Source organism: Amblyomma mixtum, chromosome 9 (assembly GCF_055824585.1).
Source record: "Amblyomma mixtum isolate Tamu chromosome 9, ASM5582458v1, whole genome shotgun sequence".
Classification (NCBI taxonomy): Eukaryota; Metazoa; Arthropoda; class Arachnida; order Ixodida; family Ixodidae; genus Amblyomma; species Amblyomma mixtum.
Window position 1 is genome coordinate 59280720 of NC_143020.1, and position 72089 is coordinate 59352808.

The following is a 72089-nucleotide window of genomic DNA, read 5'->3' on the forward strand; positions in this document are numbered from 1 at the left end:
AAGTCCTGTCACCACGCTGTGCTCGCTGGATTCTTGTCACAGGTCTCAAGACTGGAAAAGGCAGGCTTCCCTGATTCCCTCATTCTTGCTGTGACGCAGTCCTTGGTCAAAAAATTGAAGGGCAGCAAGCGGAGCAATGCGAAAGACCCAACGAAGTGTTCAAGGCCGGAGGTGGTACCATACGTGCACAGAACTTCCCACAACATCAAGAAGGTAGCCAAGAAGTACGGAGTAGAAGTGGTTTTTTCTGCTCCGCGAAAGTTGTCCGGTCTATGTGCACGGATAAGAAGAAAAGAAAAACGGCAAGAGTGTGGCGTAAAACACCGTAAGCCCCACGTAACCTGCAAGAAAGGAGTTGTGTATGAGTTCCCGCTCACTTGCGGGAAGGTTTACGTTGGGCAAACTGGACGTTGCCTCCACCAGCGCCTTCTGGAGCACAATAACTCATTAAAGAAGACAGGCTCCCATCTCCCGGAACATTTCCAAGAATGCACTAAGAAGACTAAAGTCGCCTGTTTTCCCCGCTTATCGGACTGTAAAGTATTGTTGAGAAGCCGCGATCAGATTGAACGGGAACTGGTGGAAGCCTATTACATTAGAAAAAAAGGAGATAACTGCATCAGTGATTCATCTGTGATACTTCGCCGATCTGAAATGGTTTTCTTAGATAGATTTCTGTAATCGCCTGCCTTCGGAATTCTTTTGGTGTTCTCTGGAACCCACGTACTTGTGACTCGCATAGCGGCGCTTGGGTAAAGCGAAGGTATGTTAACGGTCTACGTCGAATAAAGCCTGTTGATAGTAAGCGCTCGTCCCTGTCTACTTCTATGTCCGTGTCTTTTATTGCGCCCCTGTCTCCTCCTGAAAAGTTATGAACCAACACGCCCAAATACAAGTACTTCTTTCACAGCACCTATCCTCTGCCTCAAAATTAGAGATTTTACATCGCACCTGAGTGGATGCACCAACTTTAGCCGGGAGGAGTTGTTCGAGATGTACCTTCCTCTTTTTTTTCTTTAAACACAAACGCTATTAACTTTTAAATTTGACGCGTTTTAATCCTAAACATGAATCTTTACGTCATTTCTCTGTTTTGGAGCCACTGATATTGTAATCAGTTTCTGATAACGTATAGCGCAGATTAATTCACATTACTTTGCTATCTCTAAAGCATTAGAGCTTAAAGAGAGTAACTGTGCCTGTATCGGCACTGAATGAATTCTGAAACATTCTATCAGACATGTTCTATTGTTTCTACGGATGCACCACATACGGCCCATATCTGATTTTCTTGGTTAAATTTTTATATATTGCTTTGCGTTCAAAGATACTGCGATCTCGCTCCAAAGAATATATCGATACCTCTTGAATAATCACAGAACGAAACTTTGCCTTGCGACTGTATGCTTATGAGTATGCGCATCGTTGGAAAGCACGAAAAAATATAAATGAAAAAAATAATTCTTTCGCCTTGACAGCACGCTAGTTGTCTTGAGGGCCCTCCCAATTTTTTGCTGCTGCTAAACAAGCTGTCACGTACGGCGTGCTTCAGACACATTCCAGATGAAGCGCCCCGGCTTGGCTCAGAGCAGTCTTAAAGCAGAGCATTATCTCCGAGTGAAGACCATTGTCGTTCCACTCTGGAATCCTACAGCCTGCTGAAACCTGCTATAGTGTCTTCGGTGACGAGCTCCTATCCTTTACGCTGCGATTCAACAGTTCTGACATTTCCTAGAAGGTTACCAGTTAGGCATGATGGCACATCACAAATTGTTGAAAACATTTACCAAAGAAAATTGTCGAAATACGTGCCTCGCGAACTCCGACACATCACCTACACCTCTGAAAACATTATAAACCTTCGCCACGTGTAGCGTGTAGGCAACTAAAAGCTATCGATGTTTTTACACGTCATTGCCTAAGCGAAGACAAAAGTATATCATTGGGGACTGTAATTTGAGCAAACAATGAAAATAGAAGCTTAAATTAAAATGGAAGTTTAAAAACAGTAAACGCTCTGACGCGAGTGGGGACATAGCTAGATAACATCAATGCATAAGCGGATAAGAATACCTGTTTACCGACTCCACTGCTTCTTGTAATGCTAAGCATTTCAAAAGTAGGGAGTAGGCATCAGGTGCACAAGTTTAAAAAAGGGAAAGTAGAAAAAAAATGCGGTGCGCCAACATCGGGATGACTGTAAGAAACACAAAAATTTATATGCCCTAAAATGGTGGACTTGGTTCCTGGCGCCATTAAGGTAGGCGAGGAAACTGGATTGTCATAAAGGTAAGGAGATAACACATCACATGCCAATCATTGTTCATTGAAGAAATCACGCGTGTACTTGCTCAGTGATAATCTTATATTTGTATAACTTTCAACTTATCTGTTAGTCATTCTGTTTTTCATTTCTGTGTGCCCCACCCCTTATGTAATACCCTCTAACGAGGGTCTTTAAGGTATTAAAGTGAAGTGAAGTGAAGTTATTAGAAAGCAGCGAAACTGCCTCTATGCTTTATAAGACCTGAGAAGAACAGCATAATAAGCCCTAACCACTGCACCTATGTTTCGTTCAGTCTTCTTGTTGTCTAGAGCATATGCGTTGAGAATTTCTGAGCACCATGCTGCAGGAAGATAAGAATTTTAATTGATAAATAACGTGCAATGTGTTGTTGTTGATGATTACCACAGTATGAACGAACTACTGTTCAACAAGAGCTGTTTTGCTTCTACCGCAGTAAATTTATTTCTGTATTTCGCAACAGCAATTTCTGATTATTTGGAGGTTCGAGCAAGTTAAGGTAGAAAATCAGTTTAACACAGTGAGACTTCAGTTCTAGGGTTTAAAGCAACGTTAACTCAACAACAAAGCTCAGTGACAATGCTAATCAGCCAAACTCAAGATATATGTACTGCTGCGGGATGAAGTGCTATCCCGAAATACCTATCTGGTTAAAGAGATGCAAACATGTAATAAGATAATAAGTATCAAACAAAAGAAGAGCACCAGATTGCATGGCGTAAAATGTCTAAGTATGAAACAAAAATTTGAATGCTTGTTGCGAAGAACATATTAGAGGTACATTGCTCATTGCACATTGCACAAGTTCTTGAACTTCCCGAAAACTATGAAATGTAAAACTTTGTGTGCTGCAAATAATTTCTACAGCGGGAGAGCAAAGTTGCCAAACTCTACATTTTGATTTCTGCTGTTTGTTCATTGGAAAAGGTAAGAAGGAAGGATGGCTTGATTCGGCTCACCCCGTCGCCCTCCCGCCCGCCCCCTTTTTCTTAGATATGCGTGCCTGCCCCTGGCGTAATAACAAAAGACTTAAGCCAGACTAAATCTAAGCTTTCGCAAACTACTCCCCTGCCTTTACGATAACTCCAACCCGCTGCGAGGAAACACTTTAGGACACTCACTGTTCGGTGCGGCCGGAAACGGAGTTCTCGCTTTCATAAAACACGGAAATCCAGGGCATGTTCAAAAGTATAAAAAAACAGCATGGCCTGAAACTACCACAAAAGCTGCATAGCCGGTATAACCGCCCTGTCTAACTTCGAGTGCATTTATTACGTTTCTAGAGCAGTGGTTCCGCGTTCAGGAGCACTAGCGGCTGCTTCATTGTTTCACAAATAGAGTGTCTGAAGCCCTGCAGTTCGCATGCAGGGCCGTTTCTAGAAGAGTTTGCACGAGAGAGATGATTAACAAGTGCTGCTGAGCGTTGCTGGCTGGAGGCCATTTAGCAGCTGCTTTATTGGTTCAGAAACTTTTAAAACTACGGCGCAAGCACGCAACGGGGCGTTTTCATCCGCATGTGTACTATAGCAGCAGCGCATCCAATTAGCTCTTCTGATTTCCGTGAAATGCGGTGTGTTTCAGCCTTTCTCGCGAACGTGACTGTGGTTAACTCCAGTGCCGGTAATGGTTCACGGCAAAATCTGCTCATTTTCTTACTCAGTATCTCGGTGGCAACACACATTGTAGGAAAAGTCGAAAATTCTATGGCCGGTTTTCATTTCGTTCGAAGCGCAGAATCGATATAGGGGACTATAACTTGAATTTCTTCAAAGAATGTGCATAAGGAGATCTAGAGCACCGTATTAGACTAGTATGAAACTTTAGAGAGCGAGAGAAAAGACATCCGGAATTCTGAAGTGAGAATGTTTTGCGCCTCAGTGTATTTAATGATACAGGCTTTCATTGTTTCTTATTGCCATTTGCTTCGTTCACTTGGCGCAAACCCACAAACATCGCAAAACCACAAAGACCGGTTTCACTTGGCACAAACCAACAAACATCACAAAGCGCTGGCCGCGGTTTACCCATCGAAAACCTTGTTTTCGCACTAAAATTTGCAATGGTACAGATATCCCAGCATTCAATGGCTCCTGTTGAAACCATCAGTGCGTTCCATAACCTAACAGACTGATAGATTATTACCATTCAGAAATGTGTTTTTTTTTCATAATAGGCATACTCGGTTGTGGTAATGAAGGATATCATCACTGCCTCTCGATTTCGGCTCTTTTCCTTCTGAAATTATTAGCGCTTATCTGAAAGAGCAGTCATTCATGGTTTATATCTGCATTAAACACCTTGCAGCCAGCGACATATGCAACTAAAGCTCTGATGATCTCCGATTCGGCCAACAAAATGAGCATTTTATGTTCCTAAGACTTGTTTAAATCACTACTTCACTCATGCAGGGCAAGGCAAGGCAAGGCAACCATGAAACTTTCCGACACGTGTCATCAGCCAGCAGGCTGTATCACTTCGCTTTGACGGTAAGGTAAATTCCTGATGTGAGCCAGTAATTTTTTATAACTCCATGCGCGAACATGCTTGAACAAAAACTAGCCCAGGCCATACTCACAGAAGCGTCACACACACGCCGTAACCATTACGCAAAGCGTTACTGCAACAGTTATGAGTACGAGTGGTCGGAACACAATGCTGGGAATTAAACAAACTGGTCCTGAAAAAGCGGACGAGAGAACATCGAGTGGCTCGGTCCCGTCGGGTAGCGCAAAATGAACGCGTAATTTTAGGATGCATGGTGTACACATTGTCTTTACCGGCTCCAGGCTCGAAGTGTATTAATAATTCACGCGGAACCAGTTTACATTGTGGCCGTGCCTTAAAGGGTTACAGATAACATTTTTTATTCTTTAAAAGAGATTTACGGGCCTAGTAACCGTAAAAATGAACTCAGAACACAAGTGCGCAGAGTGAATAATGAATTACAAATGGTTTGGGCAGGCTGTTCGCCTTGGTTCACTCCAGCACTGAAGTGAGCCCTGACGTCATGGTTAACCATCCAAAAGGACTACCACATTACTTATGACGTCGGTGTCGCCGACAAGCACCGGTTGTTCTCTGAAGAAGCACTTGGTTCGATGACGTCTGAATATTTATGGAAAATACACTATGACATTACCGGTATAAACTACGAATGACTCCTCGGACAACCTTCCAAATTAGGATGATTATATTGCACTCCAACGCCTGGGAATGAAACCTGATAGAAGGAAGATCCTTATGTCCCTGAAACAATTCATATAATTTGTTTGTGCTCGAAATTTGGTGTCGTACCCCCTCAACATATATCACCAAGCTCCGGAAAAAACTAAAAAACAGGATCACCATAAAAATACCCGCAAACAACGAGTCCATTGGCAGTACGAGGATGATGCCCGTGCCCGTGTCTTCGTCGTACAAAAACACGTTCGCTGAGCTTACACAACTGCCGTGTCTACTCTAGGAGCTGAAATTAACGGCTGTAACAATAAACAAGTAGAAATGACGCCGAATCCCTTAACCGCTAAAAAAAAACTAAAAAACGTGAGGAAATCACTTTCCCGGAATTCGCCTAACCAGTTTTCCTTGTACACGCACAGGGATTGGCAGCGGTATTCGCTTAGAGGTGTACGCCTATGTGCTTTCTCTGCCGGTGTTATTCTGATTAGGCTAGTTTCGAAAAATTAATACTACAGCTTGCTGCTCGGCTCCACGGTGTGTTTAGCAATGCTGTCGGAACTACAGGGTAGAGCATTGTTGAAATGTTTTATTTGATTTTTAGGTTAGATACCATCAAGAGCAGGGTAGTTAGAAATATCTTTTAGGTGAAATCTTTTGTTTAGAAAATAAACGTCTCAATTAAATGTTTCTTTCAACCGGCTATATACAACTTAAATTTTGCTACCCTTGACAACCCAAAACGAGTACTTATGATGGCTTTGCATTTGTTCTAACAAGAGTTGTAGTCGAGATAGTTCGTCATGGTGTGTAGAAGACACGGGAAAATTGCACTAAAAAACACGACATCGTGTTTTTCGCGCAACGTTTCCATGGTTGCACTTCATGAGTTTTCTACTGGCGGAAAAAAAACTTTACGGGAAGAATCATTCTAAGAAAAGTAAGACTAAACCTCCCGACATGTCTCGGCGCACAGACCATAAAAATTATTATTCTGAGGCCTGCAGGGAGCACATTACGTAAGCAGGAATGTATAAGTTTGCGGAAAGCAAATGTGTTCTTATTTCCACTCTCATTGTCCACTGAAAGCACTCTTTGAAGCTGTCAACCATGAATGCAGCTTCTTCAAGAGTAAGGCATGAGTGACATAGCAAATGAGTATCGTCTAAAGTTGACTCTTCACGCTGTTAATGTTTGCGATTGTCGAATGTAAATAACGTGACCATTCATATATCAAGAAATTTGAGTTCTAGTGAGCAGTGTTTTAGGCTGAGATTACACTGCGATTCCTAACCAATATCACCCTCCTTGTGTGCTTCCTGGTCTTCGTCGCTATTTAAAGCCATTATTTAAGTCCGCTCCCGCTCTATCGTTGCTCATTATTTGGCTGTGCCTAGCCGGAGTGAGGTCTGTGCATCTTTCTGCCACTCACGAAGGGGGAAAATGAAATTGTAGAATAGCATCACGACCATACGCGGCCCGTAATCGTGATTCATTGTGTACAGGTGTTCGGAGGAGAAGGATATTTAGTAGGAGCTTTTGAAGCGCACAGAGGGGCCGAGATAGATGTGAACGACATAAGCGTTTTTCAAAGAAGCGCCTGGTTACGTGCGATTGTTACTTTTACCTGTTAAGGCGCTATGAGTAATAACAATGATAACAATTCTAGCGGCGCAAAGCGATTTGCGCTGCTCTAGTTCTCTTTCAAACTTTTGAAAGAAATCTGATGAACTTTGTATTATAATCACTGGCCTCGGTCATAAGTGGAGTCAGTTGATATTATTTTATTGTAGGCTAGAGGCATTGTCCCAGCCCAGTCAAAAGAGTAAAGCAGAGGATCAAAGCAATGCTGTCCCTCCTGGCCGCCTGAGGCTTAATTTAATGCACAGCTGTGAAATCTTTCCTAGAGAGAGGATTGCATTCAAGGAGGAAGCTGTCAGTGAGCTACTCCAATAGTTTTGCGGCTGGAAACTGAGAAACAATTATATACGGAACACTTGGAATATGTTCCATATAGAATATGGAACAGCGTTGAGTTCCATACTCTTTATAGCATCTCTTTTATGTAATGCTATTATAGAATAATGACCCCGCCTGCTCTAGTTCACTTCAATGTACCGCAAGAAACTTTAAGGAACGGAAGCCGCTCTGTAGTGGCGAAGTGCTTAATCAGTCCAGCCAATAAAGTAGCGTGCTTCTTATAGTAAAATTGTGTACAGCAAATTGATTGCCATTGTTTTAAGTTGGGTGAAATACAGCGGGGTCTAGAGCACAGTATCGGCCTGTTACCGCGTGCTGTTGAAAGCAATGAGGAAACGTTTAGAAAAGACTATGGTCGGTATATGTCACTGTTAGGCACTTCATCCCGAGTGAGCCTCAAAATACGGGTGAGTAAACGACGAGTATTCGACTGGTATAAAATGGACACTAGGCCGAAAGAGAAGGCTGAAAAAAATCATATTTTTAAGTGTTTGTACGCATTGTATTTCTGCCGATTCATTAGAGATATTTATTCCAGCGTCCGTCGTTTCTCACAATCTCAAGGCAAAACAATTGCCTCCACATAGGGTAGCTTATGGAGACACATTGGCATACTTTTTCACATTTTATAAAACAATGTAGTAAAAAGAAAGCAGCCAGCGTAAGAAACGAGTATAATGATGCATGTCAGATAAGTAATCAACCGACTTACAGTGCGAAGTTGCTGAGTAAGCATTTCGAGACCTGTGCTCATTCCAGAAAACTGGGGACCTCGTCTTGAAAGGTCGTCTTCCACTTTTTTTGAAGCTGCTCCGAAGAGAAAAATCCACGAACGTTTGCTCTAAGGAACAGAAACAAAGAGGGAGCAGTAATTGACGAAAGAAAAGAAGATGTAACAAATAAAAGAGCAAGGAAATTTGTCACAACAAGAAGGGTAAAAAGTGCTACCACGAAGGCGTCGCGTTTTTCTCGAAAAGTTTGTTCCTTTGACACAGAACCTTGAGATTAAGGCACTGATTACTCTTTCTCCTTTTGAGCTTGGCGCATGATAGGCTTAGATGCTTATCCGTCACTAAACTCAACACAATTCTTTCTCTTTTCAACATGAGTTGATTTCTTTTTAGATGTATCGGGGCTCCGTCGAATTGTATCCGCCTAGAAAACCAGTTAAGCTCAACAGGAAAAGGTGTTTATCTTTTAGGTCAAATAATTCTCAGCGTTTGAACAATTTCACTTCACGATGAAAGCTGAAAGTATTCAGTACTTTTCTTCCCTGAGAAACACTTTAATGCCTTAGGTTACCTGCACTCACTTGGCTACGTCCCTCTTATGACCTTTTGTTTTAGGGTCTTGACTGCCTTCTTGATGCCTACGTGCTTCAATTCTGCTGCGGCACTTTTCATCCCTTGAAACCCATTAAAAAGCGTAGTCTGTTTGCTCAAGTCACTTTTTTGGCAATCTTATGACAGAAAGTAAAGCAACTTCTTGCGGAACAATGGTCAACGGTCGGAAAACCGAGTCATCGGTTAGGTCATTAATTGTTACTCAAACCTTTCATTTTGGAATTCACTGTTTCTGGCGCCAGCTGCTTTTTTTCTCATCTGAAATAATACGCTGCTCTGTTTTAAATATCGAATAAGCCATTTTCTATCAGGACATTTTATTGTAGAAAAATACTACCAGGGGCTTGCTCGCCGTAATTTGTTCTCTTTCAGCCTGATACCATATCCTCATTGGTATTAAAATACAGTTTAACCCATAAAACTGTTTCATAAATTGTCCTTCGATATTTAAAGAGCATGAATGCCGATGGCAATATGTTTATTTATTGTTTTTCATATTTTATTTTGCGATATTGAGAGAAAACTTTTATTATAAGGCGGAGTTACCAGGACCGCATATTGCACGCGATTATATTATCAGTTTTTCTTATTTACTTTGCAAAGACTGGGCTGTATTGATCGCCGCCATCATTAGACTTTTCATTTTTGGCTCGCGCCACAGAACGACTTTTCTTGTTTAGCCTTCCTAGACGCGTCTGACTGATCCCAATGCTTGAAACTCATTCAAGCCAGTGATTACACCGCAGCATTCAGCCATGCGCTGCCACTTGGCTGAATAGAAAAGCTGCAAAACTTCCTCAGAACATTCATAGTTCAGATTAGTACCGGTCTAGCGGCACGGGCCCAGAACCACCGAGTGTCTGGGCAGTGGCTCAACCAAATAAGCTAACCAGGACGGCCAGCAGATAGAAGGGTTAAATTTAACCTATCAGCATTCGAAGCGCGAAAATCTTTGTCAACTTACTCTCTACAAGCAACTTCACGAATAGAAAACAGGAACATTTATCTTTGAACTAAGAAGGCTTTGAGAAAGTTGCTGGCTTTGTACTTTGGTCCAAAAGTGCACTCAGGTAATACTATTAATTGCTCCTGCTTTGCCTCTGAGGTTTCATGTAAAACATTGAATTAATTATTCTTATGATCGACAGCAACAATTTAGAGTGTTGTCACAGCTCCTGTGAGTAATGTTACCATAGACAGCGGTCGATGGCCAACACCATTCCGTCTCCCGACGACCGCCCACTAGACTGATGACTTTGCGAAGACTCTTTCGCCCGAATAAACAGTCACTGATCGAAGCCTTCTTGCTTGTGGTTTCGCACGGTGCACACCAATGTGACAGTTCTTATGCTTTGTAGGTGGTAAGATAGGACTTGTTGCTCATTCTAAAATATAACAATGAAAACCCATGCCCATGATAATAATTACACAACTACTTAAACGGAACGCTCGGAATGTTAAAGCCTGCCTATGGTCCGCCAAGTTCAAGTAAAGCCAAACACTCTTGAAAGAATGTGTAAGGTATAGAAAAATCCGGAAATCTAATGGTTTTGTTGTACGCATGTAAAGCGAAATTTCCTCCGTTGCCTCACAGGCGGCGTTCTACGATAATCAATGGCGGCTAAATCAATGTCTCTAAAGGAAATAGATTCCAATGACAAACTACACATACGAACCGGGACTATGCAAAACCGTGGCTCTTAAAAGGATTGAATGAAAAAGGCCACTGAGCTCAATACTTTAGCCTGCTGCTCTATGTGCCACCATTTCTATTTGGCAATGATGGCTCAAGTTAAGGTAGAACGACTGACAAGAAGTAATGAAGAACGGTGCACAAAAGATGGACGCCCATCCGCGCCCTTCTTCGTAGGTTTCTGTCTGTCGCGGTACACTTCCTTTGACAAATGCCGGTCGCTGTACTCTCAAAAGGAAAATAGGTTCCAGTTGTCTAAGCCGCAAATAGGCTGTTTTTTTCGAAACTTTTCTGGGTGACCGCAGGCCATTTTAATATTCTCAGTAATAAAATCAATGCACGGTCAGGCTATCCTAGTCGCAAAATGACAACTTCTCATTAGACACGGCTGCAGCTGTCGCAGATCCTCTGACCTCTCATGCATATTCAGGAAGCTTCGCTGTGCTGTGCAACTTCGGCTTGAAGGCTTCGTGACTGGAGGGAAATTGGGCGGCAAATTTTAATGGCTAGAAAATACGGCATAAGTGTCAAAACTTCGCGGCACCGTGAACATTTGTGGTTTATTTTAAAAATTTTATTGAAAACATGAGGCGATTTATTCAAATGAGCCCGTATTCAGGTCACTTTGGCTTTCACATGTCGCTTGAAATGAGACTGGAAACGAATTTGCCTTTTTCGCGTGCCTCGCTCGCTCTAAATATTTACTCGTTTTTAAACCTGTTCGGGATGACGCATATACAAAAGACGATCCGTGCCTTTGATAATTGCTTCCTCCTCTTAGCTTTTTTTGTGCAGCTAAATTTGATCCCTCCGATGACGACGCGCTGACTTTGCCAAATCGTCTCTTTCCGTAGAATTAGTGTGCTGGTTGCTCGCTGTAGTTTTGACACCTTTATTTGTCACTCTACCGGGCTTGGCTGAGCAGGAAGAGAGTAAAATAGTTTAACTATTTTGCCAGCTGTCGCCTGAAGAAATGGCATAAGCGGAGCAATATACCAGGTGTTCCAGCTAAACGTTATCAGGTTTTAAAAAAGAATACAGTATCCTAGCCCCACTGAAACCAACCTAGCGTTGTTCAGAGTAGCGCGGGCTAGTTTGCAGTATTTTGTTGCTTGGTCAAAGTTAATTGGTTAAGTCTAATTAGCTCATTTTTTAATTCATGATTTGAGGAACAAAGGGTCACTAGGAAAGTTGTAGATCGTCTCAAAAAACCGCTAGAGGTGCTGTTTTCAATAAGGTACGCTATACCTAGCTTCTTTTAATTCCGTTAAAAGAAAGCTGTCATGTGACAAGCAGCTGGCTCACATCTCCGCCGAAATGCGGACGCAAAGGCTCATCGGGAGAGCACTTGACGAAAAACTGAATTTTGTTTCTGAGACTCACCTTGGGGGGTTAAGTGGTACCGTTGTTAGGTGGAAGCTTTTTCTTATGGCCCGAGTTATGGTTTAAAGCCAGTTAAAAAGCGACTTTGCGCAAACGGTATATTGGTGCCAACATTTCAGTCAGTTGTTTTTTTCAGTCAGCAATGGAAGAGCTACAACTTTTCCATTGAAACTTTATTCCTGAAGTGAGTAAGTATACGGTTGGCTATTTAGCTTGAAATAATTATCCTTGAAGAATGAAAAAAATACTGCAAACTAGGTCACGCGACACTACACAACCCTCAGTTGGTTCCACGCCGATAGGGCATTCCGTGCTTTTTAAAAGCTTCGTTACGTTTAGCTGGGACACCTGAGCACAATGTCTGCGCTTCAGTCCTGAGGAATGCTACCTTCCGGTCGATACACACACACACACACACACACACACACACACACACACACACACACACACACACACACACACACACACACACACACACACACACACACACACACACACACACACACACACACACACACACACACACACACACACACACACACACACACACACACACACACACACACACACACACACACACACACACACACACACACACACACACACACACACACACACACACACGCGCACGTACGCACGCACGCACGTACGTACGCACGCACGCACACACACACACACACATCCACACACGCACGCACGCATGCACATGCACGCACGCATACATTACTGCCAGCGTGATGGATACATATATCTCTTAAAAAATGAAAACTTTAGAGGTACAAAAACTGTGTGGGAGGATGGGGTAGAACAGAACGAAAATTTTCAAATAATCACCTCGTTTTAATTATTCAATGGCATCAACACTAAATATAAAAGAAATATTTTGTACCGGACGGGAATCCAGCTCAGTACATATGGAACAAGCTGAAGCGCAATACAGCTATATTTCATGATAATAAAAAGCTCTCAATGGGGCATTTTTCTCGAATACCTAGGGTAAAACGCGAGAGCGCACTGGAAAAAATCAGAGTTCTTTCAAAATCAGAATATCACGCAGCCCAGCACGGAATGCATGCGAATTTACTTCGATCGATACCAACGTAATATCTCTGAGCCCAACGACACGGTCAAAGAGTGGATCCAGACAGAACCTGGCCTTGTTTTGTCCAGTGACCTAATATAGGCTACGCATTTCTGCAGCCATTTGCTGCCTTGCGTGATTGCCGTCCTAAAACGTTCACCGGTCCGAGCAGTAGTAGTCTTTCCCGAAAGTGGCGCCGTGGGAGCGTGGTCCTGGCGACCGTGGACCGCTTCGCCTTTCTTGCTGCAACTCCTGCCGCTGTATTTTACAAGCGCACTGAGGGTCTTTTATGCCCTCGCCGTCCTCTGGTTCGTGACATTGTCGTCCTGCCTAACGTCTGCAGAAATCGCCCGAGATTCTGTAATGTTGCTGCCGCTATCAAACCTCGTGGGTCGTTTTTTGTACAAACGGCTAGTGTTGGCGTTGGGAGCTTATCCCTTGGTTCCTTCTGCATTCCGAGAGCAGGGTGAAACACAATTTCCTTTGGGAAAGTGATATGTGCTTAAAGAGTAACTCAACGCAGAAGTGCTCACAGTATATAAGTGCGCCAGATGCTTTCTAAAGCCGAGGAATATGTTTTTCCTTCGTGTATTTTCTTTTCGCAGTAGGGTTTCAAGAGAGAGGCAGCGTCTGCAATGCTTGCTTGTCTGTAGGTTCGCATGTATGATCCGTTTGAAAGCATCAGTAATATTATTTTTTTATTTATTTTGGCCATAAATAAGGTGCACAAACTGGCTCCTAGTATCACAGAACGCGCGACACTTCTAAATGGCCCGTGCGAGGTTTTTCCGATTACTCACTGAATGTCTCCGTGCCAATATTTGAGCGAGATTTCACTCAACCGAACTTCAGAAAGGGTAAACTGATTAACCAACTGAAATTTCCAGAACGGGGCTTCACTTTAGAAATCATTTATCAATTAACTCGTTAGCATCAGTGTACACCTCCGATTAATTATTGTAATAACTTGTTTTAAAAGCGTATTATTTACGCGCACTCATTCGCTCAGTAAAGAAAAGTTAAAATATTCATAAATTGCTAATTTTAGAAGTTCAAAGCCAACAAAATGACTTCAAAGGAGGCAGCACAGTACCAAAAGAGGACAGCTCAGAACTCACGAAGAATTATGAAACTCTAGCGCAACATGAGCCTTAACATGAGCTTTTGTGATAAAATTAAATAAGATACAAAGTGACGTACGCATGTAGTCTTTAGTAAGGTGAAAATTTCTTTTTCGGCGTTTTATATGATTATTGGAAGAAGCTTCTAGCGATCAATGATGCGCGCACCAGTTGCAGGAGGCAAAAATTCAATTTTTTGCGTAGCTCGCAGAATCCGAACGCATTTTCTTTCTTAGCTTTCTGTACTTTTTCTTTCCTTTACTATGCTTTTACAGTCGTGTAGACCATCACTAACGACCTGGTTTCCAGCGTTATGGACCGCAGGAACGTTTGAGTGCAATGGGACCGTGCGGACGCCCGAAAGCCTGCGTGCTTAAAACTCCGCAGTTCGTCAGTAGTTTTTAACACCCCATTGACCCCAGACACACACCAAATCGGCAAAACAACACCACGTGACACACCTTACACACGAACAGATTGAAGACCCCGACGCCCTCCCTTAGACACAGTTGAAAGCATATACAGCTCTCCGCGTGCCCGCTACCTCTATCCACCTGCACAGGACCAGCCAATCTCCCACTTGATACAGACATCGCGGAGAGGAAAGTCAGAGCGACCTTCATTGTTCTCCGAACCAACTACACACCTGGTGTGGTGCAGGCCAGATATCAAACTCCACGCTCTGTATTCTGGATGACCAATCGATCACGCAGACTACGCAATATTTCAACCATTGCTGAAGGGAGGCTATCCTCCCTCAGTCCTGGCGCCACACGAAGGTAATATTCATACCCAAACCCGCCGACGTGGTAGCTCAGTGGTTATGTCACTCGGCTGCTGACGCGAAAGGCGCAGGTTCGATGCTGGCCGCGGTGGTCGCATTTCGGTGGAGGCGAAATTCTAGAGGCACGTGTACTCTCCTATGTCAGTGCACGTTAAAGAATCCCAGGTGGTCGAAATTTCCGCAGCCCTTCACTACGGCGTTCCTGATAGCCTTAGTCGCTTTGGGACGTTAAGCACCGTCAACCACAAACCCAACAACCCCGGACCCCCGGAACCCCAAACAAGGACGAGTTTTTCGTTAACTACAAAGTTTATGTGGAAGGTGTGCGGCTCTCCTTTGTAGCCGTATCGCTGCGCTGGGTTTAACGTCAGTGAGTAATCACTCCCTTATCGCCAGGGCGATTCCTTTAAACATTTAACCAACACTGTTCCCACGTCGAGCTCCTGATCAATTCACCCTCGCCCTACCTTCAGTTGCCGGCACGGTTATCTCAGTTGGTAGAGCGACTGCTCCGGTGAAGCGGGGGTGTTGGGTTATAACCTCGGACCAGCACTAATTTTTCTCTAACTACGAAGTTTCTGAGAAAGTATCGTTTAACTACGGCAGAGACCACAGAGAAGAATAGGTGTGTGGTTGAGCTTTGAGCAAACGCTTATTTTTAATAAAAATGAGCTTCGTTTGCACACTTTTTCTTGCCAAGAGCCCCATTTCCACGAAACTATAAAACAACCTCGATAGAATATTGCACTCCCATTAATGTACTGAAAGCACTCTGATGTAAGTGGCACATGTGACGAGTTGATGCCTATTTCCCCGGAATACCTTCCATAGACAACTTCCGCTCTGAAATTTCGTTTGCGAAACATTGTATAGATCACCAGCAACGAAACTTAGCGTCGGCGTTGACTAACAGGAGTGGGCCTGAAAATCCCAGACGGCGTCACCGTGGTATCAATAAAAAATAACGTTAGCAAATGAGTCCTGGGAAGCACTGCTTCTCAAACACGAATAAAAGAGGCAACTTGAAGTCATCCGTCTCGATCTAGCCACGGCTGTGATTCAGGAGATCCCGGTCGATGGCTGAGGGGGAGGACTTGGCTGGAGCTGAGATGCGACGGGCCCAACAAACATTAGTCGGCTGTCCCCGGGCGGCGGCCTCCGCCACGTGGGCCTAAAACTAGGGACCTCCATTTAGTGCTAGTAAAGACCAGTCCCTTACAAGGTGATCCAAGCATACCTCCTGTCCTTTTATAGTCTAATAAAAGTTTTCACCACCACCACCCTCGGGTCCCTTTCAAACTTTTGATGGCTGCTAAAGAATGTTATTTCTCTTTTTCACTACTTGAGAAAATGGAGGAAATTGACCCCAGGACATTCAGCTTCGGGGACGAGCACGAAACCCTTATGGCAGAAAATCGCGCTGCTGGATATAGTATATTGGGGAACCAAGATTATGCGTTGCCTTACGACTGCAAGTGAATGGGTAGCGCATTCATTATAAATGAAGAGAAAAATTAAAAAGAGATAAAAATAAAGCACACATTGCTTTTGAATTTAAAGGAAATCAGTAGTCTGAATTTCCCTCCGTGAATTTTATGTGCAGGTTGTGTATTTATTATCCATCACAGGCCCAGAAAAAAAGTCTGCGTGCCAAATGATGGGCTACGCACAAACTATGGACCCAGGCAGCCATTTTTGGAAGGATCTATCTGAATTTTTCCAGCGAAGAAGGGCATTTAAACTCCAACCTGCGTTCTTGCAGCCTCAGTAAGTCCCGCAGAAGTTACGATGTTCCAGACGCAGAAAGTTGCATACCTGTACCGTCATAACAAATTAACTCTCTACAGCGTAGACGTTATAATATTTCCAATATAGCTTGAATGATGACACGTTTCTAATGTGGCCAAGAAGAGGTGACGAGAGATATCTCATACTTTGAATTAACATCCATTAAAATAACAATTACAAATGACTAGTGGATGCTAGAAAGTAAACAAGAGTTAGGAGACGACCATAAAATGAAAAGAAAAACTAAATACTAAATACTAAATACTCCTCAGCTTCTAGATGCCTGATATCCAAAGTTTGCACACATCTAGAAACTCACAAATCCTTTCCAAAAAAAAAAAGGCTAGAAGGCGATCACTGAACACGATTTCAGACTATAAACACACGCGTGATCACTTCAAAATGTCCTATATGCATCAGTCTCTGTTATCTGCTCAGCGCATTAATCTCCACGCAGGCATCACCTTGTTCAGCCGTGTCCTTGCTGTGAGTGCATTGGAAAGCTGTGGCAAAGTCAGCGTTGCCCCTGATAAGTTCATTCACTAAAGGCCTAGCGTAAGCGCTGCTGCAACGGTAGTAGGCAAAGCGCGCGTAGAAGAATTGAGCCCTGGACATTCGGAAGAGGCTCCAGGCAGCCTGAACTGTGTACCACGCAGCTCTCGCAGGTCGGACGGCTTCATCGGGGGCTGTGCCTGCTGCCCCGACAATGGCGGCGATTTGCAGCCCTTCCTTGAGCGCGACTACTTCGTGCATGAATGCAAGGTATTGGGCGGACGATGTAGCCAGGACGCATTCCCTGCAATGGAAGATTTGTCAGCCATGATAAGAGAAAACAAAAATATGTTCGCCTCTTTTGGTGATTTTCAAGTATTACTCTGATATATGTTTCGTACATTCCAGAATACATGACAATACATTAGCGAAGGTTGTTCCAGCTACCACTAAGGCGTTCACACCCGAATCCCTCAAACATTCTTCCGTTTAGTATATTGCACTGTGTCTTGATGATTCTTCACTGTGCCGAAAAAATTTCGCGCGCTGCATTATGTGCAAAGATAGCATCAGGAGCACTGGCGGCTAATTATGTGTTTGTTTTTAATGTAAGTTTGTTTAGACATATCCTCTCGAAGAGGCTCCGGAAGAAAAACTGTCATGGGCAAACCAACAAAGCTTTGTGTAGGTTTTCAGTTGGTAATAATCAGTTTAACAACGTAACGACTAAAGATTTCAACGGGAGTATTTCTGGTCGACGTATTTAACGAGCAGCTACTCAAAAAGTACGTCTAAAGATAATGAAAGGATCATGCCGAGTACCCTCTTTCAGAGAAAATTTGCAACAATTCGACTGTTTTCTGGACCAGCAAGGTTTAAACAAGTGGAGGGCGCAATTCTGGCAGCCCAAAGTGGCAAAAGTGCTATCGAAATGAAGTTATTTGCACGACTAATTGAGACGAGCCTCGGAAAAAGCACGACGTATTATACGAAGAAGTGAAATCATTTCGTCAAACCCGGAGTCCACAGCATGGGCCGGTCTGCGTACAAGGCGCCATCGTTCGATACAGTGGATCGTACGATACAATAACAGCAAACATTAAGGGCGTCCTGTCCTGCGGTCTTACGAGAAAGTATGCAGTCTATAGATTTCTGCAATTTCGCCCCATGCTACAGACGGTTCGTCGACAGCCTTTAAGCATTACCGCTTCATTGATGCTCCTCGCGAGCGGGTTTAATGAGCGCTGTGCTGGGCTATTTTACTTTTTCTGACATAATACTGAACAGCTACCGTAAAAACAGGGGAGCTATACTTGTAGTATGTACCGTCTTTGTCAAAAGTAACCAGGCTGCATGGTTTAATTCTAGATTCTATAGTGGAGCCCTTGTGGCTTTCCTAAAGATAAAAAAGGTGTTGGAAGGTAAGAAGAACCCCAGTCCTTACCTTTAACGACCATTTAAGCTTCAGGGAAGCTGTAGGATCTCCACTGTACGAGCTAGAAGCAAACCATGCAGCCTGGTTACTTTTGACAAAGACTGAACGTGCAGCAGACAGGCGATTTTTTTCAACATCTATATTCCTGTATAGCTTTTCACCGCGCACTAGTACGTTTAAGGGTGCAATAGTTCTCTCCAGGTCTCGCACAATGCGGGGGATGTGAAAAACTAAATCACTTACAGACCTCCTTTTTTGTGTCGTTGGATGAGGTATGTTTCGATGAAGTACTCATGCGTTCCTTCTATGTTTAAAGTCCCTTTCGTTGTATCCTGTGGCAATCGCGGATACGAGCACTGCTCATCTGATGCTGACGCTCATTTCGGCCTCAGCGCTGACCGGCCTCCCGCTTGGCGGACACTGCGCACGACAGGGTCTCCCATGCGAGGCGTCGACTTTCGCGGTGCCGTACGTGGCGCCGGTTGAGGGCTTCTCTTTTGGGCACAGCCGAAACGAAAATACACGTGGGGCGCTAGCACACATGCACGCTGAAACCACTTGCTTGTCTTATCTGTAACATCACAGCCTCACCCTAGCACAATATCATATCTCTAAGATCGGGCGCATGATGGCTCTAATGTAGCGTCTGATTTCGTTCCCACTATCTTTTTAAGCATGAAATGTTAAGCATGAAATGGTTTTAGCTCCCGCTGTGGGCAGTGTGGTGACGTCACGCCGAGACCGAGAGCCAACATCCGGGGACTGAATTCCACTCATCTGGGCACTCAAACGAGAACATCCGGGCACCGTACGAGATTTAACGAGACAAGACGAGAGCAAGAGGGGAGCTCCAGGCCGAGAAGGGTTTTTGGCTGAAGAACTGCTTCCGCGCCATCCCCAAGGATGGCGCTGCGGTACCACACTCACGCATGTAAAAGACCGGCCGCTTGGCATTCAGACGCGCTGCATATACATTCTTGTCAGGCCTGCGTCTCATCGTGTCCGCGTACGCTTCTGCATCGTCCTGTATTCCAATACCACCACCGTCGCAGCTGCTTGCTTAAGCCTAGCAATGGAGCCTGATGAAAGGTGAGGTGGGAAGCGTCTTGCGGAAAACGATCGCTTTGCGAGTGATACGCGAAACAGAAGACTGCTCGTCCCTGCCGACGACGACATGATTATGCGGCCGCTCCCGAAAGCGACAAGGCTGCCACGGTTCGCGGCTGCCTACCTAAGCCCGCACTATTGTAGGCGATCGCTTCGACGCAACAAGAAGAGTGTGGTGTGGTGTGTTGAACACTAGACCCATTTCAAGATTTTGACTAGTACCATCTACAACCAATGTGTTATGCCCGTGAACATTTTATGCTACTCTACTCTCGGCTATGGGAGAGGCAAATATTTTTTTTTTCTTAAGCTGCGCGGTGGTTTTCGCGACAAGTCGGGCTAAAGCTTCTCCGTCGCGTCAAGTGCGGCTCCCCAAGTCAGATTTCCTCTTTTGCTGTTGAATCCTGGCTGCCCGACTTTACTTTGTTCCAGACTATGTTAGGATGCCCTCTAGCTCGGACAACTCCCCAGCTGTGGCGGGGGCATGACATGCAGAATAGCTCAGGGTACGCTCAATAGTTCTCGCCGTAAAACAAACGCTTCTTGAGATACCCCCTGTTCGCAAGTAATGGGCCGAAGGCGTGCAAGATTTGATGCTACCGCCTACAGTTTTCCGGTGGTACTGACGCAGTGAAAGCGCTGTAGCGTTGAGAAACCACCGAAAACGTGAGCAGCAGCTAGTTCTACCCCTCTCTCACTTGGAATCAGACATGGGGTCAAAGCCCGCACAGGGTGTCACCGTTACTATCAGAAAGAAGTTTCACGTTTGTAACACATCGAACCACACGTATATTCCAGTTAGGTTTGGTGCACGCTGGTTAACAAAGCCAGGGCGTCTTTATTGCTGCGGTATGAACTACAGTGATTGAGAGTGAAATGTGAGCTCTTTAAGGTGCAATGGCAGTTTGCTCATGTGTAACGTGACTGCGACAAAGGTCATGTTACGCAGTAGATCCGGCGTCGGCGTTGTCGGCGTTGTGAGCAATAAATAGGGTTGCGTAAGGTGGCCGAGGCAGCCAACCCCGTAGACGCAGCCTAGGTGGGCTATGTATGCCACGTGACCCAGAGAGGTAATCATACCCTACCCATCGGACTGCGATCAAACTAACCATCCTGAGAGGTCCCAGCTAAATTAATGATTGATCGCGATAATTTGCATGGGTAGACAAACTTCGGTCGCACGACACTCACCGGTGTCAGCACCTCCCATCACAGGGAACTGGAAAATTCCTTAAGCTCGGCATCATTGCGCGAGGAGTGGTAAGAGGACTTCCATTGACGTATGAATGTAAAAAACTGGCAAATTCCTTAACCTCGGCATCATTGCGCAAGGAGTGGTAAGAAGACTTCCATTGAAGTATGAATGTAAAAATGAGAATAACCAATGACGTATATATGTGCACTAACTCACTAACGCTACATTGTAATATCAGTAAGGTGGAGCTTGAGTGTGCCCTCTTATTTTTCAGTTTCTTCTATGCACACACCTCGTGTGAAGCTTCATGTCGTTCAGTACATACTGCAGTTTTCTGAGGTACTCACCAGATATGTGTTACTCATGGAATACTGTAGGTAAATACACCATCTACTATTGTCTACAGAACGTAAATAAAGATGCGCGAAGACTCGAACTAATAAAGCAAAAACTTGCATGTTGTTGTCAGAATTTATCAGGACGCACACTTATGCTTCACGACGAGTGAGTGAAAGAGGCTATGCTTAGCGGTTACTTAAAAGTCTTAGCTGCTAATTCCGGAACGCTAATAATTTTCCTTCCATTAGATAAGTTTTGCAACCGAGACCAAGCTGTCCACGAGCGGTTTCCGAAAACCCATCCGTTCCTAATTAATCACCTCGTAAACGAAGTACTCTAACCTTTTTGGCGAGTACACCGTACAAGAAAACACCAAAGCTTCATCTCGCATCTGGGACAAATGCAAAAGAATGCGCAAGATCCTTGGCGAAAGACATTTTTCTGCCGCGCTTATTGTCATCAATTCACGTCGGAGTAATGCACATTACCTGTACGATTCGAGCGCCGTTATCGTTTCAGGTGACCAGTCGCCCCTCTCAACCAGGCTAATCCACAGCAGGGCTGCCATGCGACTCGACACCACTGCAGCGTCGGCGAGCAGTGGGTCAGAGGTGCCCGAACTCAGCCAGCCGTAGCCCAGCGACGACACGTACAGGGTGGTCTCGTTCACAAAGAACATGCGGTCCATGACTTTGGTCTGGGCGTCGTCTCTAAACCAGGGCACTCCTTGTCGCGCCTTTTCCTTGTTAGAGTCGAACTCAAACTTCAGCGCCGAGAACAAGTTCCGGGCGAAGTGTTGCGTGGACATGTGGGGTACGGCCGGCTTCTGGAAAATCAGTTCACCAGGAAGCATGAGCGAAAAGTTGCTCACGATGGCCCGGAAGTGTTGCGTGTCGTTCCCGGCGGCCACTAGCCGCTGGAGGGGGACGTAGTTATACAGCGCTTTTTGCGTGGCCTCGAAGACGTTGCGGAGCTGGCGGTCCTTAGCGGGAGTCGAGAGTGCCGCTACGTATGTGACGCGCCATAGCTGGGCGCTCTTGTAGACGTGTTTGTAGCAGACGTCTTCGCTACGCATTGTGGGTGAATTCAGAGGGACGTCCTGTTGAATGTAGCGCATGGCCTCCAGGGCGAGAAGCAGCACCACGTAGAATACTGACAGCGGCTGGTTCCTTGCGTCAGTTAGGAGACGAATGTCTTTGAGAAGGTCCGCTTTGGACACCGCCGCAACTGTATCGAAATATTCAAGGTCGATGAAGAACTCGAGGAATATTTCTTTGAACTGCGACGTTTCCAGATGTCCGAATGCGTCGCTAATCTCTGCCAAAGAGATGGATGAGTGTCTCCACCTGGCTGGAGGAAATTTATTCTCAAACTTGGCGATGTCCTCAGCGGTGTAGTTAGTGTGGAAGTGCCCATTAAGGATGGAGAGACTGACGGCATAGCACAACGCATCGCAAAACGCCTTATAGTGGACGGTCCGGAATCTTCTTCTGACGAACGTGAGCTGTGATCTTACTTCAATGGCTGTGGTCGCTATATCGAAAATAAACGTCAGGTGGTACTGGCGATCCGCCACAAGCACCAAACGAAGGAGGTCCGCGCCGCTCAATCGCCCGGTGACGTTGGCGATTTCCAGCATGCTAGCCACGGTGTCTCTGGTGCGCCTCTCGTGCTGCCATATCTCCCGGATGCACGATGTGTAAAGGGCATGGAGCGCTTCCGCAGCTTCACTGCTGTAGTTCTGGGTACCCTTGATGATGTTGGTGGTGACATCCCACTAGAAAAGAAGAAAATCCCGCAGGGGCAATGCGAAGTTTGAAATCGTTGATATTCTAAGTAAGGAAAAAAAAAAAGGTGTATTGCGCAGCAGAACATTCCCCGTCGGTTCGCGTTACAGACAGTAGCGCTGTTTCATTTGGTCTTTGCGCCGAAAGCAAAAGAAAAGCGGTATTTCATTTTGTTAATCATTCAACTAAAGGAAGCTCAGCGAAGTCAACAGCAACGCCGCAAAACTACCTTAGGTGTCTATTTTATTCGAAGCGGTGCACTAAAATGGGATGGGCTCTCGGATTATTGATCCATGCAGTGACACAATTTGCGCGTCGACACTTGGCTGTTCAATGCGGAACCTATCGTGCCTGGATATTTTTATGAGTAGTACCGCAAGAGAAAACTAGAAAACAAGAGAGTTTTTGAAGAGAAAACTAGGCATAGGTAAAAACTAGATGCAGGCGATAACAGACAAAGAGGGAAATGTCATGAGCAATATGGTAAGATAGTTAAAGTAGCCAAAGAGTTTTGCACAAATCTATACAGTAGGGATTGGAATCAGAATGTTACAGACAGGCAGTAGAGCACAGCAATGGGACATCCCGCCAGTAATGAAGGAGGAAGTAAAGAAAGCCTTAGGAGCAATGCCAAAGGGGAAAGCAGCTGGTGAGGATCAGATAACAGCAGATTTGTTGAAGGATGGAGGAGAGATTGTGCTGAAAAAACTAGGCACCCTGTATGCGCAATGCCGTGTGACCTCTGGTGTACCTAAAGCTTAGAAAAACGCTAACATTATCTTAATTCATAAAAAAGGAGACGTCAAAGACTTGAAGGATTAAAGACCGATCAGCTTGTTGTCTGCTGCCTACAAGGTATTTACTAAGGTAATCGCTAATAGGGTCAGGACAACCTTAGGCTGCAATGAGCCAAGCGATCAGGCAGGCTTTCATAAAGGATACTCGACAAGAGACCATATTCACACTATCAATCAGGTGATAGAAAAATGAGCAGAACATAACCAGCCCCTATATTTAACGTTCATTGATTAGGAGAAAGCGTTCGATTCAGTAGAAACCTCAGCAGCCATGCAGGCATTGCGGAATCAAGGTGTAGAAGAGTGTTGTGTGAAAATATTGGAAGATATTTATAATGATTGCACAGCTACCATAGTTCTCTATAAAGTGAGAAATACAATTCCAATAAGGATAGTGTCCGACAGAGAGGCATGGTCTCGCCTAGGCTATTCACTGCCTCTATACAGGAGGTATTCCGGGTATGATGATGATGATGATGACACCCCCCCTATCCCCCCCGCACCCCTCATGTGCTGCCTAATTGAAAATGTAGCCTAAACTGATTGGAGAGTGGGCGCCTGTAGTGATGCGTCTGCTGAGGTCATGAGACGCAAAACGGCTTGCTTATGCAGACTTTGGGTTCGGTGCATTGAAATAAGCGGAGAGCAGTTCTCTAACTAGGGGGCGTAACCATACCATTAGTGTGCCGGAGTCTGCCCGCTGATCACCATGAGAAAATGCGCCTACTCCCGACCAACTGTTCAGAAACAGCCTCATAAGTCGTTTCCGACACGAGATAAATAAGCAAAGAAAAAATTCGGGGTGGTGGTGAGAAACTTTAATATTCAAAGAGAGTTTGAGGGTAAAAAAAAAAACCCTGCTGCATGGTCGGTATCCTTAGTCCCGGACACCGCACGACGAGGCCCCGTCTCGCGCCTGCTTTACTAGAGCCCTTTGAGACTCCAGTGTGGAGCAGTTGAGGAGGGCAGTCTCCTATGCCTCTCGGGTGGGGGTGGGGGAAGGGGGAAGGTGAGGATTCTGAGTACATGCCCACACCATGTGAAAGATATCGCAGATCTCTCCACAGTGCGGGCAGCGCCCATCTGTGTTCGGATCGAAGTGTTTTGCTACGGCAGGACAGAGAAGAGTTCCTGTCTGCAGGCGCCGCAGAGTTCGCTCCTCCGCCTTACTCAGCCCCTTGGTAGGTGCCGTTTGGAGACGGTGGCTGTCGCAATAATAAATTAGGATTTCGCGGAACCGCAGAAGCGGTTTATGAGCTTCTGGGCCATGAGAGCTAGGATGAGGAGCCCGGTGTGTGAGCGCTCGGGCGGACGCATCAGCGGCCTCATTGCCTCGTAGACCCTGGTGGCCAGGAGCCCAGATCACTTTTGTGCGAGTTGGATCGGCGGGAGCGCGTCTTAAAATTTGGGAGGCAAGAGGTGATATTTCGCCTGCAAGATAATGTTCACAGGCCCGGCGAGAGTCTGTGATAACCGTTTTCGATTTTGGATCGGCGGCAGCGAGAGCTATTGCGACTTCCTGCTGCTTGTGTCGCTGATGCGTTGTTAAGATGTTAGCCTTCGCCTCTAAGAGTTAAACGCGACAGCGTCTTCAAACGCTTCCAGGGAGTCCATAGAACGCCATCGCCAATTCGGCTCTACGCCTTGCACGTCGGTAAATTGGTTTTTGAGGAAAATAAATGTATCTGTCTCGCATATCTCGGTGGACACCTGAGCCTCACCGTAAAGGGAAGCGAGGAACATGGGAGTTAACGAAGACACCGTATTCACTAGACGCGCCTTTGTTCATTCCAAACCATCCAGCTGGCATGGCAGAGTGGTTAGCATGCTCGTCTCGCACTCCGGAGACCGGATTTCGATTCCCCAACTCGACCAATTTCCTACTCGGTCTTATTTATTGATCTCGCCTGACCAGATGAGTTAATTAGGCTAATTGGGTAATTAAGCAATGAACTAAACTCAGTGCCACTTACTTGAAGCATCACTATACCATGCTTTTAATTGGTTGCATGGTTACTAGCCAAAGTACAACTGGCCCCGTTTAAATTTCGTGCACTGTGACGTCACGACCGTTTCGACCAATTGACAAGCGTGACATTTCTGTAGACAACAACTGCTTACAACGATGAGGCATTAAAGGCTTCCGCCTTAATATTGCCGCCAGGTGTCCCCAGGCGGCGCCGAAAGGACGAAGAAGTGAGGGACTCGCGTGCACTCGGAGCTGGTACTCCAATTCTCTGCTGCGGCCTGTGCCTAGCCCTTCTGTTTCCTGTTCTATTTGTGACATTTATGGTGTAATGCGCTGGGTAAATCACCCTAGAATATGTCGGACAGCCCTCCTAACACCGAGGACCCCAGACCTCTCCCTGTCGACACACCAGTGCATCGGGTCAGTCGCCGAAATCTAGGACTGTCCCCTGAGCATGGGCTATTGGAGACTACCGCGGCGCCTGGCCAGCTGCCTCCTGTGCTCAGGCCATTTGATTCAACCTCGGCGCCAGTCCCTCGACAAGTTGCGTAAGGCGGCGCGTATTAAACCATCCACAACCCGCGGCTGCCAAAGTCCTTTCACGGGCCTCAGCTGGAGGACGTGGAAAATTGGCTCCTCCAGTTTGAACGTGTCGCCGCATTCAACCAATGGGATGACGCCGCCAAGCTGCGGAACGTTTTCTTCAGCTTGGAGGACGGTGCTCGTACGTGGTACGAGAACGTTTATTTTACTTTTCTTATCCCCCAGTTTTTTTCTGTTTTTTGGCACTTTGTGTGTTCGGTGCATGAGTTGTGTGCCGTCTGCTGCCGGGCGCTGCCACTCAAGCCTTCTAAGGCTTTGGCAGGCCCGCATTTGTATTGGAATGAATAAATAAAAATATTATTATTATTATTAACCGTGAGGACACTCCTATATCTTGGCATGAGTTCGGACGTCAACTGCTCGCCGCGTGCATCAGCGCTGATCGTCGGGAGCGAGCTGAGCGCGCCCTGCAGTCCCGTATGGAAATGTCCAACGAAACGATTACGATGTACATCGAAGACATGACGCGTCTCTTCCGACGGGCTGACCCAGCCATGTCGGAAGCCAAGAAGCTGCGCCACCTAATGCGTGGTGTTAAAGAAGAACTTTTCGCCGGCCTCGTGCGCAGGCCCCCAAGCACTTTTGCCGAGTTTCTAGCAGAGGCTGTCACGATGGAGCAGGTCCTTCGGCAGCGTTCCACCGCGTACGACCGCCCAGTCCTTGCTGCTTCTGTTACGGAGTCGCTACCGGCGTTAAACAGCAATACCGACTTCCCGCGTAACATGATCCGCGCTGTCGTCCCTGAAGAGCTAGCGAAGATATGTGGTACGTCGCAGCCAACGGCCAGCTCCCTTATGGGCGTTATCCGTGAAGAGGTGCAGCAAGCTATCAGGCCTCCGTTATTACGCGGCGAACCACAGCCCATCCAGACCGACTACTACCGCCCGACGTACGCTGAAGCTCTGCGGCGCCCTGCCCCAAATCCAGCCGCATTTCCACAGCCCGTCCAGACAGACTACTGCCGCCGGACATATGCTGATTCTCTACGACGTCCTGCCCCAAGTCCGGCGGCATTTGTTCAAACCCCATACGACATCCTGCTACCCTCCGTGCAGCCAGTGCAGCACATCCCGAGTGGTTATCGACGATCCCTGCGCAGAGCAGACGTGTGGCGTGGCCCTGACCGGCGGCGTTTGTGTTTCCATTGCGGGGAGCCCGGTCACCTGTTCCGCCGGTGCCCATATCGAGAGCTTGGCCTGCAGGGTTTTTCCTCAGATGCGCCACGACCCGGATTTGGCCAAAGGCCCCCTGAGATTGAGGAGTACGTGACCCAGCAATTCTGTGGTCCACGGCGCACCGTCAGTCCCGATCGCCGTCACTTCGCCGATCATCATTTTCACGGAATCCGCAGAACTTCTCGCGGCAGACGGCTGCCCGCTCGCCCAACCCTCGCCGGGAAAACTGAAGACAGCGACCTCCGGGGGCGTGGTCGCTGGATATCGACGCTGTAAAGACCCCCTGATGCCGCCGACATCCGATGGTAGAGCTCTGACGACGCCCACGACAGTGGGTGAAGTAAAGGACCGATTCTCACTGGACATACCCGTGCTTCTCGACGGTCACAGCATTAGCGCGTTGGTTGACACAGGAGCGGAATATTCAATTATTAGCGGCAAATTGGCAGCGCTTCTCTAGAAAGTAACGACTCCCTGCTCTGGCATGCAGATCCGGACGGCGGGGGCCATATCATTACTCCGCTTGGATGCACGGCTAGGGTCCAGATCACCGATTCGACGTTCATAGTGAGCTGCCTGGTGCTCAGCGACTGTTCTCGTGACCTGATTTTGGGCGTAAATTTTCTCCGTGAGAATGGTGCCATTATCGACCTGCGGAACAGAAGCGTTACGTTTTCTACAGCGAAAGCCGACGACACCTCCGATGTTCGTCAACGCAGCTCCGCCCTTCGTATTTCCACTGAGAGTGTTTTGATCCCGCCGCGCGCCAGTGGTTTTGCAAGCGTTGAATGCGATGATAGGCTACGTGATGGACCTGCAGTCGCCGATGGCAATTTTTCCTTGCTGCTAACACACGGAATTTGCTCGGCCCGAAGCCTCGTCCACCTCCATAACGGTCGCTCGGAGCTCCTGATTACCAATTTTACGAACGAACCTCGTCGCCTTTCCCGACCTACTGTCATCGCGTGGGCCGAACAATTGGCAGATGTTACTGAGTGCTTTGCGTCCGAGGCCATGGTACAACCGGACACGTCCCTGGATCGCATCGATATTAGCTCCGGGCTATCCGCGACTTAACAGTGTGACCTACGCGCCCTACTGCTCCAATACAAAATCTGCTTCGCATCATCCTCGAAAGTGCGGCAAACGGCGGTCACAAAGCACCGAATCATCACTTCCAATGATGCTCGCCCCATACGACAGCAGACGTACCGCATTTCCCCGAAGGAACGCGACGCCATCCAAACGCAGGTGAAGGAGATGCTTACAGACGGCATAATTCAGCGTTCTAAAAGCCCGTAGTCGTCGCCTGTTGTTCTGGTAAAGAAGAAGGATGGGACTTTGCGCTTTTGCGTTGATTACCGTAAGCTGAACTCCACAACGAAAAAGGACGTCTACCCGCTGCCTCGCATCGACGACTCACTCGACAGACTTCGCCGCGCCAAGTATTTTTCATCGATCGACCTTTAGAGCGGATATTGGCAGATTGAGGTTGATGAACGTGACCGCGCAAAAACTGCCTTTATCACACCCGACAGCCTATATGAATTTAAGGTGTTGCTCTTCGGCCTTTGCGCAGCGCCTGCGACGTTTCAGCGCATGATGGGCACTGTCCTGGCCGGCCTAAAATGGCAAACCTGTTTAGTTTATCTAGACGACGTGGTGGTGTTTTCAGAAACCTTCGACCGAAACCTTGAACGCCTGCGGACCGTGCTGGATGCCCTGCGGTTGGCCGACTTGACACTTAAACCCGAGAAGTGCCACTTTGGCTACAAATAGCTCAAGTTTCTTGGCCATGTTGTGAGCGCCGATGGTGTAAGACTCGACCCCGAGAAAACTGCCGCCGTAACCGAGTTTCCCCGTCCTACTACACAGAAAGCGCTCAAGCGCTTCTTGGGTTTGTGCGCCTACAACCGCCGTTTAATCGCAGAGTTCTCCAAGATCGCTGAACCCTTGACCCGCTTAACGCGTGAAGATACACCGTTCGTCTGGACTAGCGTGCAACAGGCTGCTTTCACAGAGCTGCGACGAGGGCTGCACACTACCCCTGTGCTTGTTCACTTTGATGAGGAGGCTGCTACCGAGAGACACACCGACGCTAGCAATGTTGGGCTTGGTTCCGTCCTCGTTCAGCATCAAGAAGGTGTGGAACGTGTGATCGCGTATGCGAGTCGCACACTCTCGCGCACCGAAATCAACTGTTCCACCTCAGTAAAGGAGTGCCTCGCCGTCGTCTGGGGCACGATGAAATTTCGGCCTTATATCTACGGTCGCCATTTCAAAGTCGTCACAGACCACCATTCCTTGTGCTGACTGACGAATCTCCGGGACCCATCAGGCCGCCTAGCACGCTGGAGCCTCCGCCTTTAGGAATTTCATTATACAATTGTGTATAAGTCCGGACGTAAACACGAAGATGCCGACATGCTCTCGCGCGCACCCGTCGAGCAAGCTGATGACAGCACGAGGACGACAATCGTTTCCTAGGTGTGATCAGCAGTTCAGACTTCGTGGCAAGGAAGCGTGCTGACGCTGACCTGCGGTCTCTCATGGACCACATAGAGTGCCATGCTTCTAACGTACCTCGACACTTTTCCTGCCACCGGTCCTCTTTTTGCATTCGCAATGGCGTACTCTACAAGAAAAACTCACGTAACGGTGACCGGACCTACCTCCTAGTCGTGCCATCAGACTTCTGCGACGACATCCTTTCCGCGTGTAATGACGAGCCCACCTCTGGCCACTTGGGATTTGCACGCACGCTCGCTCGAGTTAGTCAGGCCTATTATTGGCCTAAACTTGCAGCGACCATCCACCGCTACGTCAGAGGTTGCCGTGAGTGCCAGCGTCGTAAGTCGCCACCGCTAAAGCCTGCAGGTTTGCTCCATCCAATTGAACCACCTCGCACACCTTTTGACCAAGTCGGGATTGATCTTCTGGGCCCATTCCCTGTATCAGCATTTGTCAATAAGTAGATTATAGTTGCGATTGATTATTTGACGCGCTATGCGGAAACCAAGGCGGTGCCGCGCAGTACATCCTCGGAAATCGCGCATTTCTTCATACAGCACATCGTTTTACGACACGGTGCCCCGTCCTTCGTAATAACCGACAGAGGCACTGCGTTTACAGCACAGCTAATGCACGAGGTGTTCCAGCTGAGTCACACGACCCACCGCGAGACCACCGCGAGACCACCCGCATACCACCCGCAGTCAAACGGGCTCACGGAGCGCCTCAACAAAACCTTAGCGGACATGCTCGTTATGTACGTCGCCGTACAGCACAAGACCTGGGACGAGATCCTCCCATACGTGACGTTTGCCTATAACACGGTGCTTCAGGAAACCACTCGCTTTACGCCGTTTCGCCTCGTCTACGGGCGTGACGTACAGACAATGCTCGACGCCGTGCTTCCGTGCGCCCCTGACGACCTAGAGCTCACGTCGGACGCCGAGGTATTTACCCGGCACGCAGAGGAAGCCCGGCAACTGGCCCGTATGCCCATCCGACGGCAGCAGGCCACGGATGCACAACGCTACAACCAACGACATCGACACGTAGAGTACCACCCCGAGGACAAAGTGTGGGTATGGACCCCAGTACGTCGCCCTGGCCTGTCGGAGAAGCTCTCCAGCCGCTACTTTGGACCGTACGCAGTGCTGCGCCGTATCACGGATGTTATGTATGAAGTCCTCCCCGATGGTACTCTACCGAGTTCGCGCAGTCGACTTCAGCCTGAGGTCGTGCACGTACTGCGCATGAAGCCTTACTTTACGCAGTGACGGGCGTCGGCTCTTCCGCGTTTTCTTTTTATTTGTACCTGCAGCCGTTGAGCGGCATGTGACCGTTTGTTCATTTGCTTACTTCCTCCCGTTCGCTCAAAGTGCGCCCACATTTTTGCTTTCTTTTTTTTTGGGGGGGGGGGGGGGGGGGGATTATGCCGCCAGGTGTCCCCAGGCGGCGCCGAAAGGACGAAGAAGTGAGGGACTCGCGCGCTCTCGGAGCTGGGACTCTGCTTCTCTGCTGCCCTTGGCGCCAAGAACCCCCCACGCTGTACCACATAACGTGGGCATGCCAGAGGATAAGCGTGGTACCAGTGATAACAAACCCGAGTGCGGAGCAATGGGAGGGAGTGCTCTCCAGCGATCGTCGGGTCGACCAAGAAGGTCTGATTCGGCGAGCAAAACTGGCAGCAGCATCCAGCGGAGCCCTGGACTAAGGGCAACCGACCTTTGAGCAAGATGGACGAAGCCATCTCAAAACCGCCGAACACAATCCGAATCTAGAGCTAATAAAGTTTTCACTCACTCACTCTCTGCTGCGGCCTGTGCCTAGCCCTTGTTTCCTGTTCTATTGTGACAATTTTGTATTGTGTTCTTGCGTTAGACGAGAAATCTGCACACTGATGGTAAAAGCAAGCACCTTCCAGCTGTGTCGCGAGGAAACTGAATACACTGGGCGCTGTGAAGAGTGCTGCCACTAAGGAGCTGCAGGCTACAGGAAAAAGTCTTAATAACAGTCTCAAGCAGTCATGACTAACTAGACATGAGTGGTTAATGACTGACTAGTCATGACTACTGAATAACCAGCCATGACTATTCATGACATGTTATTGACCAGTTAATTACTAACCAGTCATGGCTAACTAGTCATTACAGCTAGGTTAATGAGTAGTTAGTCATGACTTGTGCCTAGTAATGACTCCTTACGACTTTCACTTCAGATGTAACGGACGGACGGACACAGTCATGGCTGCGAGTATGAGCTCTCAAAGGCTTTCTCCTTAATACAAGGAACAGACGCGAAGCACGTCTGCATGGGGAGCGCCCACGTAGAAGCATGCGCGACGCGGCAGGTGAGCTGTGTAAAGCAGGGACAATGAGACGATAAACGCGGGGACGCAGGCAATGATGCCACTGCAGCGCTACGAAGAAGCTGTGGCCTCCGCCACGGCGCATGCGTGTGTTTGAAGAATAACGCGGAGGAAGCGTCCGCATCATGTTACTGCCGGAGCAGCGGTGGGATTGCTGTACCAGAGCCAACGAAAATCTGAGCGCGATCTTTCAGGGGCCCCACCAAGCTCTTCCCGATGAAGCAAAAATGAGCCCCTCTTATTAACGGAGTCTGCACTCTTGCTCTGTGGTGCGAACTAAGTTCTCGCTTTCTTACCACTCTTGCCTGACGGCTAACCAGAAGACTGCTTCGTGCTAGTACCGTGGTGGTGGAGAACTGTTAATATCTTTTATAGTTCAGATAGTGGCTTTAGGGAGCATTCGAAGCCATTGAAAAAATAAATGCCAGTGAATAACACTGAGATAGTTTCTACTAACTTTGCCTTCGGTACTTTCTGAGAAACAGGCAATCGCAAATATATCTTCAGAGGTGTCATTTATAAATGCCTGAGGAAGGAAAGAAGCTCCACGCATGTAACTGTACCACTTATTGCCACTGGCGTCATAGAATAAATGGGAAAATTTTGGGGTGTGCCACGTCCTTGCAAAAGTGTACAGCCAGAAAATGACAACACAAAGAGAAAACATCAACCAGTCTAGCGTTTTAACCGCCCATCTCTTCACCTATTGCGTTGCCGTCTTTCACTGGCGCACCGCCGAGAAACCCATGAGGGTTTACTAATCGTAAAGCCTCCATGTTGATCGTGAAAGGAATGCTCACCACCATGTCGCTGACGACGTCTTGCTGGACGAAGTCTTGCTCGATGGCGTTCTTGCAGATGTACGCGAAGAAATCTGTGCAGGGCTCCTGTCTACTGTCGATGACGGCGAACAGTCTGGCTGCCTCTTTGGGACAGCAGAACGGAGTCACAGTGTGGCTTGCGTTATCCCGCTTGGCAGCCCAGTGACCGGCGAGCCAGGCCAGAGCTCCGACGGCCGCGACCAAGGAGGCACCACAGGTGCAGCCGAGGCAGATGCCTGCCGATCGTAGGTCCTTGCTGCGCAAGAATGAAATTAGAGAAGCCTGGCGACCACTGCCAAGGGTCGAATTGAGGTCTTCCGCCATGACCCGAGGTTTTGCTCCTAGCTCTCTTCCTCTTCTTCTGGAATCAGGTCTCGAGGAGTACGTGCACCTAAGCAAGGACAGCGCCCCCTTTTTGCAACAGATGCCTGCGGCACGGCTCGAGCTCGCTCGAATGCTGCCTTCCCGTTAATTGCATGAAGAGTTGAACATGGGGCTCATTTCATGAATTTTTACGTTTACTACATTTGAATCAATGCCAAAGCATGGATTTGTGCTACGTAGAAGACTGCGATGAGCGGGCAGTGTCGCCGGACGGAGCAGATAGAAGTTGATGAAGACGACGCTCTGCCTGTGTCTTGGCCAATCCCCCGCAGTGGGTACGCGCCAATATTTATAGGAACACAAGAGCAACAACAGCGAGGGGGGTGTAGTGCACTTCAACCCGAGGCGTGCTAGCTTTGTCAAAAGGGATATGACGAGCGTGCTAATAAAATATCTATTCGCTGCGCCTTAGTATTGGCAACCTTACCTTCGGTTTATGGATCTAATGTACTGAAGCGAGTGCAGCGAATGTAATCCCGATCAGCTGCAAAAACGTTCTTTTTTAACTCTATACTTCGACTCTACCCGTCAAGGCAAGGCTTCGCACCTAGGGGAGGAGGAGGAAGAACATTTATTTCCGACGAATATGGCGAGGCAACCACCTGCGGGTCCGCACGCAGGCGTCCAGGGAGGCAGTCTGTTCCACCGCGGCCGGAGGACATCTGATCCCGTCTAGGAGAAGAGGTCTTCGGCCTCGGCCGCCAGGCGGACGGCGAAGCGCTGAGTTTTTTCGTCGGAGCTTCTCAGCGTGGTCTCCCATTCATCGCTAGTTTTAATCGTCTTGCGCCCTGGGGCACGAACGCATCGCCAAATTATGCGATCTAACGTTGCCAAGTGGCCGCAAAATTTACAAATTTCGGTTTCTACACCGTCCCTCTTCCGCCCTCTGGCACCCGTCCAACTCCTCCACAGGGGCGAGAGGAAATTTCTAGCTTGGAGTCTTCTCAAGTCGTACGACTCCTTTTTACTCAGGGATCTATCCGGTGGCGGATATATCCTCCGGTCTTTCTTCAGATTTTCGGTTACATCCCTAAACGTACCAATACTCTCTTTGCATTTAAATGATGTTGTGGAGGGGTCCGCAGCACCCCGAGGTAATGAGGAGCGGGCGAGCATGTGGGCAGCCTTGTTGCCGGCGAGACCGGCGTGTGCTGGGGTCCAGATTATAGTCACGCTTTGAACGAGTCGTCTCTCGCACCTAGGGGACTTTTTTGCCATGGTCGGTGAACTGTACCCTGCGGAGCCAACTAAAGCCGATTGATCATTGCTTTGTGTGGTGATTTGATGCGGTGTTTTTCTGGAACATACTTCATCGGGCAATCGAAAAGGACACTGATATATAAGACATTAAGGTTCTTGCCTGTCCTCAAAGACTCCGAGATTCCATGCTTTGTGTTAATGCTGATTGGATTTTTTCATCGGTCCTGTGTGTGTCTCTGTGTCTCTTCGTTGTGGTTCGTCCCGTGTTTGCGCAACCTTCACCTGAAGAGCCGCATGATGGATCGACACGCAGGACCGCCTCGTTCGTCAAAGTCTCGGTTCAGTGAACAGTGTACCTTGGTGCGGGAACTTTATGTTGCGCAGAACCGGCCGCCGAATGGTAGGCGGTTCTGGACGCATGTGTATATCTCCCGCAATTTTGATGTGAAGGTGGAGTGCAGTGTACGAAGGTGCGAAAATGTGTGTCTGCATTGCGGAGTGGTGTGCGTCTTCGTAAAGAGATCGATAATTCCTATGCAATAAAGAAAAACTGTGGCGATAGCCTAGTGGTCTCGCACAGCGTGCTGTGAAGCTGATCGTTAAGCGCTGCCGCGGGTCCCACTACCAGCCGTGGATGTGATTTCTCTTCCTTCATATTTTTTCTATCTCGCCCTTTGGCTAGGATGAATATCAAATTAAGACAGTGAACAAGTCACTTTTTGTTGAATGCGGTTGGTGCCTGTAGTAGAGCTATCGCTGGAAAAAGAAAGGTTGGGGTGCGCAGTACTGTTCACGAAAACGGTCGTTGGTGGAGAAACATGTATTTTAGTTTTTCCTCTTCTCTAGCTTAAAAGTTCTCCGTTAGCGGTGAAGCAGTCCTCCTCTGAAAAGAATGCATTAATGTTTCGATAGCCTGGGTGTCGCAAGGGTCCGAGGAAGAAAACCAGAAATTGCATCTGTGTTTTGATCTGAATCCATTTTTACACTCTCAGCGCAAGTTGAGGAGAAACCTGGAGGAAGCACGGAGAAGAATTTTAATTATCTGTCCTCTTACACCGAAAGAAGGGAAAAAAGTACCATTTCGGTGTGAAAGCACTTCTAGCAATTTACACGCCGGGGTGGCTCACTGGTTAAAACGCTCGTATGCTGAGCCGGAGTGCCTTGGTGGTGGTGTTGAAAACATTTATTAAAAAGGGACAGGAGGTATGTTTGGATCAGCCCTTAAGGGACAGATCCTTACAAACACTATAGGCCAACATGTCACACGAAGACGATAACGGTCGGCGCCTGGTACGAGCGGAAGCTCTAGCCCGACATTAAGGCAACAAAACAGGTGTATACTCGAAGCCCACCGCGGCGGCCGTGTTTGATGGAGGCGAAACGCAAAAGGCGCCTATGTGCTGTGCGATGTGAGTGCACGTTAAAGATCCCCAGGTGGTAGAAATTATTTTCGAGGTCTCCACTGCGCCACATTTTTCTCTCTCTCGGCTTTTTCTCCCATCTTCCTTCTTCTCTTACGGCGCGGCTCAGGTGTCCACGGAGATTTGTGATGCAAATACTACGCCAGACGACCGCTACAACACCTCTTTCTTCCTTTCTTGTTTCTCGCCCTCCTTTATCAGTTTCCTCACGGCGTGGTTCTGGTGTCCGCCGAGATATGTGAGACAGTTACTGCGTCATTTCCTTTCTTAAAAAAGGAATACCAAACCAGCCGCACTCCCCTCCCCGGGTTTCAGCAGTGTGTTTCAGTGCTAAGGGTGTGAGTAGAAAGTGCAACTGGCTTACTGGGTCAGTGGGTACCTCAGTCGCGCTGTAAGTAGGCGGTGTCGTGCACCTACTAACCGAGGCAATTGCGTGCCTTTTCTTTTCTCAAAACGAGCGGAAGATTTAGGCCCCGTTTATCTTGAATACAGGAAAGGAGCAGACGGCTCCCTGGTTCAGTAGACACCTCCGCCGCGCTTTCATGTTAGTGGCGGTGGTGTCTGCCTGTAAAAATCCGTGCTGCAAAAAAACCTTGCATAGCTTATCGGTTATGTCCAAGGTGAAAATGTCCTTTATTTAGCGCGCAATGAAAAAACGATTGCAACAGCTTGAGCAATATTGTCCATATCCTGTTCTGCCGTTGGTCTGCGGGTCAAATATCAAGCTTTGGCTCCAACGTAGTCTTTATAAGAGAACGCGTGAGTAATTTTATTAACCGGTGCCTGCATGTCTTACAGGAGCAAATAATGAGAGAAAACTTGCTTACATTAGGTGTTGAGAATGCGATATCGTGAGAATCTGAAGTCTGCTCGGGCTGCTTCTATTTCTTTGTCAATGCTGCTCGTCGCATACGCTAATCCTGTGCAGCTGTCGCCACGCCATCTTCAGCGACATTTTGAAGCGAAAAGCTTCACTACTCTTGTCAACACCGCACTTCGCGTGAGCCGGCGTATGTCGGAGCACGAGTGACGTCACGCACGGTGCAGGCTACTGCGCATGTGCGCCGCTGCTTCTCCTCCTCGCCACCGTTCGACCTTTCGTCGCAGCCGTGCGCAGTGCGCATTTGAAAGGAGGGGTATATAAGGCACGCTTGCGTATATTACAGGCGCACGCTGCCGCGCGCTATGCGTCATCGTTTGGCGTTCGCCGGAAGCGCGTGTTTATCGCGGATCACCGCAACTTTTCGCTTCGATATATCCAGGCTTGGCCTTATCTAAGCCCAAGCCAACTGTTTCATCCTCAGCGAAGATTTTGAAGACGGTAGACAAACGCGCTGTTGATTCCGGCTCTATTCTAACCTGATATGATGATCCAGACACGCCTAGACACAACCAAGTGTAGCTGTCAACTGCAGTCGAGACCACTCCCGTGCTCGGCCATGTCCCGTGTCCAGCACTCCTCTAAACTCAGACTTGTGACCTCATCACTGTGTTGATCTATCAGGAAATTTATGACCAAACAGGCCAGCGCACCCGCCAACTAGGAGATCTCACGTGGTGTCATTGTCACGTGCCTCATAGACCAATACGCTCTCGGTCCTGTCATGTCGCCCTGTGGTATCATGAGTGTCATGACCAATCAGCGACAATTATGACCAACCACGCCCCGTTTCCTATGCCTAGGAGATAGTGTGTAGTTCCTAGAGCGGCACGTTCGGCTTCGCCGCGACGCTTGCGCCTCTATTGGCGAAAAGCGATAAGGTAGAAAAGCATCCAGGCATTGCGGAGAAACCAACTCCTTAGCATCACTTAGCACAACGCAGTTGCTCACAGTCCATTCGCACCCGTAGTGTACGCATAGTTGAAGTGATTTAGAAGCACTCTAGTATCAAACATGCGGTTGATGAAAACTGTCACAGTAACGGATTATACAGTGGTATACATTATTGCCGCAGAAGAATGACCATCGAAACAATCAGGTATGTTGTTTGTAGGGTTAATTTTTTACCGCACGCAGATTTTAACGTTTTAAAAATCTCAGAGGTAACTGGGTGCGGTTTGTAAAGTGGAATGTACAGCAAGGCGAACATAATGTTTGTGACACTGATCAAAAGTATTGCGTTTAATCATTAAAATTACCTAATCAAGGTTTCTATTTCTGATCTTGTGGAGTAGCATCATATTGCGAAACTCAACGCTGTAAATATCGAAGGTTAGCCAAGCTTTTCAACTTGTTTATAAGCAGTGTGTTTCGAAAATTGAACGGTGAAATTATATGTGATCGATCAAGCTTAATCCGTTTTGGTTGTTTCCTGATAACATGCGATTGTGGCGGTGAAGTGCACGTGTTTGAATGGTGTTTTTACATTTTGTTTCCACCCTGAATTTATGATTATTATCTCCAATAAGTGCTGCAAAAAACAATATGTACAGCTATTAATGGCCACAATGTGCTGAATTTGAGAGGTACAGTTTTCTTCAAGGGGCGTGCCAGTTTCCAGAGAGCATCAATTTGCAATCTGCGAATTATGACTTCCGACTATGGCGCAGCGCTTGAAATTTAAAGAGAGAATCAAGGTCCCCTAATTCTTTCTAAATAGACACCTGCAAGATTTGCCGCCTACGCGCTCTACGTCATAATGGAAAAGGCATAAGGAAGGCATGTAAAGCGCGATCCCATTTGGAGTCCATCAGCAAGTTTTGCGGTACAAATAGATTTTTAACGTGCTAAAATTGTTCGAAGAAAAATAACGTGGGAAGAAAACTGCTTAATGATTTCGTTCCATTAACACTGCGTTAAGCAAAGATTGAATGTGCCGCATAAATTAACTTCCGGGGAAAGAACAGAAAAATTGAAAACCAAACGGTTTGTAGCTTCAGTCTGAGTATTTGCCCCTTTCATTTTCATCGACAGCAAAAGCAGCTAATTACGCTCAGGAAGACTCTACGGAAGTAAAAACTGGGAATTCTAGGAAGTAATGTGTGTTCTCTGAACATAGTAAACAATAAATACAAAAAATTTGCCTAATGAGTTTAGTTTATAACAATGAAAACACCTCAAAAACCAACAAAACGCTTTTCATGTGCTTGAAACGTTTTAAGGGCGCCCTGACTTGACATCTACGACAAAAACTGGAGTAGGTGGGGAGAGGACAGGGTAGCTTCAGGTGAGCACTACTAATGTTATTATGTTGCCGATATCAAGTCTGGTTGACTACAGTGAATGAAGAAGTAGCGAAATATAAAGAAAACGCCTTTTCTCCTCTGCTTTTGTGTTTCTGTTTCACTTTCCAAGCAGCCCTCACCACCTCAACTTGGGCAAAAGGACGCTTCCTTGAATAAATAATCTATCGATAAGATGAATCAAAATGATGATAACGCCATAAAATAAATTGAGGTAGCATGTGGCGTGAGATTTCGCAAGGGACGTAAAACAAGACTGCGTCGGTTCAGACTTGTTCTTTCGAACACGTCATCACTTTAGTCTTCCAAACCACTCGCACTGCAGCAGGATGAGGCGGAGCGTTATTAAATGAAAATTTCCATTTGTTTATGCATTCGTTACAGATATTGCGGAGCCCTCCATAGTAGCACTTACTTGAAAAAAAATTCGAAAATTCATTCATTCATTCATTCATTCATTCATTCATTCATTCATTCATTCATTCATTCATTCATTCATTCATTCATTCATTCATTCATTCATTCATTCATGGGCGGCATTCCAGAACCGCCCCTGAATTAGTTTCAGAACGCACATTTTTAATATACGAGGTCTGTTAGAAAAGTATCCGACTTTATTTTTTTTTGCGAACACCTGATGGATATGAAACAAACACGCTTACAGCAGCCGACCTTGAACCCTCGTGCGCATGCACGAATTTTTTCCCGCCTGCCGATAGCGTCGGTCACTGGGAAGCAGCGTTTGAGTGAGGGAGTGCGCAGTGCTCTCGTCGGTTTTTTGTTGCAAGGAAAATGGCGGAGCGAGAGGAGCAGCGCTACTACCTCAAATTTTGCCAGAAACTTGGCGATAGCCAAGTGGAAATTATTCGAAATGTTCAGACGGCTTTCGGTGATGATGCTATGAGCAGCACACAGATTAAGCAGTAGTGCAACTGGTTTAAAGACGGCCGCACATCCGTGGAGAGAGAGCCACGCTCCGGTCGGCCACCAACATGCCGAAATGACCAGGTAATTGCCGAAGTGAACGCTGTGGTGATGCGGGACTGTTGTGTGAGTATCCGAGAAATTGCGGAAGAGGTGGACATCAGCAATTTTTCTGCACATTCTATTATCACCGAAGATTTGGCCTTCGAGAGAGTTGCGGCGAAATTCGTTCCGAAGCTGCTGACGGTGGAGAAAAAGCAGCTTCGTGTTGAAGTCTCACAGGAGATGCTGGATTCCACAAACAGTTACCCTGACTTCACCGACGCCGTAATCACTAGTGACGAGTCTTGGGTGTACGGGTACGACCCGGAAACCATATCCCAGTCGTCACAGAGTACACATTCCACGTCACCAAGACCAAAGAAGGCCCGAAAAGTGCGCAGCAATGTCAAAGTGATGCTGACTGCTTTTTTGACTCCCTCTGTGTGGCACACCACGAGTACGCACCCCACAGGGTCAAAGAATTATTAAACAGTACTACAGGGATGTCCTCCATCGCCTACGTGGTGCTGTGCGGCGCAAGAAACCGGAATTGAGGTCAACAAGAAATTGGCGCATCCCTCGCGGCATTGCTCCTGCACATTCCTCGCATTTGATTCAGACTTTTCTGGCGAAAAACCAGACTCCTGTAGTTCAACAGGCTCCTTACTCTCCTGATATGTCCCCCTACGACTTCTGGCTGTTTCCTAAAATCAAGAGGTCATTGAAAGGAGCGCGATTTCAGAAAAGAAAGGACATTATGGCTGCAACGACAGCAGAGCTAAATTCTATTCCGAAAAGGGTCTTTTCGGAATACTTCCAACAATGGCAGCAAGGCTGGGAGATGCATATGGAGCCCCAAGGAGACTACTTTGAAGGTTATTAGGTTTCTAACGCTCCAGTTATGCCAGTTTTTTTTCTTCGGCCAAAGGTCGGATACTTTTCTAACAGACCTCGTAAAGTTTTAATCGGCGCTTTCAAAGTTCCCTCCGCTTTTTCTTACTGCTGAAAGTCGGGCTCACCTGTTGTATCACCATTTTCTTCACCTAAGTTTTCTTTAGATATGCCGGCTGGCAAATATAAGGCATAAGGCATAAGGAAGGCATGTAAAGCGCGATCCCATTTGGAGTCCATCAGCAAGTTTTGCGGTACAAATAGATTTTTAACGTGCTAAAATTGTTCGAAAAAATAACGTGGACAGAAAACTGCTTAATGATTTCGTTCCATTAACGCTGCATCAAGCAAAGATTGCATGTGCCGCATAAGTTAACTGCAGGGGAAAGAACAGAAAAATTGAAAACCAAACGGTTTGAAGCTTCAGTTTGAGTATTTGCCCCTTTCATTTTAATCGACAGCACAGCAGCTAAATACGCTCAGGAAGACTCTACGGGAGCAAAAAATGGGTATTCCAGGTAGTAATGTGTGTTTTCTGATGATAGTAAAAAATAAATGCACAAAATGTGCCTAATGGGTTTAGTTCATAACAATGTAAACACCTAAAAAAACTACAAAACGCTTTCCATGTGCTTCAAACGTTTTAAGGGCGCCCTCACTTGACAGCTGCGAGAAAAAGTGGAGTAGATGCGGAGAGGACAGGATGGCTTCAGGTGAACAGTACAAATACTATTATGTTGCCGATATCGAGTCTGTTTGACTACAGTGAATGAAGAAGTAGCGAAATATAAAGAGAACGCCTTTTCGCCTCTGCTTTTGTGTTCCTGTTTCACTTTCCAAACAGCCCTCACCACCTGAACTTGGCCAAAGGGACGCGTCCTTGAATAAATAATCTATCGATAAGATGAATGAAATGATGATAACGCCATAAAATAAATTGAGGTAGCATGTGGGGTGAAATTTTGCAAGGGACGTAAAACAAGACCGTGTTGGTTCAGACTTGTTCTTTTGAACACGTCATCACTTTGGTCTTCCAAACCACTCGCACTGCAGCAGGGTGAGGCGGAGCGTTTTAAATGAAAATTTCCATTTCTTTGTGCATTCGTTACAGATATTGCGGAGCCCTTCATAGTAGCACTTACTTGAAAAAAATTCGAAAAATTATTCATTCATTCATTCATTCATTCATTCATTCATTCATTCATTCATTCATTCATTCATTCATTCATTCATTCATTCATTCAGGGGCGGCATTCCAAAACCGCCCCTGAGTTAGTTTCAGAACGCACATTTTTAATATAAAGTTTTAATCGGCGCTTTCAAAGTTCACTCCACTTTTTCTTACTGCTGAAAGACAGGCTCACCTGTTGCATCACAATCTTCTTTCCCTAAGTTTTCTTTAGACATGCAGGCTGCCAAATATTCAGAAAATTGTCCTTTCGGATCGGTGCATAAGGTCGTACAGTAGAGTTATTGATGACTAGCTGCACACGCGTGTCTAGCATTTTACTTCAAGCTATTAGGCCGTCTTGCCTTCTACCGGCATCGGAAGTTGCAACAAAAGCAATTCTTTTAGTGTACACGAGGAAAAAGAACGATCGAGAAAGAGAGTGAAAATATTGCTTGCGAAGCGCAAATCAGCGTTTGATCACCGCGAATAAAAGCGTTTCGCCAAATCTCAGAAGCAATCATTATTTTCGTACATGACTTAATCATCATCATCATCAGGCTCACTACACCCACGGCAGGGCAAAGGTCTCTTTAATGTCTCATAAATTAAACCTGCCCTTTGACAGCTGCGGCCACCGTAACCCCGCAAACTTCTTAATCTCATCCGCCCACCTTTCTGCCGCCCCCTGCTACGCTTGCCTTCTCCTGGAATCCAGTCCGGTGCCCTTAAGGACCAGCGGTTATTTTTCCATGAATTCAGGCAAGTAGAAACAGTGAACTACAAAAGTAACCTATATTAAATCACAAACTTAACGCGAAAGCTTTCTTCCCCGTAATTCCACGTCGAAGACGGGATCCCTCCTGACTCAAGGGCTGCTGTGAAGCGCCCTCGCATGCCGTATAGTTAACATGTGCTAAACCTGCAGGTGTGCGTCTTAAGCTATAGAGGATATTAAATAGAGAGAGAACACTTCAGCAAAGACGGTAGGGTTTACTGGTATGATCGCATCGTTCTCGGAGTCCATATGGATTGGTGAAAACATCTACCTTTTGCAATAAGATTTGCATCTAGAACACATTGCGTTGCCAGGAATAACAACGAACAAGAGAGACAGCAACATAAATGATGAAAATGAAATGACAGAACTTGAAGAAAACTGCTGACCCGAAAGACGCGGGTTCGATCCTGGCTGCGACGGCCGAATTTCGATGAAGGCGAAGTTCTAGAGGCCCGTGTGCTGTGCGATGTCAGTGCACGTTAAAGAACCCCAGGTGGTCGAAATTTCCGGAGGCCTTCACTACGGCGTCCCTCATAGCCTGAGTCGCCTTGGGACGTTAAACCTCAATAAACCAGAACCTGAAGAAACAATGCCTGCAAAGAGGCTCCATAGGGACAAGCAGAGATATGAAGCTAGAAACTTCTCCAGGCGGACGTTTAAATCACTGGAAGCTAAAAACCAATGCGATTTAAGTGGGCAGAAAACTGAAAAAAAAAACGTATTTGACCAAAGAATACCTTCATAAACTCTTGAGACTGGGCTAATCAAATAATGGTTTAGCGAATTTCATTCCCTAATTTTTTACGGGACCACGCTGCAGAGCTGTCAGTTTCAACTGCAGGCGGAGAATCACCAGTGCGAAATCAAACAGGATTTCGGAGATGTTCAACCAAAAATATGAAAATAATGCTTCAAAGAACAGTACCGGTCGTTTTCTAAAGCTTGTTTACTGCTCAGGCAATTTTCCAGCACTGCTCGGCCGGTTTACCTCTCAAGAAAAGCGCAACCGGTCACTGCCAATAGTCCTTCCTTTTCTACGAATTGACTTTAAAGGATTGAGATATAGAAAGCCATTAGTGTACTTCACTAACTTGTTAGGAGTACGCCACTTCTTTATGTGAGCGTCCCACTCTTACCTGACAATTTCAGCTGTGGGATTGGTTCTTTCCATTCTTTTATTGCAATCACATTCAGTAGAATGTTTCTATTTTTGTCTCTATATCAGTAAAAAATTTTTGATCTCCTTAAAAGAAGGTTAACTAGAAAAAGATTTTCTGAACATCTCGGAACAGAAAGCAAAAACTTAAGGTGTAAAAAAAAACTACACATCAAGCCAAAGGTCCTGGTTTTCAAACATTAAACAGAAACAAAATGTCACGAAGCAAGTAAGAGCAGCAAAGACTCCCTCTCTAGCAATGGTGAAATAGGACGTCGGTGTACACCTCGGGTCTGAAAGCTCAAATGGCAAAGCGAATTGGTTTAAAAGGTCACCTATTTAGCGAGTGCTTTACACAAGTGAAAAAGACGCGGGAATTACGTTAATGCTCTCCGGCGTTCTTCCCTCCCGCCTCGCTCACTACGTCAGGTTTTCCATTCTTAAGCACTCAACTCCTTTACTGACTTTTCTCTTTTCGCTGTAGTTCTGAAAGGCCCGCGAAGACGATGTGCCAGCTGCAGCAACGGTGTCTTTCCTTTGTCGCGTGAGCGCGCTGCAAAACTAGGCCAGCCGAGAATTAGAGGAGGAATCTGTTCATTCAGACACGGCCGGGCGACGGCGTGACGGATGAAAATCGGTTTTCAGGAAAGGAAATGACGCAGTACCTGTCTCATATATCTCCGTGGACACCCGAACGACGCCGTAAGGGAAGGGATAAAGGAGGATTGAATGCTGAATGTCCTTTTTGTATGTGGTCTTTCTGAGATACTTAGAAGAAAACAACCTCCTACCTAATACTCAATTCGGCTTTCGCCCTCACCTATCGACACAGGACGCCCTCTTTTACCTGTACAAAGACCTCCTTGAGACACCTCCCAAGTCACATACAAGGGCCATCCTGGCATTTGATTTGAAAGGAGCGTTCGATAACGTTCTACATAAAAACATCCTGCAAAGCCTCGCCGATACCAACTGTGGCGCAAGAACCTACAACTACATCAAAAACTTCTTATCAGCCAGGCAAGCCACTATAAACTTTAGTGGAATAAAATCAGATCCCATCACTCTAGGCCCGAGGGGAACTCCGCAAGGGGCGGTACTGTCACCCCTCTTGTTCAATTTGGCTATGAAAGATCTACCAGGCCTTCTTTTCGTAATCCTCGGCATCAAACACACATTGTATGCGGATGATATCACTGTCTGGTGTAACTCGGGGAGTGACGCCGAGATCGAGGAGCGTCTTCAAGCAGCAGCCGACGCGGTGGTCCGGTACGCCAGGGTGAGAGGCCTCCAGTGTGCGCCGGAAAAGTCCGAGTTGCTAATCCTGAAGAACCCGAGGACACCCCTAGCGCAGAACATCTCGGTTTATATAAAGAACCACCCAGTTCAGAAACCCACGGAGATCAAGATCCTAGGGCAGTATATCCCGCAGGGGCGAAAGAACACCACCACTATGAAGAAGCTTACAACATCTACCGAGCAAATCCTCCGCATGATACATCGTATCCGAAATAAACACCATGGCATGAAGGAAAGGGACACCATCCGCTTAGTGCAAGCTTTCGTGATCAAGTCTGGCGATCGTTCCTCACCACTAAATTACCGACCCATTTCATTAACTAGCACTGTTTGCAAACTTGTTGAGCACGTAATTCACTCGCAGGTAATTAACTATCTTGAAGAACATAACGTTATCTTTAAATATCAACACGGGTTCCGTAAAGGCTACTCATGCGAAACGCAACTTGCCGGATTCATTCAAGACATACATTCATCGATTGATGCTGGCATTCAAGTAGACTCCATATTTCTTTATTTTTCTAAAGCTTTCGACAGAGTACCTCACACCGGTTATTAATGAAACTAGCACTGCTTAATATTCACCCTCTTGTCATTGCATGGGTTAAAGATTTTCTCTTTTCGAAGTCTCAATTTACAACTGTCAATAACCACAATTCGTCTTTCAGCCAAGTACACTCTGGCGTCCCACAAGGAAGTTTGCTTGGCCCCTTAGTTTTCCTAATATTTATCAACGATTTACCGGATTCCATTTCTTCCCATATCAGACTTTTTGCTGATGGTTGTGTAATTTATCGCAAAATTTATTCTAACACCGATTGCCAATCCGTTCAATCTGACCTGGATTCAGTAACAGCATGGTGCTCAACCTGGCTTATGCAACTTAATCATTCAAAAATTAATTTATGTCTTTTACTGACCGAATGTCTCGAATTCAAACAGCATACTGCTTAAATAATAGCTCACTCGAGCTAGTCACCACGTATAAGTACTTAGGACTTCACCTTCATTCAGACTTAGCATGGAACGACCATATTAACCTTATGCTTGCATCTGCTAATCGGTCATTAGGTCTCTTAAAACATAACCTAAAGCATGCTCCTCCTCACCTCCGTGCTCATGCCTATACCACTCTAATTCGACCTAAAATTGAATATGCCTCGTCTATTTGGGACCCTTACCAATATTACCTAATAAATAACATTGAATCATTGCAGAACCGCGCCGTTCGTTTTATTTACTCCCATTGTTCATGTAACACCAGCATCACAGCCTTAAAGAAACGCGCAGGTCTCCAGGATTTATGTCTCCGCCGTAAAATAGCACGACTATCACTTTTTCATAAACTTTATCATCATCCATCACTTCATAACGACTTTTTTTCTTTGCCTCCTTCGATTTTTGGCCGCCGCGATCATCCCTTTAAAGTTAGACGTTTCACGTGCGGAACATTTATCTATGCGCATTCATTCTTACCACGCACAATATCTGACTGCAACACTCTGCCTTCACATATCGCAACCACCACTGATCCTGATAAATATTTTAAACTTATATCTTCAATAACTACTGCTTAGCTCTTCGCATACATTGTTATTTTATTTGTTCATGGCTTCCTTTTTTGCAGGGTTTGTTACTAAAAAGATTCATTGTATTAGTGTTCTGTTTTTATAATTTTAATACTGCAGTAATCTTCGTTCTTTGCCGCGCTGCCATTGGTTTGATTCTTTTGATTACTTATGTCATGCAAAGTGTCTTATTTGTGCTTTTGATTGATTCTTTTGCTTACTTATGTCATCCAAAGTGTCTTATTTGTGCTTTTGTTGTTTGTTTTATATTTGTGGTTTTGTTTTATTCTGTTCAATTGCCTGTGCCCCCCCCCCCTTTGTAATACCCTCTCGAGGGCCTTTAGGGGTATTCTGTATAAATAAATAAATAAAGAAATAAATCTCTCGGATAATGTACGGGACGGCATTCGTTAACCTCTCCAGGTCGGAAATTGAAAAGTTGGAGGTACTCATCAGGAAAGCCTACAAGACGGCACTAGGGCTACCGAACTCCACGCCAACGGCAAAGCTCATGGCTCTAGGAGTACATAATACCCTCAAAGAGAAGTGGGAAGCACAATGGCTCTCACAACTGAATCGGCTCGCACTTAGAAAATCCGGCAGAGAACTGCTCGATAAAATCCATGTTAATCTGCCATATACAATTGACCAAAGGAAAGAGGTCCCACGCGATGTGAGAAGATGCATAAACTTGCACCCCATTCCGCGAAATATGCATCCCGCATATAACACCGAGAGGAGGAAAGCAAGAGGTGAAGCCCTGCAGAAGAAATGGGACAAGCAAATTAACACCCTTTACGTGGACGCAGCAGGACCAAAGAATGGAGTCATTACTATTGTGGTCTCAACGCCTTCAGGGTCGATGGTGATTTGCGCCTCGGTGAAAACATCTAACCCCACTCACGCAGAGGAGGCAGCTATTGCATTAGCTGTAGCATCTAACCCCAACGCCGTTGTGCTCACTGATTCCCAGAACGCCTATCGCAACTTGAATAACGGATTAATTCACAAGTCAGGGTTGTCATTAATGACTAAGCATCCAACCAACCAGGTCTAAGTCATATGATTCCCCGGTCACCTGGAACTACCAGGAGGAAACGAAGCCGCCCACAGGCATGCCCGAGCTTTTCTATACCGGGCGTCTCCCCCTGATGACCATGAAGGGTGCCGCGACCTAATAGGTTTAGCAGTGTATGCTGGCAATCTTTCGCCATACAGAACCGCCAGAAAGGAGTACCCAACACCACGCAAATCCCTCAACAAGTTACAAGAGAACACCCTTAGGAGAATACAAACCAACACATACCCAACACCAGCTAAATTACACCAGTGGTACCCTACACTATACTCTCCGAAGTGTCCACATTGTGGAGCGGTAGCTAACCTCTACCATATGGTGTGGGCATGCCAATATAATCCCTTAGTTGACCCCATTCCCATCCCCTCGAAGGAGCAGTGGGAGGCTATTCTGCTGAGCGATGATCCTGACCGTCAGCACTGGCTGGTGGGGAGGGCCAGCGCAGCAGCAGCAGCCAGTGGACTACCGGACTAGGCGGCCCACCCACATGTTCTGAGAACATTGAAGAAATAAAGATGTTTGTAATCAATCAATTCTGAAAAGAATTTTATTTTCTCGCTCCTAGCATTATTAAGGAATTTTAGCACGAGGTTATATTCATATCGTATAGCAGGCTGCTACAACTACCCGCGAACGGCAAATGCGCATAAGCGCAGAAACCTCCTCACTGCATGCGCTGTTGGAGGTGGCAGCAGCTTTGTGCTATAACGCAAAACTAAAACAACACTAAAACAACAACATTTGATGGTAGCGGTGAAATGACTGCTGAAGGATTTCGATGAGTAATAGCTTACTGAGTAGTCTGGGGTCAAGAAAGCTAAGAGCTAACTAGAGACATACCGAATAGAAACATGAGAAACATGCTTTACTGAGAATAAGCAGCCGGCGTGCGAGGGTGTCTCTCGCGTAGACACCCTCGGTGTAACCTGCGTTACGACGGAAGCAGCGTTAAGGATTTCTTGTGTTCAGGCTCACGCGAGCTCTAGTGAGGAGCACCGAGCTGTGATGTAAGCGAGATGCGGTAACGCAGCTTTCGGTGGTTGGGGAAAAGAGCTTGGGGATTGATCTATGAATGGCATGTGAAAAGTATTCAAACCAGTTTTCTTCTTAATTTACAGTGTAACTACGAGGCCGTTCCTTCGTTACTAAATATCCAAATACATTGTAGTACAGACTGGAAATTTGAAACGGCCTGCTCGTGATTCAAGTATGTGTCGGAAACTGCAAAATCCGGACCGTCCAGTGTAGGGTCTATAGTTACATTCAATCTGCAGCACCAAATGGGCTTCACAAGGTTTTTTCCGGCACAGACTACTTATCTATGTTGCGTCAGCCATCGTGTACTTTTGCAAGCAACATATGTGGGCAAAAACTGCGCTTGGCCGCCTTGCAGTCACACCACAGCCCACGTGACAGCTACAGAAGCGTGTGGTCAGCTCAAACTGGGCTTTAAAAGGTTTTTCATTGCGCATGCGTACATTTATGTTGCATCTGCCCTCAAGAACTTAATAGATCGATGTGGGCAGCATACGGGCGTGTCCACTGTGCACCCTCGGAATGGCTGATTAGGAGTAGGCAGCCCGATTTGAGATTGCCACGGAGTTTTCCGCACGGAGCCGTCACCTTTGTTTAGGTTTCCGCCCTGCAGCGGACGAGGTTGAACGAGAGAATTTGAGTTCAATTATCCCTTGAAACGCCGACAAGGACCCCAGTAGGACTGAATGATGGAAGCCGAATTTGGCTTGGCCGCTTGTTTCCTGCAGGGTGACGACACATGTACTAGAAGCCTTGCCCCAGCCTCATTTGCCCATGGCAAACCCAAAGGGGAGTGACAACGCGGCCTACTGACAAATTAGCAGCTGTGTTCGCATCAGGTTCTCCCTCATGCGCATCTTCTGCTTTAGACGATGCTCAGCTAAGTTCCCGGCAAGACCAGCGAAAAGCGAACCATCCTTAAGACAACCTGTTTTCACTGCAAAATATCGATAGGTTTCATTCGGCGAAAAAAAAAACGAAAAATATTCGCAGGATTCCCACCTCATGCAACGCTGGTTGGAGTAACAGAGAGAGGCGTTGTTTTAAATCGAAGCCATGACACATAAGTTTGGATTTTATTTGTGTCTTCTCTAGAATTCTACCTCGGCATGGCGAATTCGCGAATAGTTCCGCTCTTCCGCACGTGTATACCGGCTGGGCTCCAAACTTGACTATCAGACCCTTGCCAAATATCCATGACTTCTGAGGCATTGCGCGTTACATACTGGAGTTTAGTAATGCCCAAGCGGTTTATTCAGTCTGCTCTGCACATTACCGCATCACAGAGTGTGCCATAAATTAGCTGCATGCTCCGGAGACAAAGAAAAGGCGGCTCGAGCTGGGTGCCGGTGGCTATTGTACCATTAAGCCTGAGGACACCATCTTCATCATCATTATTCGGCAGTGGCTTCGCCTGCATGTCGCAGTGGCACACAAGAAGACTGGCGCTCGCAAGCGCCTGGCGCCGATCAGTGAGCAGCCTTTCCCCACTAGTCCGGACTTCGTTTTTCTCTTCGCATGCTTCAGGGGACCAGCCTGATGACGTTGTGTCCTCGGTGAACTTAGCATCAATATATCTACGTCTTAACTGTTGAGGTTTGGGAATTTATAAGCCATGAGAGAACAAAAGCTTTTCGCACTGCTTCAAAAAAAAAAAGGAACATTTCAGCTATCATTTATGGAGCACTTCCACGACTGAATACGTCCTACTCGTGGTAATCTACGTAATGAAGAAAACACGAGCGCATTAAAATTGGAATCTTGGTTAGTTTGCTTCGTAGACGTTCTTGCATCTTTTCGGTTTTCAAGAGACAGAAAAACCGTATGGCCAAAAATGGCGCACAACATTGGCGGCAAAGCACGTGACTGTAAAGAAACACCTATTTCAACTTTTAAGTGTGAAAATAAGTGGGAGCCGATTACGCGAAATCTAGTAGAGGCTATTTGTTCGAGCATTTGTTTTTCTACTTAAGCGTTACTGTATGCCTTATAGACTCCGGCGTAATAACTTTCATTGTTAATTCGCGCATCAATGCGACTGTGTGCCTTGCACATGTACTTTCGGCCCAGATATCCTGAAAAGCCTGAAGTCAGAAGAATCAGAAGGAGCATAATGAACAAGACGCCGTCTTCTTTACGCCAAACTTAACAAACCCTTGGGCACCCTTCTACTGGTTTGCTAAGAACTGACGTCATTTTTTCTGCCTATTTTTTCACGCTCTTCCTTAAATCTGGACAAAGAGCTACTTTGAGCAGCATTCACAACGACAAAAAGCACGAAATTAGAATATTTTATTCATTGTTTACAATGGCCAACACTATCCACAACTGGTGACATTTTCAACTGAGATATAGCCCATACACAGTGCTGTATGTATCCGGGGGCCGCAGCTTACCAGAATTCGTGCAACGGACACTATCCAGAACTTTAGAACTGATATAGGCGTTTAGTGGACACGTCTTTGAAAGTATGTATATTTACTGCATGCTAACCAATGCATGTTATGCTGCAGTTACGGAGGGACGATATTTGCATTCTACTACACTGTGTAGATGCTAGAACATAACAGATATACTAGCGCGATACTGACAATGAGCGAAAGAAGCGCCTCGTCTCGTTGCCGATAATTGCTCGCGTGGCTCCATGCAAGTGCTAGAGAGTTGGTTAACGCTTCGTTAATGCTTGCTAGGGTGCCCAACCTTCTGTCTGTTTAAACTAGACACGCTTACTAATTCCACGCATACATAATTGATACTTGAACATCGCCGAACACAAAATCTTCCGTGAGCGGAAAACTTAATTCTTTTATTATTCGATTTCCAACTTTCAACCGTATCTCTGCAACGACAACACTTGAGCGACACAAAACGAACAAGTAGAAAAGCTCATTAGTCGGAGTGCATATAGCTGTCAGCTTTAACGGTGCTATATGAACCACTATTTTCCATCGCCGTGCAAAACAACGGCCAGGCATAATAGCATGCATGCGGCTTGTGTACACGGAAGGAACAGGGTAAGATAAAGGACAACGTAAAGCATTCCACGTGGATGAAATCTCTGAACAAATGCGTGCAAACACAGCGATGTGTGAGGAGGGGCGTAAGAAAACGGCTGTATCTACAAAACACACCATTTCTGCACGTAGGGTACAACTACGATCTCTGCTGGTTAGAGCTGGCACGCTGTTGCTGAAGAGAACCGAAAATGGTATTATCAGCAAGAAATGTTTGTTTGTTTGTTCATTGGGGTTTAACGTCCCAAACCAACTCAGGCTATGAGGGACACCACAGTGAAGGGCTCCGGAAATTTCAACCACCTGGGTTCTTTAACGTGCACTGACATCGCACAGCACACGGGCCTCTAGAATTTTGCCTTCATCGAAATTCAGCGGCCGCGGCCGGGATCGAACCCGCGTCTTTCGGGTCAGCAGCCGAGTGCAGTAACCACTGAGCCATCGCAGCGGGGCTATCAGCAAAAAATGAGACAGGAACTACACTGGCAGCAAAATACGAAACTCTTCGCAAGGCGAAGCTGAATACAAGCTCAAGTCATTTTCAGCTCGATCGCGCGAAGATTCCTCTTCAGAAGTATTGCTGAAACACGCTCTTATGTCTAGTCCAGGAGCTAGTATGCTGGTGTTTCTTTGTTGCCACCTCAGTTTTCTTGTTCGTATTTCAATAGTTGCTGATAGTAACTCTCGAAAATGGAGGAAATTGATCCCAGGACATTCAGCTTCTGGGACAAGCACGCAACCCTTAGAGCACAAAATCGCGCTGCTGGTTGGAGAATTAAAACCAAAATTATGGGTTGCCTTACGACTGCAAGTGAATGGGTAGGGGAGTCATTTGAAATGAAGAGAAATATTAAGAAGAGATAAAAATAAACAACAAATTATTATCGAATTCAAAGCACTTTAGTAGTCTTTATTGCCCTCCATGATTGTTTTTTTGAGATTGTGTATTTATTATCTAACACGGGACCAGAAAAAAGGCTGCGTGCTAAACGATGGGCTACGCACAAACTATGGACCCAGGCAGCCATTTTCGGAAGGATCTATCTGAATTTTTTCAGCGGAGAAGAAAATTTAAACTCCAACCTGCGTTCTTGGAGCATCAGTAAGTCCAGCAGAAGTCGCGATGTTCCAGAGGCAGAAAGTTTAACTTGCATATCTGTAGCATCATAATAACTTAACTCTCTACAGCGTAGACTTTATAATATTTACAATATAGCGGGAAAGATGACACGTATCTAATGTGGCCCGGAAGAGTGCTACGAGAGATATCGCATACTCTGAATTAACATCCATAAAAACAAACATCACAAATGACTAGTGGATGCGAGAAAGTAAACAAGAGTTAGGAGCCGACATAAAATAGAAAGAAAAACTAAATGCTCCTCTGGTCTAGATATCTGATGTCCAAAGTTTGCACACGTCAACAAACTCACAAATCCTTTCCAAAGAAAACATATAAAGGCTAGAACGCGATCACTGAACACAATTTCAAACTATAAACATACGCGTGATCACTTCAAAATGTCCTATACGCATCAGTCTACGTTATCTATTCGGCGCACTAATCTCCACGCAGTCATCACCTTGTTCAGCCTTGTCCGGGCTGTGCATGCATTGGAAAGCTTTGGCGAAGTCAGCGTTGCCCCTGATAAGTTCATTCACTAAAGGCCTAGCGTAAGCGCTGCTGCAACGGTAGTAGGCAAAGCGCGCGTAGAAGAATTGTGCCCTGGACATTCGGAAGAGGCTCCAGGCAGCCTGAACTGTGTACCACGCAGCTCTCGCAGGTCGGACGGCTTCATCTGGGGCTGGGCCTGCTGCCCCGACAATGGCGGCGATTTGCAGCCCTTCCTTGAGCGCTACTACTTCGTGCATGAATGCAAGGTATTGGGCGGACGATGTAGCCAGCACGCATTCCCTGCAATGGAAGATTTGTCAGCCATAATAAGAGGAAACAAAAATATGTGCGCCTCTTTTGGTGATTTTCAAATATTACTCTGATATATGTTTCGTACATTCCTGAGTACATGACAATGCATTACTGAAGATTGTTTCAGCTATCACTAAAGTTTTGACACCCGAAACCCCCAAACATTCTTCCGTTTAGTATATTGCGCTGTGTCTGGATGATTCTTCTCTGAGACGAAAAAAATTTGCGCCTCGCATTACGTGCAAAGATAGCATCTGCATTAAAGCCGGCTAACTTTGTGCTTGTTTTTAATGTAAGTTTGGTTAGACATATGCTCTCGAAGGGGCGCTGGAAGGCATAAACTCTCATGGGCAATCCAAGAAAGCTTTGTTTCGGTTTTCGGTTGCTAATAATCAGTATAACAACGTAAAGACTAAAGATTTCAACGGGAGGTATTTCTAGTCGACGTATTTCACGAGCAGGTACTCAAAGAGTACGTCTAAAGATAATGAAAGGACAGGTTTCATCATGCCGAGTACCCTCTTTCAGGTAAAATTTACAACAATTGGACTGTTTCCTGGACCAGCAAGTTTTAAACAAGTGGAGGGCGCAATTCTGGTAGCCCAAAGTTCCATAAGTGCTATCGAAATGACGTTAATTGCACGACTAATTCAGGCGAGCGTCGGAAAAAGCACGACGTAGTATACGAAAAAGTGAAATCATTTCGTCAAACCCGGAGCCGTAGCATGGGCTGGTCTGCGTACAAGGCGCCATCGTTCCATACAATGAATCGTACGATACAATGGTAGCAAGCACTAAGGGCGTCCTGTCCTGCGGTCTTCTGAGAAAATTTGTCGTCTATAGATTTCCGCAATTTCACCCCATGCTACAGACGGTTCGTCGACAGCCTTTAAGCATTACCGCTTCAGTGATGCACCCCGCGAGCGGGTTTAATTAATTAATTAATTTATTTATTACACACTACCAGTACTTTACAGGACTAACGTAGGAGTGGAAACATTACTTTGTATAGTGACAGAATACAAAAACAAAGACAACTGCTACAAACAAACAAACCCGTAACAAAATATGCTTACTAAGTACTACACAAATGGTCATAAAGCAGAGACGAAAACTCATCACGAGATTCCACAGACACTACGTCATCAGGTAGCAGATTCCAGTCATGTGCGGTCAGTGGAAAGAAGGAATATTTAAAGCAATCTTAGCAGCAGGGAATTCTTCGACATATCGAGTGCGTTTATTACGGGTTATGCGAGATGAGCGCTGTGCTGGGCTATTTTACTTTTTTTTCTGTGATAGCACTCAACAGCTACCGTAAAAAAAGGCGAGCTATATGTTGTGGTAAGTACTTGCGAAAGACAGGCGATTTTTTTCAACCTCTATATTTCTGTATAGCTTTTCACCGCGCACTAGTATGTTTAAGGGTGTAATACTTCTCTCTACGCCTCGCACAATGCGGGGGATGTGAAAAACTAAATCACTCATCCACCTCCTTCCGTGTGTCGTTGCATGACGTCTGTTTCTATGAAGAACTCATGCGTTCCTGCTGTGTTTTTGAAGTCCATTTCGTTGTCTCCTGTGGAATTTGCTGCTACGGGCACTGCTCATCTGATGCTGACGCTTATTTTGGCCTGAGCGCTGACCGGCTTCCCGCTTGGCAAACTCTGCGCTCGACAGGGTCTCCCGTGCAAGGCGATGACTTTCTCGATGCCGTACATGGCGGCGGTTGAGGGCTTCTTTTTTGGAGACAGTCGAAACAAAAATACAGGTGGGGCGCTAGCGCACATGCACGCTGAAACTACTTGCTTGTCTTAACTGTAACATCACAGCCTCACCGTAGCACGATATCACATCTCTAAGATCGGGCGCATGATGGCTGTAATGTAGCGCCTCCTTTCGTTCCCACTATCTTTTATTTTTTTATCTTAAGCTGCGCGGTGGCTTTCGCGACAAGTCGGGCTAAAGCTTCTGCGTTGCGTCAAGTGCGGCTCGCCGAAGTCAGATTCCCTTTTTTTCTGTTGAATCCTGGCTGCTTGATTTAACTTTGTTCCAGTGTTCCAGCCTACCTTAAGATGCGCTGCAGCTCGGGCAACTCCCTAGCTGTGTCGTGGGCATGGCATGCCAAATAGCTCAGGGTACGCTCAATGGTTCTCGCCGTAAAACAAACACCTCTTGAGATACCTGCTGTGCGCAAGTAATGGGCCGAACGCGTGCAAGAATTCATGCGAGCGCCTCCAGTTTTCCCGTGGTCCTGACGCAGTGAAAGCGCTGTAGCGTTGAGAAACCACTGGCAACGTGAGCAGGACGCTAGTTCTACCCCTCTCTCACTTGGGAATCAGACAAAGGGTCAAGGTGCGCACAGGGAGTCACGTTTACTATCAGAAAGACGTTTCACGTTTGGAACGCATCGAACCACGTATATTTTAGTTAGGTTTGGTGCACGCTGGTTAACAAAGCCAGGGCGGCTTTATTGTTGCGCTATGAATTACAGCCGTGCACAGCGAAATATGAGCTCTTTAAGGTGCAATTGCAGTGTGCGCATGTATAACGTGAAAGCGACAGAGGTCCCGTTAAGAACATCCGGCGTCGGCGTTGTCGGCGTTGTGAGCGATAAATAGGGTTGCGTACGGTGGCCCAGGCAGCCAACCCCGGAGACGCAGCCTAAGTGGGCTATGTATGCCACGTGACCTAGAGGAGACATCATACCCTACCCATCGGACTGCGAACAAACTAACCACCCTGAGAGGTTCCAGTTAAATTAGTTCTTGATGGCGAGACGTTGCACGGGTAGAGAAACATCGCTCGCACAAGACCCAGCGGGGGAGGCACCTGCCATCGCAGGGAACAGGCGCATCCGTTAACCGCGGGACCACAGCGCAAGGAGTGGTAAGATAACTTCCATTGACATATTAATGTAAAGTGTCGAATGACCAATGACATATATATGTGCATTAAATCACTAACGCCACATCGTAATATCCGTAAGGTGGAGCTTGAGTGTACCCTACAATTTTTCAGCTTGCTCTATGCACACGCCTCGTGGGGAGCCTTATGTGATGCTGTCATGTGATACCGTTTTCTTAGGTACTCACCAGATGTGTGTTATTCATGGTCTGTTGTACGTAACTACACCATCTATTATAGTCTGCAGAACAAAGATGCGGAAAGACAAGAACAAATAAAGCAATAACTTCCTTATGTAATTGCCAGAATTTATCAGGGCGCACACTTATCCTGCACGGCGAGTGAGTGAAAGAGGCTATGCTTAGCGGTTACTTAAGTCTTACCTGCTAACTCCGGAACGCTAATCATTTTTCTTGAATTAGACAAGTTTTGCAACCGAAAACAAGCTGTGCACGAGCGGTTTCCGAAAATCCATCCGTTCCTAATTAATCGCCTCGTAAACGAAGTACTCTGTAACCTTTTTGACGAGTACACCATACAAGAAAACACCAAAGCTTCATCTCGCATCTGGGACAAATGCAAAATAATGCGCAAGATCCTTGGCGAAAGACATTTTTGTGCCGCGCTTATTTTCATCAATTCACGTCGGAGTAATGCACATTACCTGTACGATTCGAGAGCCGTTATCGTTTCAGGTGACCAGTCGCCCCTCTCAACCAGGCTAATCCACAGCAGGGCTGCCATGCGACTCGCAACCACTGCAGCGTCGGCGAGCAGTGGGTCAGTGGTGCCCGAACTCAGCCAGCCGTAGCCCAGCGACGACACGTACAGGGTGGTCTCGTTCACAAAGAACATGCGGTCCATGACTTTGGTCTGGGCGTCGTCTCTAAACCAGGGCACTCCTTGTCGCGCCTTTTCCTTGTTAGAGTCGAACTCAAACTTCAGTGCCGAGAACAAGTTCCGGGCGAAGTGTTGCGTGGACATGTGGGGTACGGCCGTCTTCTGGAAAATCAGTTCACCAGGAAGCATGAGCGAAAAGTTGCTCACGATGGCCCGGAAGTGTTGCGTGTCGTTCCCGGCGGCCACTAGCCGCTGGAGGGGGACGTAGTTATACAGCGCTTTTTGCGTGGCCTCGAAGATGTTGCGGAGCTGGCGGTCCTTAGCGGGAGTCGAGAGTGCCGCTACGTATGTGACGCGCCATAGCTGGGCGCTCTCGTAGACGTGTTTGTAGCAGACGTCTTCGCTACGCATTGTGGGTGAATTCAGAGGGGCGTCCTGTTGAATGTAGCGCATGGCCTCCAGGGCGAGAAGCAGCACCACGTAGAATACTGACAGCGGCTGGTTCCTTGCGTCAGTTAGGAGACGAATGTCTTTGAGAAGGTCAGCTTTGGACACCGCCGCAACTGTATCGAAATATTCAAGGTCGATGAAGAACTCGAGGAATATTTCTTTGAACTCCGACGTTCCCAGATGTCCGAATGCGTCGCTAATCTCTGCCAAAGAGATGGATGAGTGTCTCCACCTAGCTGGAGGAAATTTATTCTCAAACTTGGCGATGTCCTCAGCGGTGTAGTTAGTGTGGAAGTGCTCATTAAGGATGGAGAGACTGACGGCATAGCACAACGCATCGCAAAACGCCTTATAGTGGACGGTCCGGAATCTTGTTCTGATGAACGTGAGCTGTGCTCTTGCTTCAATGGCTGTGGTCGCTATATCGAATATAAACGTCAGGTGGTACTGTCGATCGGCCACAAGCACCAAACGAAGGAGGTCCGCGCCGGTCAATCGCCCGGTGACGTTGGCGATTTCCAGCATGCTAGCCACGGTGTCTCTGGTGCGCCTCTCGTGCTGCCATATCTCCCGGATGCACGATGTGTAAAGGGCATGGAGCGCTTCCGCAGCTTCACTGCTGTAGTTCTGGGTACCCTTGATGATGTTGGTGGTGACATCCCACTAGAAAAAAAGAAAATCCCGCAGGGGCAATGCGAAGTTTCAAATCGTTGATATTCTAAGTAAGGAAAAAAAAAAAGGTGTATTGCGCCAGCAGAACATTCCGCGTCGGTTCGCCTTACAGACAGTAGCGCTGTTTCATTTGGTCTTTGCGCCGAAAGAAAAAGAAAAGCGGTATTTCATTTTGTTATTCATTTAACTAAATGAAGCTCAGCGAAGTCAACAGCAACGCCGCAAAACTACCTTAGGTGTCTATTTTATTCGAAGCGGTGCACTAAAATGGGATGGGTTTTCGGATTATTGATCCATGCAGTGACACAATTTGCGCGTCGACACTTGGCTGTTCAATGCTGAACCTATCGTGCCTGGATATTTTTATGAGTAGTACCGCAAAAGAAAACTAGAAAACAAGAGAGTTTTTGAAGAGAAAACTAGGCATAGGTAAAAACTAGATGCAGGCGATAACAGACAAAGAGGGAAACGTCATGAGCAATATGGTAAGATAGTTAAAGTAGCGGAAGAGTTTTGCACAAATCTATACAGTAGGGATTGGAATCAGAATGTTACAGACAGGCAGTAGAGCACAGCAATGGGACATCCCGCCAGTAATGAAGGAGGAAGTAAAGAAAGCCTTAGGAGCAATGCCAAAAGGGAAAGCAGCTGGTGAGGATCAGATAACAGCAGATTTGTTGAAGGATGGAGGAGAGATTGTGCTGAAAAAACTAGGCACCCTGTATGCGCAATGCCGTGTGACCTCTGGTGTACCTAAAGCTTAGAAAAACGCTAACATTATCTTAATTCATAAGAAAGGAGACGTCAAAGACTTGAAGGATTAAAGACCGATCAGCTTGTAGTCTGTTGCCTACAAGGTATTTACTAAGGTAATCGCTAATAGGGCCAGGACAACCTTGGGCTGCAATGAGCCAAGCGATCAGGCAGGCTTTCATAAAGGATACTCGACAAGAGACCATATTCACACTATCAATCAGGTGATAGAAAAATGAGCAGAACATAACCAGCCCCTATATTTAACGTTCATTGATTAGGAGAAAGCGTTCGATTCAGTAGAAACCTCAGCAGCCATGCAGGCATTGCGGAATCAAGGTGTAGAAGAGTGTTGTGTGAAAATATTGGAAGATATTTATAATGATTGCACAGCTACCAAGTTAGAAATACAATTCCAATAAGGATAGGTGTCCGACAGGGAGGCATGGTCTCGCCTAGGCTATTCATTGCCTGTTTACAGGAGGTATTCCGGGTATGATGATGATGATGATGATGACACCCCCCCATCCCCCCCGCACCCCTCATGTGCTGCCTAATTGAAAATGTAGCCTAAACTGATTGGAGAGTGGGCGCCTGTAGTGATGCGTCTGCTGACGTCATGAGACGCAAAACGGCTTGCTTATGCAGACTTTGGGTTCGGCGCATTGAAATAAGCGGAGAGCAGTTCTCTAACTAGGGGGCGTAACCATACCATTAGTGTGCCGGAGTCTGCCCGCTGATCACCATGAGAAAATGCGCCTACTCCCGACCAACTGTACAGAAACAGCCTCATAAGTCGTTTCCGACACGAGATAAATAAGGAAAGAAAAAATTCAGGGTGGTGGTGAGAAACTTTAATATTCAAAGAGAGTTTGAAGGTAAAAAAAAACCCTGCTGCATGGTCGGTATCCTTAGTCCCGGACACCGCACGACGAGGCCCCGTCTCGCGCCTGCTTTACTAGAGCCCTTTGAGACTCCAGTGTGGAGCAGTTGAGGAGGGCAGTCTCCCATGCCTCTCGGGTGGGGGTGGGGGAAGGGGAGGATTCTGAGTACATGCCCACACCATGTGAAATATATCGCAGATCTCTCCACAGTGCGGGCAGCGCCCATCTGTGTTCGGATCGAAATGTTTTGCTACGGCAGGACAGAGAAGAGTTCCTGTCTGCAGGCGCCGCAGAGTTCGCTCCTCCGCCTTACTCAGCCCCTTGGCAGGTACCGGGTGGAGACGGTGGCTGTCGCAATAATAAATTAGGATTTCGCGGAACCGCAGAAGCGGTTTATGAGCTTCTGGGCCATGAGAGCTAGGATGAGGAGCCCGGTGTGTGAGCGCTCGGGCGGACGCATCAGCGGCCTCATTGCCTCGTAGACCCTGGTGGCCAGGAGCCCAGATCACTTTTGTGCGAGTTGGATCGGCGGGAGCACGTCTTAAAATTTGGGAGGCAAGAGGTGATATTTCGCCTGCAAGATAATGTTCACAGGCCCGGCGAGAGTCTGTGATAACCGTTCTCGATTTTGGATCGGCGGCAACGAGAGCTATTGCGACTTCCTGCTGCTTGTGTCACTGATGCGTTGTTAAGATGCTTGCCTTCGCCTCTAAGAGTTAAACGCGACAGCGTCTTCAAACGCTGCCAGGGAGTCCATAGAACGCCATCGCCAATTCGGCTCTACGCCTTTCACGTCGGTAAATTGGTTTTTGAGGAAAAGAAATGTATCTGTCTCGCATATCTCGGTGGACACCTGAGCCTCACCGTAAAGGGAAGCGAGGAACATGGGAGTTAACGAAGACACCGTATTCACTAGACGCGCCTTTATTCATTCCAAACCATCCAGCTGGCATGGCGGAGTGGTTAGCATGCTCGTCTCGGACTCCGGAGACCGGATTTCGATTCCCCAACTCGACCAATTTCCTACTCGGTCTTATTTATTGATCTTGCCTGACCAGATGAGTTAATTAGGCTAATTGGGTAATTAAGCAATGAACTAAACTCAGTGCCACTTACTTGAAGCATCACTATACCATCCCTTTAATTGGTTGCATGGTTACTAGCCAAAGTACAACTGGCCCCGTTTAAATTTCGTGGACTGTGACGTCACGACCGTTTCGACCAATTGACAAGCGTGACATTTCTGTCGACAACAACTGCTTACAACGATGAGGCATTAAAGGCTTCCGCCTTAATATTGCCGCCAGGTGTCCCCAGGCGGTGCCGAAAGGACGAAGAAGTGAGGGACTCGCGTGCACTCGGAGCTGGTACTCCAATTCTCTGCTGCGGCCTGTGCCTAGCCCTTCTGTTTCCTGTTCTATTTGTGACATTTATGGTGTAATGCGCTGGGTAAATCACCCTGGAATATGTCGCACAGCCCTCCTAACACCGAGGACCCCAGACCTATCCCTGTCGACACACCAGTGCATCGGGTCAGTCGCCGAAATCTAGGACTGTCCCCTGAGCATGGGCTATTGGAGACTACCGCGGCGCCTGGCCAGCTGCCTCCTGTGCTCAGGCCATTTGATTCAACCTCGGCGCCAGTCCCTCGACAAGTTGCGTAAGGCGGCGCGTATTAAACCATCCACAACCCGCGGCTGCCAAAGTCCTTTCACGGGCCTCAGCTGGATGACGTGGAAAATTGGCTCCTCCAGTTTGAACGTGTCGCCGCATTCAACCAATGGGATGACGCCGCCAAGCTGCGGAACGTTTTCTTCAGCTTGGAGGACGGTGCTCGTACGTGGTACGAGAATGTTTATTTTACTTTTCTTATCCCCAGTTTTTTTCTGTTTTTTTGGCACTTTGTGTGTTCGGTGCATGAGTTGTGTGCCGTCTGCTGCCGGGCGCTGCCACTCAAGCCTTCTAAGGCTTTGGCAGGCCCGCATTTGTATTGGAATGAATAAATAAAAATATTATTATTATTATTAACCGTGAGGACACTCCTATATCTTGGCATGAGTTCGGACGTCAACTGCTCGCCGCGTGCATCAGCGCTGATCGTCGGGAGCGAGCTGAGCGCGCCCTGCAGTCCCGTATGCAAATGTCCAACGAAACGATTACGATGTACATCGAAGACATGACGCGTCTCTTCCGACGGGCTGACCCAGCCATGTCGGAAGCCAAGAAGCTGCGCCACCTAATGCGTGGTGTTAAAGAAGAACTTTTCGCCGGCCTCGTGCGCAGGCCCCCAAGCACTGTTGCCGAGTTTCTAGCAGAGGCTGTCACGATGGAGCAGGTCCTTCGGCAGCGTTCCACCGCGTACGACCGCCCAGTCCTTGCTGCTTCTGTTACGGAGTCGCTACCGGCGTTAAACAGCAATACCGACTTTCCGCGTAACATGATCCGCGCTGTCGTCCCTGAAGAGCTAGCGAAGATATGTGGTACGTCGCAGCCAACGGCCAGCTCCCTTATGGGCGTTATCCGTGAAGAGGTGCAGCAAGCTATCAGGCCTCCGTTACTACGCGGCGAACCACAGCCCATCCAGACCGACTACTACCGCCCGACGTACGCTGAAGCTCTGCGGCGCCCTGCCCCAAATCCAGCCGCATTTCCACAGCCCGTCCAGACAGACTACTGCCGCCGGACATATGCTGATTCAATACGACGTCCTGCCCCAAGTCCGGCGGCATTTGTTCAAACCCCACACGACATCCTGCTACCCTCCGTGCAGCCAGTGCAGCACATCCCGAGTAGTGATCGACGATCCCTGCGCAGAGCAGACGTGTGGCGTGGCCCTCACCGGCGGCGTTTGTGTTTCCATTGCGGGGAGCCCGGTCGCCTGTTCCGCCGGTGTCCATATCGAGAGCTTGGCCTGCAGGGTTTTTCCTCAGATGCGCCACGACCCGGATTTGGCCAAAGGCCCCCTGAGATTGAGGAGTACGTGACCCAGCAATTCTGTGGTCCACGGCGCACCGTCAGTCCCGATCGCCGTCACTTCGCCGATCATCATTTTCACGGAATCCGCAGAACTTCTCGCGGCAGACGGCTGCCCGCTCGCCCAACCCTCGCCGGGAAAACTGAAGACAGCGACCTCCGGGGGCGTGGTCGCTGGATATCGACGCTGTAAAGACCCCCTGATGCCGCCGACATCCGATGGTAGAGCTCTGACGACGCCCACGACAGTGGGTGAAGTAAAGGACCGATTCTCACTGGACATACCCGTGCTTCTCGACGGTCACAGCATTAGCGCGTTGGTTGACACAGGAGCGGAGTATTCAATTATTAGCGGCAAATTGGCAGCGCTTCTCTAGAAAGTAACGACTCCCTGCTCTGGCATGCAGATCCGGACGGCGGGGGCCATATCATTACTCCGCTTGGATGCACGGCTAGGGTCCAGATCACCGATTCGACGTTCATAGTGAGCTGCCTGGTGCTCAGCGACTGTTCTCGTGACCTGATTTTGGGCGTAAATTTTCTCCGTGAGAATGGTGCCATTATCGACCTGCGGAACAGAAGCGTTACGTTTTCTACAGCGAAAGCCGACGACACCTTCGATGTTCGTCAACGCAGCTCCGCCCTTCGTATTTCCACTGAGAGTGTTTTGATCCCGCCGCGCGCCAGTGGTTTTGCAAGCGTTGAATGCGATGATAGGCTACGTGATGGACCTGCAGTCGCCGAGGGTAATTTTTCCTTGCTGCTAACACACGGAATTTGCTCGGCCCGAAGCCTCGTCCACCTCCATAACGGTCGCTCGGAGCTCCTGATTACCAATTTTACGAACGAACCTCGTCGCCTTTTCCGACCTACTGTCATCGCGTGGGCCGAACAATTGGCAGATGTTACTGAGTGCTTTGCGTCCGAGGCCATGGTACAACCGGACACATCCCTGGATCGCATCGATATTAGCTCCGGGCTATCAGCGACTTAACAGTGTGACCTACGCGCCCTACTGCTCCAATACAAAATCTGCTTCGCATCATCCTCGAAAGTGCGGCAAACGGCGGTCACAAAGCACCGAATCATCACTTCCGATGATGCTCGCCCCATACGACAGCAGACGTACCGCATTTCCCCGAAGGAACGCGACGCCATCCAAACGCAGGTGAAGGAGATGCTTACAGACGGCATAATTCAGCGTTCTAAAAGCCCGTAGTCGTCGCCTGTTTTTCTGGTAAAGAAGAAGGATGGGACTTTGCGCTCTTGCGTTGATTACCGTAAGCTGAACTCCACAACGAAAAAGGACGTCTACCCGCTGCCTCGCATCGACGACTCACTCGTCAGTCTTCGCCGCGCCAACTATTTTTCATCGATCGACCTTAGAGCGGATATTGGCAGATTGAGGTTGATGAACGTGACCGCGCAAAAACTGCCTTCATCACACCCGACAGCCTATATGAATTTAAGGTGTTGCTCTTCGGCCTTTGCGCAGCGCCTGCGACGTTTCAGCGCATGATGGACACTGTCCTGGCCGGCCTAAAATGGCAAACCTGTTTAGTTTATCTAGACGACGTGGTGGTGTTTTCAGAAACCTTCGACCGAAACCTTGAACGCCTGCGGACCGTGCTGGATGCCCTGCGGTTGGCCGACTTGACACTTAAACCCGAGAAGTGCCACTTTGGCTACAAATAGCTCAAGTTTCTTGGCCATGTTGTGAGCGCCGATGGTGTAAGACTCGACCCCGAGAAAACTGCCGCCGTAACCGAGTTTCCCCGTCCTACTACACAGAAAGCGCTCAAGCGCTTCTTGGGTTTGTGCGCCTACAACCGCCGTTTAATCGCAGAGTTCTCCAAGATCGCTGAACCCTTGACCCGCTTAACGCGTGAAGATACACCGTTCGTCTGGACTAGCGTGCAACAGGCTGCTTTCACAGAGCTGCGACGAGGGCTGCACACTACCCCTGTGCTTGCTCACTTTGATGAGGAGGCTGCTACCGAGAGACACACCGACGCTAGCAATGTTGGGCTTGGTTCCGTCCTCGTTCAGCATCAAGAAGGTGTGGAACGTGTGATCGCGTATGCGAGTCGCACACTCTCGCGCACCGAAATCAACTGTTCCACCTCAGTAAAGGAGTGCCTCGCCGTCGTCTGGGGCACGATGAAATTTCGGCCTTATATCTACGGTCGCCATTTCAAAGTCGTCACAGACCACCATTCCTTGTGCTGACTGACGAATCTCCGGGACCCATCAGGCCGCCTAGCACGCTGGAGCCTCCGCCTTTAGGAATTTCATTATACAATTGTCTATAAGTGCGGACGTAAACACGAAGATGCCGACATGCTCTCGCGCGCACCCGTCGAGCAAGCTGATGACAGCACGAGGACGACAATCGTTTCCTAGGTGTGATCAGCAGTTCAGACTTCGTGGCAAGGAAGCGTGCTGACGCTGACCTGCGGTGTCTCATGGACCACATAGAGTGCCATGCTTCTAACGTACCTCGACACTTTTCCTGCCACCGGTCCTCTTTTTGCATTCGCAATGGCGTACTCTACAAGAAAAACTCACGTAACGGTGACCGGACCTACCTCCTAGTCGTGCCATCAGACTTCTGCGACGACATCCTTTCCGCGTGTAATGACGAGCCCACCTCTGGCCACTTGGGATTTGCACGCACGCTCGCTCGAGTTAGTCAGGCCTATTATTGGCCTAAACTTGCAGCGACCATCCACCGCTACGTCAGAGGTTGCCGTGAGTGCCAGCGTCGTAAGTCGCCACCGCTAAAGCCTGCAGGTTTGCTCCATCCAATTGAACCACCTCGCACACCTTTTGACCAAGTCGGGATTGATCTTCTGGGCCCATTCCCTGTATCAGCATTTGTCAATAAGTAGATTATAGTTGCGATTGATTATTTGACGCGCTATGCGGAAACCAAGGCGGTGCCGCGCAGTACATCCTCGGAAATCGCGCATTTCTTCATACAGCACATCGTTTTACGACACGGTGCCCCGTCCTTCGTAATAACCGACAGAGGCACTGCGTTTACAGCACAGCTAATGCACGAGGTGTTCCAGCTGAGTCACACGACCCACCGCGAGACCACCGCGAGACCACCCGCATACCACCCGCAGTCAAACGGGCTCACGGAGCGCCTCAACAAAACCTTAGCGGACATGCTCGTTATGTACGTCGCCGTACAGCACAAGACCTGGGACGAGATCCTCCCATACGTGACGTTTGCCTATAACACGATGCTTCAGGAAACCACTCGCTTTACGCCGTTTCGCCTCGTCTACGGGCGTGACGTACAGACAATGCTCGACGCCGTGCTTCCGTGCGCCCCTGACGACCTAGAGCTCACGTCGGACGCCGAGGTATTTACCCGGCACGCAGAGGAAGCCCGGCAACTGGCCCGTATGCCCATCCGACGGCAGCAGGCCACGGATGCACAACGCTACAACCAACGACATCGACACGTAGAGTACCACCCCGAGGACAAAGTGTGGGTATGGACCCCAGTACGTCGCCCTGGCCTGTCGGAGAAGCTCCCCAGCCGCTACTTTGGACCGTACGCAGTGCTGCGCCGTATCACGGATGTTATGTATGAAGTCCTCCCCGATGGTACTCTACCGAGTTCGCGCAGTCGACTTCAGCCTGAGGTCGTGCACGTACTGCGCATGAAGCCTTACTTTACGCAGTGACGGGCGTCGGCTCTTCCGCGTTTTCTTTTTATTTGTACCTGCAGCCGTTGAGCGGCATGTGACCGTTTGTTCATTTGCTTACTTCCTCCCGTTCGCTCAAAGTGCGCCCACATTTTTGCTTTCTTTTTTTTTGGGGGGGGGGGGGGGGATTATGCCGCCAGGTGTCCCCAGGCGGCGCCGAAAGGACGAAGAAGTGAGGGACTCGCGCGCTCTCGGAGCTGGGACTCTGCTTCTCTGCTGCGGCCTGTGCCTAGCCCTTGTTTCCTGTTCTATTGTGACAATTTTGTATTGTGTTCTTGCGTTAGACGAGAAATCTGCACACTGATGGTAAAAGCAAGCACCTTCCAGCTGTGTCGCGAGGAAACTGAATACACTGGACGCTGTGAAGAGTGCTGCCACTAAGGAGCTGCAGGCTACAGGAAAAAGTCTTAATAACAGTCTCAAGCAGTCATGACTAACTAGACATGAGTGGTTAATGACTGACTAGTCATGACTACTGAATAACCGGCCATGACTATTCATGACATGTTATTGACCAGTTAATTACTAACCAGTCATGGCTAACTAGTCATTACAGCTAGGTTAATGAGTAGTTAGTCATGACTTGTGCCTAGTAATGACTCCTTACGACTTTCACTTCAGATGTAACGGACGGACGGACACAGTCATGGCTGCGAGTATGAGCTCTCAAAGGCTTTCGCCTTAATACAAGGAACAGACGCGAAGCACGTCTGCATGGGGAGCGCGCACGTAGAAGCATGCGCGACGCGGCAGGTGAGCTGTGTAAAGCAGGGACAATGAGACGATAAACGCGGGGACGCAGGCAATGATGCCACTGCAGCGCTACGCAGAAGCTGTGGCCTCCGCCACGGCGCATGCGTGTGTTTGAAGAATAACGCGGAGGAAGCGTCCGCATCATGTTACTGCCGGAGCAGCGGTGGGATTGCTGTACCAGAGCCAACGAAAATCTGAGCGCGATCTTTCAGGGGCCCCACCAAGCTCTTCCCGATGAAGCAAAAATGAGCCCCTCTTATTAACGGAGTCTGCACTCTTGCTCTGTGGTGCGAACTAAGTTCTCGCTTTCTTACCACTCTTGCCTGACGGCTAACCAGAAGACTGCTTCGTGCTAGTACCGTGGTGGTGGAGAACTGTTAATATCTTTTATAGTTCAGATAGTGGCTTTAGGGAGCATTCGAAGCCATTGAAAAAATAAATGCCAGTGAATAACACTGAGATAGTTTCTACTAACTTTGCCTTCGGTACTTTCTGAGAAACAGGCAATCGCAAATATATCTTCAGAGGTGTCATTTATAAATGCCTGAGGAAGGAAAGAAGCTCCACGCATGTAACTGTACCACTTATTGCCACTGGCGTCATAGAATAAATGGGAAAATTTTGGGGTGTGCCACGTCCTTGCAAAAGTGTACAGCCAGAAAATGACAACACAAAGAGAAAACATCAACCAGTCTAGCGTTTTAACCGCCCATCTCTTCACCTATTGCGTTGCCGTCTTTCACTGGCGCACCGCCGAGAAACCCATGAGGGTTTACTAATCGTAAAGCCTCCATGTTGATCGTGAAAGGAATGCTCACCACCATGTCGCTGACGACGTCTTGCTGGACGAAGTCTTGCTCGATGGCGTTCTTGCAGATGTACGCGAAGAAATCTGTGCAGGGCTCCTGTCTACTGTCGATGACGGCGAACAGTCTGGCTGCCTCTTTGGGACAGCAGAACGGAGTCACAGTGTGGCTTGCGTTATCCCGCTTGGCAGCCCAGTGACCGGCGAGCCAGGCCAGAGCTCCGACGGCCGCGACCAAGGAGGCACCACAGGTGCAGCCGAGGCAGATGCCTGCCGATCGTAGGTCCTTGCTGCGCAAGAATGAAATTAGAGAAGCCTGGCGACCACTGCCAAGGGTCGAATTGAGGTCTTCCGCCATGACCCGAGGTTTTGCTCCTAGCTCTCTTCCTCTTCTTCTGGAATCAGGTCTCGAGGAGTACGTGCACCTAAGCAAGGACAGCGCCCCCTTTTTGCAACAGATGCCTGCGGCACGGCTCGAGCTCGCTCGAATGCTGCCTTCCCGTGAATTGCATGAAGAGTTGAACATGGGGCTCATTTCATGAATTTTTACGTTTACTACATTTGAATCAATGCCAAAGCATGGATTTGTGCTACGTAGAAGACTGCGATGAGCGGGCAGTGTCGCCGGACGGAGCAGATAGAAGTTGATGAAGACGACGCTCTGCCTGTGTCTTGGCCAATCCCCCGCAGTGGGTACGCGCCAATATTTATAGGAACACAAGAGCAACAACAGCGAGGGGTGTGTAGTGCACTTCAACCCGAGGCGTGCTAGCTTTGTCAAAAGGGATATGACGAGCGTGCTAATAAAATATCTATTCGCTGCGCCTTAGTATTGGCAACCTTACCTTCGGTTTATGGATCTAATGTACTGAAGCGAGTGCAGCGAATGTAATCCCGATCAGCTGCAAAAACGTTCTTTTTTTAACTCTATACTTCGACTCTACCCGTCAAGGCAAGGCTTCGCACCTAGGGGAGGAGGAGGAAGAACATTTATTTCCGACGAATATGGCGAGGCAACCACCTGCGGGTCCGCACGCAGGCGTCCAGGGAGGCAGTCTGTTCCACCGCGGCCGGAGGACATCTGATCCCGTCTAGGAGAAGAGGTCTTCGGCCTCGGCCGCCAGGCGGACGGCGAAGCGCTGAGTTTTTTCGTCGGAGCTTCTCAGCGTGGTCTCCCATTCATCGCTAGTTATAATCGTCTTGCGCCCTGGGGCACGAACGCATCGCCAAATTATGCGATCTAACGTTGCCAAGTGGCCGCAAAATTTACAAATTTCGGTTTCTACACCGTCCCTCTTCCGCCCTCTGGCACCCGTCCAACTCCTCCACAGGGGCGAGAGGAAATTTCTAGCTTGGAGTCTTCTCAAGTCGTACGACTCCTTTTTACTCAGGGATCTATCCGGTGGCGGATATATCCTCCGGTCTTTCTTCAGATTTTCGGTTACATCCCTAAACGTACCAATACTCTCTTTGCATTTAAATGATGTTGTGGAGGGGTCCGCAGCACCCCGAGGTAATGAGGAGCGGGCGAGCATGTGGGCAGCCTTGTTGCCGGCGAGACCGGCGTGTGCTGGGGTCCAGATTATAGTCACGCTTTGAACGAGTCGTCTCTCGCACCTAGGGGACTTTTTTGCCATGGTCGGTGAACTGTACCCTGCGGAGCCAACTAAAGCCGATTGATCATTGCTTTGTGTGGTGATTTGATGCGGTGTTTTTCTGGAACATACTTCATCGGGCAATCGAAAAGGACACTGATATATAAGACATTAAGGTTCTTGCCTGTCCTCAAAGACTCCGAGATTCCATGCTTTGTGTTAATGCTGATTGGATTTTTTCATCGGTCCTGTGTGTGTCTCTGTGTCTCTTCGTTGTGGTTCGTCCCGTGTTTGCGCAACCTTCACCTGAAGAGCCGCATGATGGATCGACACGCAGGACCGCCTCGTTCGTCAAAGTCTCGGTTCAGTGAACAGTGTACCTTGGTGCGGGAACTTTATGTTGCGCAGAACCGGCCGCCGAATGGTAGGCGGTTCTGGACGCATGTGTATATCTCCCGCAATTTTGATGTGAAGGTGGAGTGCAGTGTACGAAGGTGCGAAAATGTGTGTCTGCATTGCGGAGTGGTGTGCGTCTTCGTAAAGAGATCGATAATTCCTATGCAATAAAGAAAAACTGTGGCGATAGCCTAGTGGTCTCGCACAGCGTGCTGTGAAGCTGATCGTTAAGCGCTGCCGCGGGTCCCACTACCAGCCGTGGATGTGATTTCTCTTCCTTCATATTTTTCTATCTCGCCCTTTGGCTAGGATGAATATCAAATTAAGACAGTGAACAGGTCACTTTTTGTTGAATGCGGTTGGTGCCTGTAGTAGAGCTATCGCTGGAAAAAGAAAGGTTGGGGTGCGCAGTACTGTTCACGAAAACGGTCGTTGGTGGAGAAACATGTATTTTAGTTTTTCCTCTTCTCTAGCTTAAAAGTTCTCCGTTAGCGGTGAAGCAGTCCTCCTCTGAAAAGAATGCATTAATGTTTCGATAGCCTGGGTGTCGCAAGGGTCCGAGGAAGAAAACCAGAAATTGCATCTGTGTTTTGATCTGAATCCATTTTTACACTCTCAGCGCAAGTTGAGGAGAAACCTGGAGGAAGCACGGAGAAGAATTTTAATTATCTGTCCTCTTACACCGAAAGAAGGGAAAAAAGTACCATTTCGGTGTGAAAGCACTTCTAGCAATTTACACGCCGGGGTGGCTCACTGGTTAAAACGCTCGTATGCTGAGCCGGAGTACCTTGGTGGTGGTGTTGAAAACATTTATTAAAAAGGGACAGGAGGTATGTTTGGATCAGCCCTTAAGGGACAGATCCTTACAAACACTATAGGCCAACATGTCACACGAAGACGATAACGGTCGGCGCCTGGTACGAGCGGAAGCTCTAGCCCGACATTAAGGCAACAAAACAGGTGTATACTCGAAGCCCACCGCGGCGGCCGTGTTTGATGGAGGCGAAACGCAAAAGT

The 72089-nt window shown here is 47.6% G+C and overlaps 2 protein-coding genes and 2 pseudogenes across 2 annotated transcripts; 2 read left to right on the plus strand and 2 right to left on the minus strand.

The window, feature by feature from the left end:
• Positions 1–17081: 17081 nt before the first annotated feature.
• On the minus strand, positions 17082–27524 carry LOC149329209 (uncharacterized). The gene is made up of 3 exons (XM_089559203.1): positions 27504–27524; positions 21712–23000; positions 17082–17451 (listed from the first exon to the last, which is right to left on the minus strand). Exons 1-3 carry the CDS (start codon positions 27522–27524, stop codon positions 17082–17084), a joined length of 1680 nt encoding a protein of 559 aa, XP_089415329.1.
• A 316-nt stretch (positions 27525–27840) lies between these two features.
• On the plus strand, positions 27841–28631 carry LOC149329210 (uncharacterized; annotated as a pseudogene).
• Positions 28632–53940: 25309 nt separating this feature from the next.
• LOC149329211 (uncharacterized) lies at positions 53941–63688 on the minus strand. Its single transcript, XM_089559206.1, has 3 exons — positions 63668–63688; positions 57894–59182; positions 53941–54310 (listed from the first exon to the last, which is right to left on the minus strand). The coding sequence occupies exons 1-3, from the start codon at positions 63686–63688 to the stop codon at positions 53941–53943; spliced, it is 1680 nt and encodes a 559-aa protein (XP_089415332.1).
• Positions 63689–64004: 316 nt separating this feature from the next.
• LOC149329212 (uncharacterized) lies at positions 64005–64795 on the plus strand (annotated as a pseudogene).
• The last annotated feature ends 7294 nt before the right edge of the window (positions 64796–72089 follow it).

Excerpts from the sequence above, each read along its gene's own strand:
- LOC149329211 (XM_089559206.1), bottom strand. The coding sequence starts at position 63,688 with ATGGAAACACAAACGCCGCCG. Across the intron at positions 59,183-63,667 it reads TGGAAACACAAACGCCGCCG|TGGGATGTCACCACCAACAT; the intron begins GTGAGGGCCACG and ends CTTTTTTTCTAG. Across the intron at positions 54,311-57,893 it reads ACGGCTCTCGAATCGTACAG|GGAATGCGTGCTGGCTACAT; the intron begins GTAATGTGCATT and ends CTTCCATTGCAG.
- LOC149329209 (XM_089559203.1), bottom strand. The coding sequence starts at position 27,524 with ATGGAAACACAAACGCCGCCG. Across the intron at positions 23,001-27,503 it reads TGGAAACACAAACGCCGCCG|TGGGATGTCACCACCAACAT; the intron begins GTCAGGGCCACG and ends CTTCTTTTCTAG. Across the intron at positions 17,452-21,711 it reads ACGGCGCTCGAATCGTACAG|GGAATGCGTCCTGGCTACAT; the intron begins GTAATGTGCATT and ends CTTCCATTGCAG.